Consider the following 61,179-nt stretch of genomic DNA (forward strand, 5'->3'; position numbering starts at 1 on the left):
CCCCTTCTCCTCCACACGCTATCCAACCTCGGCTTCACAGACTCCGTCCTCTCCTGGTTCTCCTCTTATCTCTCCGGTCGTTCATTCTCAGTCTCTTTAGCAGGCTTCTCCCCCCCCCTCCCATCCCCGTACTGTGGGGGTTCCTCAAGGTTCAGTTCTTGGTCCCCTTCTGTTCTCGATCTACACTCACTCCCTTGGTGACCTCATTCGCTCCCACGGCTTCAACTATCACCTCTACGCTGATGACACCCATATCTACATCTCTGCCCCTGCTCTCTCCCCCTCCCTCCAGGCTCGCATCTCCTCCTGCCTTCAGGACATCTCCATCTGGATGTCCACCCGCCACCTAAAACTCAACATGTCCAAGACTGAACTCCTTGTCTTCCCTCCCAAACCCTGCCCTCTCCCTGACTTTCCCATCACTGTTGACGGCACTACCATCCTTCCCGTCTCACAAGCCCGCAACCTCGGTGTCATCCTCGACTCCGCTCTCTCGTTCACCCCTCACATCCAAGCCGTCACCAAAACCTGCCGGTCTCAGCTCCGCAACATTGCCAAGATCCGCCCTTTCCTCTCCATCCAAACCGCTACCCTGCTCGATCCAGCTCTCATCCTATCCTGTCTGGACTACTGCATCGCCTCCTCTCCAATCTCCCATCCTCTTGTCTGTCCCCACTTCAATCCATACTTCACACCGCTGCCCGGATTGTCTTTGTCCAGAAACACTCTGGGCATGTTACTCCCCTCCTCAAAAATCTCCAGTGGCTACCAATCAACTTACGCATCAGGCAGAAACTCCGCACCCTCGACTTCAAGGCTCTCCATCACCTCACCCCCTCCTACCTCACCTCCCTTCTCTCCTTCTACAGCCCAGCCCGCACCCTCTGCTCCTCTGCCGCTAATCTCCTCACGGTGCCTCGTTCTCGCCTGTCCCACCGTCGACCCCCGGCCCACGTCATCCCCCTGGCCTGGAATGCCCTCCCTCTGCCCATCCGCCAAGCTAGCTCTCTTCCTCCCTTCAAGGCCCTTCTGAGAGCTCACCTCCTCCAGGAGGCCTTCCCAGACTGAGCCCCCTCCTTCCTGTCCCCATCTCCCCCTCTCCATCCCCCCGCCTTACCTCCTTCCCTTCCCCACAGAACCTGTATATATGTGTATATGTTTGTATGTATTTATTACTCCATTTATTTTGCTTGTACATATCTATTCTATTCATTTTATTTTGTTAATATGTTTTGTTTTGTTCTCTGTCTACCCCTTCTAGACTGTGAGCCCACTGTTGGGTAGGGACCGTCTCTATATGTTGCCAACTTGTACTTCCCAAGCGCTTAGTACAGTGCTCTGCACACAGTAAGCGCTCAATAAATACGATTGATTGATTGATGACAACTCTCCCCACCTTCAAAGCTCTCCCGAAACTCCAACTCCTGCAGAAAGCATTCCTTGCTTGAATGCCTTCTCCCCAGACAATATCATTCCAACAGCCAACTTATAAAATACTCATACACAAACAGCCATCTTTAGCACTTATTCATATATTGATCTATCGTTTCAATTCTTCCAGAACATATATTTTCACTTCGTTTTGAATACAATAGCAACTTTCTCGTGATCATGTTGTTCTATCCAGACAGACACATGTTATGTAGTAATAATTGTGGTATCTGTTAAGCACTTACTATGTGCTAAGCTCTGGGGAAGATACAAGTTCATCAGGACTGACACAGTCCTTGTCCCACTTGGGGCTCAGAGTCTGTTGGCCCTTAAAGTGTGCAAACCACATCACAAGTTACCTTGACATTGGGGTCTTCAAGAATGTTATCAGTGAAATGACCGTAACTCAGCTTAACTATTCACTTATTTCTTTCCTGACTCTTGCTATCCCAGTTATCTTTTTATTCGTCTTCTTCCTCCTCCATTAATTGTATGGCTGAGCCTGTGTGCTTTCCCCATAATACTGTAAATTCCTTGACATCCGGAACTGTCTCATACTTCCATTGTACTTTCCTAAGAGTTTATACAGGGCTCTGCACATAGTAGGCGCTCAATATGGCCCATTAATTGATTGCTTGAAGATGATGCTTCCTCTACAAGGAATAAACACTTATGGTTTCCAGTTCATAATTTGCAGTTGCAAAACATAAATCCGATAATCATATTGTGCATTTCATTGAGCAGAAAGCAATATTAATCTTTTAACTCATACATTATGTAACCATTCCAAAAATTGTTAGTATATAGGAAAGTAGTTATAAAGCATTGATCTCAAATCTACACTTTGCAAAAATGCAAAAAATGTGAAAATTGAAGAGAATTGTGTAAGAGAAAAAATATATATATTCTAGGACTGCTGGACTTTTTTTTTTTTTTAGGCACGATCATACAACAAGCAGATGCGGCCTGCAGTTTTAGATCACTGCTCTGGAAATAAGTGGACAAACACATCCCATCATCCTGAGTATTTGGTAGGAGAAGAGGTAGGAGGTGTTCATTAGTAATAGGGAGTGGAATTTTTTGTGGGAAGTAGTATGGAATTGCACTGTAAAAGACTGAGTAACTTGTGGACCTGCAGGTGGAGAAATGTCATCCTTACTCCATTCACTATGTGATTGAGTGTTAATGAGTTTTCTCCTTGGTGTCATTGAACCACATATCCTTTCGTTGCTTTAGACCGTCATGATCTGAGTTCTCAGCAATATTAATACACAACTTCAATTCTGTTCCTTTGATTTTGGTAAGACTCTGGAAAGCAAGATAATCAATTTTTTTTCTCCTCTCTCCCTCAGGCCTTGTATGTCAATCCATTGGATTGTTACAGTATTCACTGGCCTATCCGTAGAGGTCAGTTGAACATTCATCCAGGGCCTGGGGGTTCCCTTACAGCTCTGCTGGCGGATCTTGAAGTCATATGGTCCCATGTCATTCAGAAGTATTTGGAAATCCCCTTGAAAGATCTAAAGGTGAGCTAAAACTTCTAGTTCTCTTCAGTAGAGGTAACATTTAATTTTTTTGGAATTCTTAAGAAGCCCAGCTGCTTTCATGCTCCATAGATTTTTTTTTTTTTTTTACTTTTTTCCTGTCTAATAAGTCACAACTTTGGTGTTTCTCCATACTACTACTACTTGTCAGTCAGGTGATGTCAAGCCGAAGCATAGGCTTTTAATAATAATAATGGAAAAGGTACTTGCAGGGACTGGAATCATCTATTCTGATAGAAAGCTTGGCAGAGAAGAATATATGAATTTTTAACTGATTTGGTCTTGTCAGGGACACTGATTCTGTCTTTTTAGTATTACAGATGCATCTTGCTAATTCCAGACATTTACAATAAGCAGCATGTTAAAGAAATGGTGAATATGATCCTAATGAAAATGGGCTTTTCAGGTAAAACATATAATCCCCGTTTGGTTCCAGTAGCAATAATATGAGTTTGTTTTCTTGTGTGTGGCCTGGAAAATCCAAAATGCTTGGGGAGACTACTTGAATTGTTAATAGAGCTAGGGTCTCTTTTTCTCAAGGTGAGTTTGGAAGCAGATTTGGGTGTTGACGGCTCTCTCATACACAGGTATCGTAGTCCATCAGGAGTCAGTATGTGCTACTTTTGGAAGTGGCCTAGGCAGCGCATGCATAGTAGATGTTGGGGACCAGAAGACCAGTGTATGCTGTGTGGAAGATGGAGTGTCTCATCGGAACACTAGGTAAGGAACTTGCGGCTATGGCTGTGCTTTTTCTGGGGTTTACGTCTTAGTAAATTCAGGTGATTATGGAATGCAAATCATTGGAAAAAAACTGCTCATGAAAAGCATTTTGCACAGGGAAAATAAACATAAAAACCAGTCTTGACTTTTTTCCCCACGCTGGACATGGGCTCCAGTCAATCAGTGGTATCTTATTGAGCACTTACCTTGTGCAGAGCACTGTAATAATAATAATCATGGTATTTAAGCACTTACTACGTGCCAAGCACTGGGGTAGACACAAGATGATCAGGTCCTCCATGAAGCGCACATTCTAAGTAGGAGGAAGAACAGGTATTGAATAGCCATTTTGTAGGTAAGGGAACTGAGACAGAAGCGAAGTGACTTGCCCAAGCAGCAGACAAGTGGCAGAACCAGGATTAAAACCCTGGTCTTCTGACTTCCAGGTCTGTGGTGTTTCTAAGTGCTGTATTAAGTGCTTGGGGAAAAGTACAATGCAATAGAGTTAGGAGACATGATCCCTGCCCACAAGCAAAGCGCAAAAGCAATGCAGGGGGTTGAGGATGAGTAGGGGAAATGGGGGCTTAAGCTTCAAATGTCCCTGTTCTGTGAAACCCCAACATTTGGATTTATGCATTTTGGTTGATGAAGCCATGTGTCTGAGTTCAGTTCTGCACTTACCAAGTTGTAGCTTTGTCTCCACTGACAAAGCAGAGAATAGCGGCAACAACAAAAAGTGTTTTCCTCTTATTCAAGACAGATTTTGGGTAGCTGAAATATATATCGACTTCCCTCCCTTGCTTCGTCAACAGTCCATCACTCTTCCCACCTTCAAAACCCTCCTAAAATCACATCTCTGCGAGGCCTTCCCTAGCTATGATCTAATTTCCCCCATCCACCCTCCCTTCTGCATCACCTATGCATTTGGCTGCATACCCCTTAAGCACTCTGACACTCACCCCAACCTCATAGTACTATTTCCCCTATTTATATTCCATTTAAATATCTGTCTCCTCCTGAAGACTGTAAACGACCTGAAGGCAGGGACTGTGTCTACCAACTACTGTATTGTACTTAGTACAGTGCTGTGCACACAGTAAGTGCTCAGTAAAATACCATTGATTGATTGCTTTACTGCTGATCTGGCCCATTTAGTGTTCAGAGAATGTTTAACTTTGCTCACGAATTTTTTGTTGTTAATTGTCAATTAGAATTGTTAATTAGTAGGTCGTGAAGGATGGGGTCTTTTTTCCTCCTTTAGGTGCAGCTTACTAAGACTTCTGCCCCAGGTGACCAAATAGTCTATCCTTTTATCTCTTTCAGGCTTTGCCTAGCATATGGTGGATCTGATGTGTCAAGATGTTTTTATTGGCTTATGCAGCGAGCTGGGTTCCCTTACAGAGACTGTCAGTTAGCCAATAAAATGGATTGCCTTCTCCTTCAGCACCTGAAAGAAACTTTTTGTCATTTAGATCAGGTAGGAGGAAGATAAAATATCTTTTTCTTATTTTAATAAATTAACTTGGGAATTTTCAGGGTGAAATGTTAGAGATGTTATAAAAGTACTCTCCCTGTCACTGTAAAAACTGACCACAAAATATAATCCCAGTGTTATGTGGTTTAGGGGAAAGCTATGGGTGGAGGAATCTCTGGAGAAGTGATATTGGCTAAGTAAAAGCCTTGTGGTGAAACTTCGAGCTCTGTGAAAAACATAGGTTGTCTTCTTACCTCATTTCAGGTAATATGGTTTGAGTGTAAGTTTTGTGTGGGCAGGGAACATGTCACTTCTTTATACATTCCAAGCTCTTAGTACAGTGCAACCAATGGCCTCTCAAATACTATTACCACAAGCAGTTTTAAGTATCCCATGGGCATTTAAGGGTCTGTCTGTACATCATGTATGTAAATATGTATGACATACAGGCAAAAACTTATAGGGAATTCATATATTCAGAAAAAATTCACTCTTGTCAAGTGCTCATTGTATCCAGTGACAATGAAATAGCCATAGGAAACAAATTCCTCTTGCCTTAATCAGGTTCTCAGTCTGGGTCACACTTCAATCAAGAAACAGCATTTGAGCACCTATGTGCATAACACTGTAGGAAAGTGTTTGGGAGAGTACAGGAGTTAGGAGATGCAGTCTCTGCTCTAGAGGAGCTTACAATCAAGCATGTATAGTGAGGTTTCCCTATGTGATATACGAAGCAAGGCAGTTGCCTGCATCTCTCCCTCTTTTTGTTTAGGCTCATTTCAGAAGCAAGAATTGGTGCTGTATTCCAATCTGGAGTGTGCTGGGGAGGGAGCACATACTTATTATTTTAAAATAATAGTGATGTCTTTAGGTACCTGATCGGCAGGTGTGACTCGTAGGAAGATAGCTGCCACCCTTACTTGATAGTGAGTTGTAGTTTTGTCTTGGTAAATACGAGTGTTTGTATTAGTAAGGGGATAAATGACTATATATTAGTATAGTTTTGTAAATAGAGGAAAGAGGGATCTAGAGATAAAGTTAAAGGCCTTGGAAAAGTTTCATGGGATTTTTTTATCATCTTGGATGTACCTTAGTTCGTTAAGAAAATAGGATCCAAATTGGAAAGTGCTCATGAGTTGGAGACTTTTCGTTCAAGTTTTCAAAGTTTTCTAACTCTGTACAATTCCTCAATATCAGGATATCTCTGGACTTCAAGATCATGAATTTCAGATTCGACATCCAGACTCCCCGGCCTTACTCTATCAGTTCCGGTTAGGAGATGAAAAGCTACAGGTAATTTTTAGCTCTATTATTTTGACCTGTTTCTGTTAGAGAGAGGATATATAAATAAAGTTCATCAGAATGAGTCTAAGTTGGTAGGAAATATATTTTCTCCAACAATTCAGAGTGGGGGCTGTGATGAATTTACTGCTGATCTGTGGGACCATCCTTAGAGAGCATAGGGCAATGGAGACCACCCACAAAACAAAGAATAATTCATTCACGTGATTCAAGATAAAAACTTTGGTTAACATCCCCGATGTCACAATTAACCAACCCTTTGTCTGGGTTGTCGCTAATGCTTTAGAAGGAATTCCTTTTATGTCAGTGTAACAAACTATGTAACAAATTGCAAAGAGCTCCTTTTTACTACATATAGCATTTTCTCTTGTAATTAGATACTCCTATTCTCTCAAGACAGATTGCTTATTTGTCTAAATGATTGTGTCTAGTTACACTTTTGCTAGTAGAATGACTCATTTTGACTTAATGTACCACCAAAAATGAGCATTTTATTTCCTGTGTACTGAATTCTGGAAAGAAAAAAACCTTGTGGATCATTGAAGTCATTCTTTTCAGGGTGTGTGAGGTTTTTGATTTTTGTTTTTTTCCCCCAGAGGTTCAAATTTTCAACAGTTGCCACATAGAAATCACCTTTTTTCCTTTCCACCCTTCCAGGCTCCCATGGCTCTTTTTTATCCAGCTACCTTTGGAATTGTAGGGCAGAAAATGACAGCATTACAACATCGATCACAAGGCGATCCTGAAGATCCTCATGATGAGCATTATCTTTTAGCCACTCAGAGCAAGCAAGAACAAGTTAGTTCTTTCCTATTCATTCAGAGGTGATATTAGGATAGGAGAGAAGTAAGAATACTTTTTTACCCATAATGTTGATAGCATATCATGAGACCATTGGGGGACTAACTGCGTTTATATGTGGGGGGGTGTGCGTGTACTGAAGTAGTAGTGGATTCCCTTGCCCTGCTCAGAGAAGAAGGCTATTCTTCTCCTACTACAATAATGGAGAAGAGAGACCAGATGCTACCCTCTGTTAAAAGTAGCCCCTGGAATCAGACTTAAGCAGAACACTGTTGTAGTCGTTACCTGGTATGTTGAACTATTCCTTCTGATTTTGATTTTAAGTCTGCAAAAGCCACTGCCGATCGGAAGTCCTTGTCGAAACCTGGTGGATTTGAGGGGGAACTACGTGGTCAGTCTTCAGATATCCCAGAGAGAATCCATCCACAGGAAGTGGAATTGGGGCCCTCCCAAAATGATTGCCTGATAGCCGGCAATGATTCCGAGGAAACCCCAACAGCCATGATGTCCAGAAAAACAGCTATCTCCCAATTTGAAGGGAAAGCCCTGGCTCTGGACAAAGCCATCCTGCATAGTATTGATTGCTGTGGTAAGAGAATTTGATGTGCCTAGCCCAAAATTGGGGAACTTCAGCAGGCTTATTTCTATTCACCAGGCCAGAAAGAGTTCTCTCCCTTAATCAAAAAATATTTTGGACAGGGTTTCCACACCATCTCACGCTGAGACTCTGAATTTTTCTAGATCATTGTAATGGGGTACTAGCTGCCTTGTTAGACCCATAGAATTTGGCCCTATTTTATTATCATCAAACTAGGTTATAGCAGTTTTTGGGTGGGTATTGTGGGTATTGACTGTCTTTTTGTGTGCACTGTATATTGCCTACCACATAGCACCCGAATTTAGTAAATAGTGCCTATCAATCAATCGTATTTATTGAGCGCTTACTGTGTGCAGAGCACTGTACTAAGCACTTGGGAAGTACAAGTTGGCAACATATAGAGACAGTCCCTACCTAACAGTGGGCTCACAGTCTAAAAGGGGGAGACAGAGTGCCTATATTATTATTATTGACTGCAGTGAAAATAGAATGTTACTGTTTGGTTTTTCAGCATCTGATGATACCAAAAAGAAGATGTATAGTTCCATCTTGGTAGTAGGAGGAGGTCTGATGTTCCATAAAGCTCAAGAATTCTTGCAACACAGAATTCTTAACAAAATGCCCCCTTCTTTTCGGAGGGTTATTGAAAATGTAGAAGTGATTACAAGGCCTAAGGTATGTTGTACCATTGTTGCTCATTGAAATGTGTGAATCTAATCATTGTCAAATTAAATTAGCCCTATGACCCCTAATGCCCTACCCAAACTGCCAGCAGCATATTTGGAAAATTAGCTTTGGCTGCTGATTTTAGTACTGGGAGACAGATCACTGGAACGAAGAGCTTAAGCGGAATTCAAATATAGGTATCTTGAAAACCCCCTGTTTATAGGAAGTTCTGAGGATATGTGTAATGGGGGAAAAAGATGTCTTCACCTTTAAAATTTAATAAGCATTGTGATAACAATCACCAAACCCACTTCTCTCAAAATTACTAATAAAAATAGTTTCAAAGACAATAGTATTTTGAAACTGGGGTGGTTATGTATTAAATAGCATTACAGGTGTGCTTTTTTTTAAAAAAAAAAAAGTACAATAATGGTTTTCTACATTGTTAAAACTAGGATATGGACCCCCGACTGATCGCATGGAAAGGGGGTGCAGTTTTAGCCTGCCTGGATACAACACAAGAACTCTGGGTTTATCAACGAGAATGGCAACGCTTTGGCGTTCGCATGTTACGAGAGAGAGCTGCATTTGTGTGGTAATATAATAGAACTTTGGCACTGTAAAACAAGCCTGACACTTTATATTGTGAAAACTTTGTACAGCATATTAGATATTTTTTAACTTATTGACTTAGCTTGTGATTCATGCAAGGAGAATGAATCAGCTTTATATTGATTAAAATTGTCCGTTCAGAAGGCTCTAGTTGCTTGTATGGTAGTCATTTAAGAATAATAATAATATTCCTAAATTGGTTTTACTTTTGTCAGAGAGCACTAGTCTCACAGCTCCACTTGCTGAATTAAACCTTGAACTATCTCTAAAAGGGATTACATTCAACTGAACTGTTTCAAACTCACAGCTGCCACTTGAGACGATCAATTAGAGTATTCTTTACTCTTACCTAAGAAGAGGAGCAGTGTGGCCTAGGGAAACACATACGATTGATTGATTGACCTGGGAGTCAGAGGACCTAGGTTCTAATCCTGATTCTATCACTTGCCTGCTGTGTGACCTTGGGCAAGTCACTTAACTTCTGTGCCTCTTTCCTCATCTGTAAAAAAAAAAAAAAAAAAAAAAAAAAAAAAAGTGGAGATTCAATATCTGTTCTCCCTCTTACTTAGATTATGAGCCCCATATGGGAGAGGGAGTGTGTCTGACATGATTAACTTTTATCTTCCCCAGTGCTTAGTACAGTGCTCTGCACATAGGTGCTCAATAAATACTATTGATTGGAATTGCTGAAGACCAAAATTAACTCTATTCTTCATTTCACCTACTAGAAGGATTAGTAATTTGTTACAAAAATATGTTCCATGAATTTTACTTCAAACCTTTCCTCCAACAAGATTAAACCTTTTGGACAAACTAGAAGCCAGCCTTCCTTTGTTAAAGTCTTGCTCCTTTCTTCTATTTAGCTGGACTGTTTACTAACCCCCAGATGGCCTACTGCTCTTGGTTCTGGGAAAGATTAAAATGAGTTTATTCTTGCATTTTGGTTTTAACTTTAGCAAACAGGATCAAATTCTATAAATGGGTCAAAGGTAAGTGGAAAGTGTCATTTGCGTCTTTCCCTCACGGCATATTTTTATGGTTCATTTTAGGAGACTATAGTGTCATGGATGGGTGCGGTGGGTGAAATAGGAACTAAAGTAAAAGGATGACTGGATACCCACCTGGCTAATAATGACTGATAGAGATTGGGGAAAAGGTTGTAATAGGGAATATAGGGGTAACTAAAGTCTTGAAAGGATACAAAAAAAGGGGGAAATAATGATGGGGAAGATATACAATATAAACCATTATTAGACACAGGTCAGTCCCATACCTGGCTTCCAATCTGAGACAAGGTCAGAAGAAGGACATTTTATGATATTTTCAGTGATGTGAGCTACTATCAGTAATTGGACACTGTCAATTATACCATAGCATGTGTTTCTAACTATGCAATCTGGATAAAACATTGGAAAGTTGGGGATGTTCTTTCCCCAACACATCTGTCTTAGATGCAAGGCATGTTGGTGTCAGGGGAACACAGACATACACGTTCATTCATTCAATCATATTTATTGAGCGCTTACTGTGTGCAGAGCACACATGTGCATGGTGTTGGCCAAACCCCAGTTATGCTAATACTAATACCCAATTACTCAAATTGTACTTTCCAAGTGCTTAGTACAGTGTTCTGCACACAGTAAGCGCTCAGTAAATACAATTGAATGAATACAGTTCATCTTTAATGTGAGAATAAAAATACAACTGGATTGTAGGAGAACTGACTAACGATCCACTGTTAAACGCATGCAGATCACCTCTGTTATAGTTTGCTACCTCTGTCCCAAACCACTGTTTTTTACTTAACCTATGGAATTAAGCTTCTTATTGGTATGAAATTGAATGTGCAGTACACTTGGACAGAACTTAATTTAGCGGAACACTTTTTTCAGTACTTTGTACAAAATGTATTTTTTCCTATGTCATTTGTACTTTTTTTGCATTGGATCACTATGCTTCAGTATTAAATTTGTTTTCACAAATTTAATTCAACTCTGTTTCTGTTTAAAGCCACTCTTGTCAATTCCAGTTTAATACCTTGTTTATATTCCAAATCATAAATCAAAAGTAGACTGCATCTTCCATTGTCAGACTACAATTTAGTCTAAGGAAAAAAGCCAATTTCTGGGTTTGACATTGGTTCTGAACCCAATAAAAGTTAAATAATAAAACAGACTATAGGTAGAAACAGGCTTGTGTGTAGCGTTTTTCGAAAACAGGCTTCATTCACCATAGTTAACGCTTGAAAACTGCATCCTAAATCAAAAAACATAAGTGGGAACCAATTTTCTCATTTGTCCAATATTATGAATGGGTAATTGGTTCTTGAACCACAGGTGGATACTATATTTCTACCAAGATTACCCAGAATTGTATACTCAATATAGCTAGATTGACATGGTCAAAGGTTCTGTAGCCAATCTTTATGCCCTTAGCTATGGCATTTATTAAACACTTTGTGTGCTAAATGGTAGGGTAGATGCAAGGTTATCAAATTGGAAACAGACCCTGTCCCACAAAAGGTACTCATTCTACTTTATCCCCATCCTACAGATTAAAAAATAGGTACAGTGACTTGCCCAAGGTCACATGGCAGCCGCTGGGACTAGAACTTGGGTCTCGATTCAGCCTGGCAGTCATATTCCCATCCCCTCCTCCCCCCTCCCCCATGCCTCTTCAAACTTTCTTCACTCCTTTCTACACCACAATTTTTTTCCTCATTTTCTCATGACTCCTAGTCACCTGCCCCCAGACTGCTAATACCATAAGAAGACTAGTGTTGTAAAGCTGAAAGTGTGAATTTAGAACGTGGTTAGTCTTGGGCAGGGTATGTGTCTGTTATATTGTAATCCCGGCTCTGCCACTTGCCTGCTGCTGTGTGACCTTGGGAAGTCACTTACCTTCTCTGAGCATCAGTTCCCTCATCTGTAAAATGGGGATTGAGACTAGGAGCCCTATGTGGAACAGGGACTGTGTCCAACCCGATTATCTTGTATCTACCCCAATGCTTAGTACAGTGCCTAGCACATAGTAAGAACTTAACAAATACCACAATCATTATTATTGTACCCTCCATGCGCTTAGTACAGTGCTCTGCACACAGTAAGTGCTCAATAAATACAAATGACTCTTAACCTAAAGCATTTTAAAGTCAAAGATCGTCCATATTAAGACCTGCAGATTTACCATAACTCCAACACCGGACACTAGTTCTCACATTACTGTGGTTGCATTCAGAAAGCCCATGCCTGAATTTGGTGTTTGTCTTTAAAACTGCCATTGTCACCTCAGGATAAGTTCTACTTTTCCTCCTTTCAAGTTAACTTAAAAAGTACAAGTTGGCTACTCTAGCAATTCCTCTTCTAGGGAAAAATAATAGCCTTAAGGTGTTACAGCAGGTGAAAGCATTCATCAACAAAGGAGCAGCATGGCCTCGTGGAAAGACCATGTGCCAGGGAGTCAGAAGACCTGGGTTCTAATCCCGGCTCTGCCACATGTTAGCTGTGTGTGACCATGGGCAAGTCACTTAATTTCTCTGTGCCTCAGTTACTTCATCTGTAAAATGGAGATTCAATACCTGTTCTCCCTCCTACTTAGACTGTAAGCCCTGCAAGGAACAAGAACTGTGTCCAACCTATCTTGTATCTTCCCAAGTGCTTAGTGCTTGACACATAGTAAGTGCTTAACAAATATCACTATTACTATTATTGTGGCCCAAAGCCCTCACATCCAAAAAAGCCACACAATATAATCAACATTCACACACAAAGTCTCAGTGCTCCTATTTTCCCTCCAAGTGGTGTCCCAGCTTATCAGAGGTCTGGTTTACATTATACACTGGAGTGAAAGACTGAACCATTAGAAACTTCTCTGAGGCGGTTATACCTACTGTCCCCTTCATGACCTTGAGTAGTGTCAGCTCTGGGTGTTTCAGATGGTGCTCAATTGGTAAAGCAATGCCAAACCTACCACCTCCATGAATATACCTGTAAAATAGATCTAGTTAGTAGTACTACTGTAGTCATTTCTTCTATGACACAGTAGTTAAAATTTTGAAAACCCCTGTTTTTACTCTCAAGCCCTTAGTGCAGTTCTCTGCACACAGTAGGTGCTGGAATACTATCAACCAGAAGATAAAGCCTTGGTTCACAAAGTTTTAGCCTCAAAGCCTAAACTATTGTACTTGTTGCTCTGACATTTCAGTCAGTTATCAGGTCATTAGCACCTCCCACAGAAGCACAATTTGTGTTTCTTAAAATCAGTTTCTATTAAACAGTGATTAAAAAAAATACTTACAATTTGTTCCTTTTGCAAAGTTCATTATGAGCTGATAACAGCATTACTGGCAAAGCCCCAGGAATTCAGACATGTTATGGCAACTGTGTTTTCCTAATTCTTCCATATTTTTCTATCCAAATTGTGTTACAGCAGAAGAGACTGAGCATCTCAAAGTTGGAAGAATCAATTAAAAACAAATTCCTTCTGGAATTCTTCCTGGCTAGATTGTAAAGTCTTTGGGAGTGGCGATTGTGACCAAGTGCTTAGTACAGTGTTCAATACTACTGATTCCCCAATTAACAACATCCACCCTTAGCACCTGGATACTTTATTTCTACTCTCAGCATTCATAAACATATATACTTTAGTACTAGTATTGGAGCACTTACTATGTGCAGAGCACTCTACTAAATAGTCTACATTTAATTATTTGCTCAGCTGTTTCATCCTGGTATATTTCTACTTCTTCCTCCTCTGGTTTGTCATGATTTGTAATTGATTTGTCTGTCTCTCCCATTAAACTGTGAACTCCTTGAAGGCAAGGAAATGTGTCTTGCCACTGTTGCACTCCCCCAAGCCTTTAGCCCCCCGTAAGATGGGGATTGGGTCCAACCTAATTAATTGTATCTACCCCAGTTCTTAGTATGGTGCATGGCTCATAGTGCTTAACGAATGCCACTATTTCAATCAATCATTTATCAAATGCCTGCTCTATGCAGAGCCCTGTACTAAGCACTTGGGAGAGTACAACATAGCAGCAGACACATTCCCTGTCCAAAAAGAGCTTACAGTGTAGATGAGGAGTTTATTATTTAGTAGAGTGCCTAACACTCCGTACGTAGGTGCTCAATAGTCACTAATTGATGGAAATTGTACTGTATTATACATATAAATGCCAAAGAAAAGCTAATGATTAATGCAGTAGAATTAATTATGGTCAAATAAGCAGGAAGTAAAAGCCTTTGAGGACTTTGCTCCCCCTGTAAAATTCCCAAGCAACAAAAAGAATCACCTCCAAATTCTTGGCCTAATGGTCTCACCTAGCAAAAGAGTTTGAAGGAGTGTCTTGTTTCCTTCAGTTACAGTAGTATGAATAATGCTCTCCTCCTACTTTATACAAATTCCTTTGTATTTTCATTATTTCTGTGAGGATTTGGTGTGACCTGTTGTTTTCTGCCTTCTCATGGCATGGGCTCTTAGATGTTTTGGAGATCTCTACAGAAGAGATCAGTGTCCTTCATGAGATGATATTTTGGACAAAGGTTGAGGGCACTAAAATTATCTGAGGAGTTTTCTTCACTGAAATAGACGACCATGTATTTGTGTAGCAAAGGCTGGCTTTTCAGGTCACTGCAGAACAGGTTAAACGCAAGCATAAACAGATCTTGAGAACTTTCACTCTGGCATCTGGTATCTTTGTGGCAGGTAACTTCGCACACTGTACTATCCCAGCTAGAACGCAGAAAAATGACTTTATCTGCTTCCTCCTTCTGAGTGGCAAGCCACTGAACTGGGCCCATTTCTGCTATTTTCCTTTTCTGCCACTTGTCGATAATAATATCACTTCTGCAGTGATCATGAAGAAATTCAGCAAAACAGCAAACTGTGTGATGGAAACATACATCTGATGGATATACAACCAAAACTTTAATGGGTGGTTGTAGCTTTGTGGCATGGAAAACCACTTGTTTCTTAACTTTTTCTGTAAAACCAAGATAATAGGAAATTCATGATTAGCAGCTAATAGAAATAAGTAATGAAATATTTCACTCCATGCAATGACTGACAGTTTGCTTCTAATTAGAGATTCTCCACAAAAGGGAAAAGAATGAGAAATATCAGTGTCCACCACTGACTGAATATTATGGATCATCTCAGAACATTGCTGAGGGATAGTCAAGATCATTTTTATTGCATCATGCAAAGCTTCCCCATTAAACATTATTTTATTCCAATCCATTTAAGACCAAACTTAAAATTCAAATATTTTGTAAAAGTCATTGGAATTTAATGTGTTCTGAACTTTTTTTGGATTCTGTCATTCTATCACAAGTTGGGACTAAACTTTTGAGGAAATTTACAAAAAAGAAAGGTTTAGAACCAGACTCTCTTATCACCATTCAAGTAAGGCATGCCAGTAACTATGAGATATGTCCTATTGCTAGGAGGACACCTGCTTGAGTTGTTTCTGTAGTGGTGGTGATGGTGTGTACTGAGCCATCCACAGTATCTCCCCAACTCTGTTATTACAGGAAGGGGATATAATGTTTCTATGCATAGCCTCTTACAGACGCCACTACATAGGGATCAACACAGAGAAGGTAAGTGACTTGCCCAGGGTCACACCGCAGACAAGAGGTGGAGCTGGGACTAGAACCCAGGTCCTTCTGACTCCCAGACTTCCCACTAGGCCATGCTGCTTCTCTAAATAGGAAAAGCAAGGTTTGGGCTAGAACTTGCCTTCACATTATAATTACACTTTCCTCATTTTACAGAGACAATCCTCAAGTTATGTTGGGTAAGATTCTGACCCATTAGTTTTAGAGGTATTTTAAGCTTGCAATTTACCAACTGGGCAAACTAGTCAAGTTATCAAATATAGAGAACTAACACCAAGGTAAAATCTAATGACAATGGAGAATTTTTTTTCAAAGCCAAGATGAGGTACCGCGCTTTCTTATAAAGAATGAGATTCAATTCTTACCGTGCCTCCAAATCAAATATATGCCAGCAGCAAGAACCCACAAAACTACAAATGAAGCAGGTAAGATTAAAAGCAAGTGGCTTCCTACCGAAATGGTTTTGTTGCTTCCTATTTAGAAAAGAAAGGTCATTTAGCCTTCAAAATAAAGTTAGATTTCAATTCATTTTTTAGTTGCAAGCTCTCCCCTGGAAATCAGTCTCAGATCTGCTTAAAACAAGGGCACACATCTTAAATAGCTTTCAAATAACCAGGAGAGTATTTTTCCTTAATACATTACTCTCCCTAGGGCTATGTTCATTTACAAATGTCGATATTACTTTACAAATGATGGTGGTGCAAACAGGGTCAATTCAAGATTTACTAAGAGCTAAAATCCCAATGTAGAGCAGAAGGAGAGAAAGAGCAGCAGTATTAAATGAAGCCAGTTAGAAAACAACAGGGCAATGTCTAGTATTTTTTTCCATCCGCTTAACATTCCTGCCCCATTTTCCTCTTCTTCCACTTCCCCTCTCGCTTCCTATGTCTCCCCACTCATTTTCTTCCATGATCTCTCCTCTCCCAGTAGAAGACAGAACTTGGAGGGTAGAGCGGTTCAGGTTCCTCAATAGTCGATCTGCATGACTACTAATGGAATGTTATTACTCAAAACTTCATCCTACGACACCCCACATTATCCTCACCACAGCCCACAGCAAAACACAAAGCAACCCCACAAGCGAAAGATGAACCGTCCATAAACATATTCTAAAACATGCCGCAAACTCATTAGTCAACACCTATGTTATACCCCTTGCTCAGCCCACCAATTTTCTCCAAATCATATCCAGTTCAGCAGTACACTATTCTAGTCCCTGAGCCCCTTAGAATCAGTGGTGTTTATTGGATGCTTACTGTATGCAGAACACCGTACTAAGATCTTGGAAGAGGACGATACCGTCGTTAGACCCGATCCTTGCCCTTAAGGAGCTTAGCGTCTTATCCCATATACTAGTCAATCCTAACCCAGCCTTTCCTTTTTCTCTCCTGCATCGCCTCAACTCCCCAAGCCCAGCAACATTCAGCCCCCCAGGACAATGAGGAACTGTCCCATGTTTAAATAAAGGACAATCAAAGACATTCAACTGAACACAAGCACCCTTCTGAAATTGTGCCCTGCATGCGTATGTGTCCTATTTGGGGGTTAACTAGTCTGGGCTGGGATGGCTGTGTGTCCTCAATTCTTCCCTGTTATCTGATATAAGGCTGCCTAGCAGGCTGGAGCCAGGAAAGGTGACTGAAGGGCCTGGTGCGTGTAGCTGCTGTGGTTCTGTCATGGACATTAACTCACAAGTGTGTTGGGTGTCTATGTGTCCTTATTAAAGCTGCAAATTCCAACAGTGCACATAGTTGTCCTACTTATTCCTTTTCTTCATTGTCTTAAACCAAATTGGGCCCAGCTGGATCTGGGCTCCTTTTCTCTTGGAGTTGGCTCAGATTCAGTAAGGGCTCAAAATCACACCCACCCTATGTGTAACACTTAGCATGTGGGCTGGAGTACTGTTGTACTATTTTAGGTTCTATTTTAATTCAGTCCAGGCATTCAGATTGCTGCATATTTTTGATGCTTTAACTTCCAGCACATAGTTTTCTAAAATACCTAGACTATAACCACTGCTGTGCCTGCTATTCCTTTTATAAAACGCTGGCCCAAGGGGCTAGATACTTGATGTCTTCTGATGTGGCAGAAAAGGGTTAAATGGTAAAAGCGTCTTCCTTTATAGAACCTTTTAACAATCTTACATTTACACAGTAACAACCTGGCAAATTGCTTTGTCCCTCTTTGATAATGAAAACCACTTTAAAAAAAACAACCACCTTCACCTGGTTCTGAGCAAGTTAGGATAGTTCCTTTGCGCCTTGTGCAGTCATTGCCACATTTGGGGAAGTAAGGAATTAGCTGAGGGGAGAACAAGAGAATTAGAACATTTACTATATTACATTTCTGAGTTTGAACTAACATAGTCCCACCCTAATCTGTATGCCATCTTTATCCCCAGTGGTTTTTTTTTCTGTCCAAACCCAGTTTATGACATTCCAAGGTTCTTTACATCATCATCATCTTACCTCTTACTATGTTCCAATCACTGTTCTAAATACTTGGGTAGATACAAGCTAACCAGGTTGGACACAGTCCCTGTCCCACGTGAGGCTCACAGTCTTAATCCCCATTTTACAGATGAGGTAACTGAGGCACAGAGAAATTAAGTGACTTGCCTGAGGTCACACAGTGCTCTTGCCACTAAGCCATGCTGCTTCTCAACATACACCCAGGGAAGAAGCTTTTCTGTTATGGTACACAGTACAAGCCCCTAAATCTGAAAGGCAAGTCATCTTGGATTGGGAGTGAGCAAAACTTGGGATCTATTTCTGGATTAGTTACTAGATCATTCTGTGCTTCCATTTCCCAAATTGTAAAATGGGGATCATGTATGCTATTCTCTAATTCCCAGTGTTGCTGCTATTACAATTAAGACTAAAGTCAGTAATAATGGTATTTAAGCACTTACTATGTGCCAAGCACTGTACTAAGCCCAGGGATAGATTAATCGATGGCATTTGAGTGCTTACCATGTGCAAAGCACGACAAGAAAAAGTAGTCAATGGTATTTATTGAGTGCTTATGTGCAGAGAACTGTACTAGTGCTTGGGAGAGTACAATATAACAATGAACAGACACATTCCCTGCCCACAGTGAGCTTACAGTCTAGAGGGGGAGTCATACATTAATATAAATAAGTAGATTACAAATGTATACATAAGTGGTATGGAGCTAGGATGGGGGAAGAACAAAGTGAGCAAGTCAGGGTGCCGCAGAAAGGAGTTGGGGAAAAGGACAGGAGGGATTAGTCAGGGAAGAGTAGGAATACGTGGTTCCTACCCACAAGGAACTTAAAAAACTAGACATAAAAATGAATTACAGATGGATATGTGCATAAGTGCCGTGAGGATGGATGAGGAGTGACTAACAGTGTTTAAGGCAAATAGACCCAAGTGCAATGATACAGAAGGGAGGGCTAAGACAGGGAAGTGAGGGTTTAGTCAGGGAAGGCCTCTTGGAGGAGATGATTTTAGTAAGGTTTTGAAGATATAATCAGTGGTATTTATTGAGCACTTACTGTGTACACAGCATGGTACTAAACAGTTGGGAAAGTATCGGGTCGGGCACAATTCCTGTGCCACACCAGTCTCACAGTCTAAGTATGAGGCAGAACAGGTATTGAATTCCCATTTTACGGATGAGGAAACTGAGGCCCAGAGAAGTTAATTCACTTGCCCAAAGTCACACAGCAGGCAAGCGGTAGAGCTGGGATTATTGTTCAAATTTATTGAACATTTACTGTGTGCAGAACACTGTATTAAGCACTTTGGAGAGTACAATATAACAGCTGGTAGACATGTTCCCACCCCAGAAGAGCTTACAGTCTAGAGGGGGAGACAGACATTAATATAAATAAATCAACTATGGATAGGTACATAAATGCTGTGAGACTGAGGGTGGAGTGAATAAAGGGTACAAATCCAAGTACACGGGTGATGCAGAAGAGAGAGGGAGTATAGGAAATGAGGGCTTAGTTGGGGAAGGCCTCTTGGAGGAGATGTGATTTCAAAAAGGCTTTGAAGGTGGGGAGAGTGATGGTCTGTTGGATATGTTGCTGGAGGGAGTTCCAGGACAGAGGCTGGAAGTGGGCGAGGGGTCGGTGGCAAGACAGATGAGATCGAGGTACAGTGAGTAGGCTGGCATTAGAAGAGCAAAGTGTGTGGGCTGAGTTGTAGTAGGAAATCAGAGAATTAACGTAGGAGGTGGGCAAGGAGATTGAATGCTCTAAAACCTATGGTAAGGCGTTTAATGCAGAGGTGGATGGGCAGCCACTGGAGTTCCTGGCAGAGTGGGGAAACATGTTCTGAATGGTTTTTTCAGAAAAATGATCTGGATAGCAGAGTGAATTATGGACTGGAGTATGGAAAGACAGGAAGCAGTTGGGTAGGGACCGTCTCTATATGCTGCCGACTTGTACTTCCCAAGCGCTTAGTACAGTGCTCTGCACACAGTAAGCTCAATAAATACGACTGAATGAATGAATCAGCAAGAAGGCTGATGCAGTCATTCCAGCAGGTTAGGATAAGTGCTTGGTTCGACATGTTAGCAGTTTGGGTGGAGAGGAAAGGGCAAATTTTAGCAATGTTGTGAAGGTTGGATCAACAGGATCTGGTGCCAGACTGAATTTGTGGGTAGCATGAGCAAGATGATCTGACTCATAGGCCCATGTTCATCCCATTAGGCCGTGCAAAGTCAAAGGCTCTGATGATCAACCAAATACTGTAAGGCAACAGAATATAGTGCAGGGCTTCTTTTTTGTCTACCTAGGTCACTTTGAAGCCCCTGCTCGGTCTCCCTCCTTCCAGGCTCGTATCTCCTCCTGCCTTCAGGACATCTCCATCTGGATGTCTGCCCGCCGTCTAAAACTCAATATGTCCAAGACTGAACTCCTTATCTTCCCTCCCAAACCCTGCCCTCTCCCTGACTTTCCCATCACTGTAGCGGCACTACCATCCTTCCCATCTCACAAGCCTGCAACCTTGCTGTCATCCTCGACTCCGCTCTCTTGTTCACCCCATACATCCAATCCGTCACCAAAACCTGCCGATCTCACCTCCACAACATCGCCAAGATCCGCCCTTTCCTCTCCATCCAAACCGCTACCTTGCTGGTTCAATCTCTCATCCTGGATTGCTGCATCAGACTCCTCTCTGATCTCCCATCCTCCTGTCTCATCCCACTTTAGTCTATACTTCACTCTGCTGCCTGGATTATGTTTGTGCAGAAACGCTCTGGGCATGTTACTCCACTCCTCAAAAATCTCCAGTGGCTGCCTGTCAACCTACCAATCAAGCAAAAACTCCTCACTCTCGGCTTCAAGGCTCTCCATCACCTTGCCCCCTCCTACCTCACCTCCCTTCTCTCCTTCTACAGCCCAGCCTGCACCCTCCGCTCCTCTGCCGCTAACCCCCTCACTGTACCTCGTTCTCGCCTGTCCCACTGTCGACCCCCCATGTCCTTCCCGTGGCCTGGAATGTCCTCCCTCCACACATTCACCAAGCTAGCTCTCTTCCTCCCTTCAAAGCCCTACTGAGAGCTCACCTCCTCCAAGAGGTCTTCCCAGACTGAGCCCCCTTTTTCCTCTCCTCCTCCCCATCCCCCCGGCCCTACCTCCTTCCCCTCCACACACTTGTATATATATTTGTACAGATTTATTACTTTATTTTACTTGTACATATTTACTATTCTATATAATGATGTGCATATAGCTTTAATTCTATTTGTTCTGATGATTTTGACACCTGTCTACAAGTTTTGTTTTGTTGTTTATCTCCCCCTTCTCAACTGGGAGCCCGTTGTTGGGTAGGGATCGTCTCTATATGTTGCCAACTTGTACTTCCCAAGCGCTTAGTACAGTGCTCTGCACACAGTAAGCGTTCAGTAAGATTGAATGAATGAATTAAATCTGATAGAGGTAGAAAATTATTGAGTTTTTCAACCTTAATGGACTAACTGGAAATAGTTCTTCTTGTTCTTAGTTGCTTTGTGGTGATGAAATCTACCCTTTCCAACAAACCAGATAAAATTTTACCTGCACAGTAACACCTTTGCTTTCCTCAGGCACTGGGATTGTTACAGAAACACGGCTCTGATTTCTCTAATGCAGATAAATGGAACAATCAAAGTAAAGAATTAGGAGGCAAGAGCTACATAAAGAAATGAGTTGGGGTGGGGGAAGCCAAAGCCTGCAAATGAGTCTGCACCTCATCCAATAACTACATTTACACAAGATTAGATTTCATGGACCCAACATTCAAAGCATGACATTTAGCCTACTAAATTCGACCTTTACAATTCCAGTTCATGGTTCACAGTGGTGAACAATTCAAAGGCTAGCTAATACAGGCAGAACGAGTCCACTGAGGAGGGCTCCAGGAAGACGATCTGGATGCACTCTCTTCAAAATATCACTGCATCATACTGACTGAAGCAGAACCTAGAACAGGGAGCGGGCAGAGTTGAAGGCTATGCCCTCTGAGTACTGTAGCTTCAGGAAAGGCTTAGAGCATACAAATTATTAGCCAAGCAAATGGGCCCTTAAAAGCCCCTGAGCCAGTTACTCTCTCTCTGTTTCTCCAATTTCCACTCCTGATGACAACTAGAACTGTTTTTAAATCATTACTCAAAAATAATTGCTATGAAGGCCAGGTTGTTTCAGGGAAGGACTCATACTCATTCTCTTCCTCCCTAAAAGAGAAATCAGATTTTTCTTCTTCCAATGGATTTCTATTTATCTGCATTTTCATTTTTCTTCAGTTATCATGGGGGCAGGAGGGAGGAGATTTCGTGAGGGTTGGATCAAGACAGCGTAAGAAAGAGGAAAGGGAGAAGGGACGGGATGGGCCGGGGAGAAATACCTCAAAATTCTTAATAACTCCAACAGGGTCATCCATCTCAACCAAAATGGAGTACTTCGTTCCAAGGGTACTGGTTGTAAAGGTCACTTCCAACGACCTCTCTTTCTTACAGGCAATGAGTTTTGGATCCCAGAGACTTCCTACAGGGTAAGGGAAGTGTGAAAAATTATGTTGATACCTTTCTCCTTATGTCGCCAAGTATTTTCCTCCTCCCCTAAATCTAAAACCAAGCAAGCGTTCATTAGCTCATAATAAACATATAAGGTGCTCAAATGTCTGCTATATTATAGGGCACATAACTTTCATGCTACAGGATTGCAAGGGGCACAGGGGTTGGACACTTTACAGAGAAATCACCAAGATGCCCTGGTTTAATATGTTTTGCCAATCTGGTGGCAGGCAGGATGGGGGCCGCAACTTGTCGGCTGTGTGACTTCGGGCAAGTCACAAATTCTTTCTCTGTGCCTCAGTTATCTCATCTGTAAAATGGGGATTAAGACTCTGAGCCCCACGTGGAACAATCTGATAACCTTGTATCCAACCCAGCACTTAGAACAGTGCTCAGCACAAAGTAAGCGCTTAACAAATACCATCATTATTATTACACGATCAAGCCAATTAGCCTCTCCACAATATAAGGGAGGAGACAAGCAAATAGCCAGCCCAGAGCAGAGCTACTGCAGCAGAACTAAGGAGCAAGAAGAGAAGGGAGGACCTGAAAAGAAAAGCTTGGATAGTTCACAAAACTGGAGGGGAAAAAAAAAATAGTCTAACAACTGAGAATTGCCTCTCTTTGTTCTGTGTCTCCTGTGATTGCATTCATTCATGCCTGTGAGCTTCTGCAGTTGCTCATCTTGGTCAGTAAGGTTCTGTTTACATACTGGGCTGATGATTAACCCTCAAAATAAACTCATCCAGAGCAGTCATAACTTGCTGTACCCTGGTTTGTTATGCGTCCCTGGCCATACCCTCGACCTCATCATCTCCTACCGCTGCACTGTGTCCACCCTCACCAACTCTGAAATCCCTCTCTCTGATCATAATCTTCTCACCTGCCTCCTCACTCACACTCCTTTCCCCTGTAAATCTATATTACTCCCTCACAGAGATCTCCACTCTCTTGACCCCATCCATCTTTCTGAGCGCCTCACACCCCACCTCGCCTCCCTCTCCTCTCTACCCAGTCTTGATGATCAGATTACTGTCTCAACTCTACCCTTTCTACTCAGCTAGACTCACTCGCTCCCCTTTCCCTTCGCCACTCTCGTACCACTAACCAACAGCTCTGGATCACTGCCACTGTCCGCCTCCTTCGCTCTTATGCTCGAGCTGCCGAACGCTGCTGGCGAAAGTCTAAACACCATGCCAACCTCATTCACTTCAAGTTTATCCTTTCCGGCCTTAACTCTGCCAGACAAAACTATTTCTCCTCCCTTATTGACACCCATGCCCATCATCCCCGTCAGCTCTTCCGTACATTCAACTCCCTTCTCAGGCCCCCGGTTCCTCCCCCTCCTCCTTCCCTCACCCCCAACGATCTGGCCTCCTACTTCATTAATAAAATTGAATCCATCAGGTCCGACCTCCCCAAAGTCACTCCCCCCCCCCCCGCCACCGCCCTTCTCCAACCCCCCAGCTCTCAACACTCTCTGCTACTCTCCCATCCTTCCCAGCAGTATCCTCAGAGGAGCTCTCCTCCCGCCTCTCAAGTGCTACTCCGGCCACCTGTGCTTCTGACCCCATTCCCTCTCATCTCATGAAATCTCTCGCTCTGTCCCTTCTCCCCTCCTTAACTTCCATCTTCAACCGCTCACTCTCCACTGGTTCCTTCCCCTCTGCCTTCAAACATGCCCATGTCTCTCCCATCCTAAAAAAACCCTCTCTTGACCCCACCTCACCTTCTAGTTATCGCCCCATCTCCCTCCTACCATTCCTTTCCAAACTCCTTGAACGAGTCATCTACACGCACTGCCTCGAATTCCTCAACACCAACTCTCTCCTGGACCCCCTCTGGTCTGGCTTCCATCCCCTACATTCCACGGAAACTGCCCTCTCAAAGGTCACCAATGACCTCCTGCTTGCCAAATCCAACGGCTCATACTCTATCCTAATCCTCCTCGACCTCTCAGCTGCCTTAGACACTGTGGACCACCCCCTTCTCCTCAACACACTATCCAACCTTGGCTTCACAGACTCCATCCTCTCCTGGTTCTCCTCTTATCTCTCCAGTCGTTCATTCTCAGTCTCTTTTGCAGGCTCCTCCTCCCCCTCCCATCCCCTTACTGTGGGGGTTCCTCAAGGTTCAGTTCTTGGTCCCCTTCTGTTCTCGATCTACACTTACTCCCTTGGTGACCTCATTCGCTCCCACGGCTTCAACTATCATCTCTACGCTGATGACACCCAGATCTACATCTCTGCCCCTGCTCTCTCCCCCTCCCTCCAGGTTCGCATCTCCTCCTGCCTTCAGGACATCTCCATCTGGATGTCTGCCCGCCACCTAAAACTCAACATGTCCAAGACTGAACTCCTTGTCTTCCCTCCCAAACCCTGCCCTCTCCCTGACTTTCCCATCACTGTTGACGGCACTACCATCCTTCCCGTCTCACAAGCCCGCAACCTTGGTGTCATCCTCGACTCTGCTCTCTTATTCACCCCTCACATACAAGCCGTTACCAAAACCTGCCAGTCTCAGCTCCGCAACACTGCCAAGATCTGCCCTTTCCTCTCCATCCAAACCGCTACCCTGCTCATTCAAGCTCTCATCCTATCCCGTCTGGACTACTGCATCAGCCTCCTCTCTGATCTCCCATCCTCGTGTGTCTCCCCACTTCAATCCACACTTCATGCCGCTGCCCAAATTGTCTTTGTCCAGAAACGCTCTGGGCACTTTACTCCCCTCCTCAAAAATCTCCAGTGGCTACCAATCAATCTGCACATCAGGCAGAAACTCCTCACCCTCGGCTTCAAGGCTCTCCATCACCTCGCCCCCTCCTACCTCACCTCCCTTCTCTCCTTCTACAGCCCAGCCCACACCCTCCGCTCCTCTGCCGCTAATCTCCTTACCGTGCCTCGTTCTCGCCTGTCCCACTGTCGACCCCCGGCCCACATCATCCCCCTGGCCTGGAATGCCCTCCCTCCCCACATCCGCCAAGCTAGCTCTCTTCCTCCCTTCAAGGCCCTACTGAGAGCTCACCTCCTCCAGGAGGCCTTCCCAGACTGAGCCCCCTCCTTCCTCTCCCCCTTGTCCCCCTCTCCATCCCCACCGTCTTACCTCCTTCCCTTCCTGACAGCACCTGTATATATGTATATATGTTTGTACATATTTATTACTCTATTTATTTTACTTGTACATATCTATTCTAATTATTTCATTTTGTTAATATGTTTGGTTTTGTTCTCTGTCTCCCCCTTTTAGACTGTGAGCCCACTGTTGGGTAGGGACTGTCTCTATATGTTGCCAACTTGTACTTCCCAAGCACTTAGTACAGTGCTCTGCACACAGTAAGCGCTCAATAAATACAATTGATTGATTGATAGATCACAGCTCTCCCCATCTTCAAAGCCCTTCTGAAATCACATCTCCTCCAGGAGGCCTTTCCAGATTAATTTCTAACTTCCTCAATTTATAGGAAAGTCTAGAGCCATCTTTGCAAACTACTTCTAGTGCCTGAACATCCACATTCTTCTAAATAGGCGAAGATCATAGCCTTTTGAATGCTTAAAGCACTCCAAAGCACAGCACACTCATTGAGTTCAATTTTCTTATTATTCAGGAGAGGTCAAGTCTATGGGTTTCTGTGGGGTGAGGGGGTTGGTGGGGAAGAGAGTGTTGGGATGTAGAACCAAGTGGTGATTTGCATGTTTCCAACACCTTAGCTCTATGTGGTCCCCAAGAACTGAACTTACCTGCCCTTCATGATAGAAAGGAACTAAGGCCATTATTCTGTATTTTCAAGTTGGGGTTTTCTCTTGTGTAGAACTGTCTTTGGGTCCAAAGATGACACTACTGATGGGGAAACTGCATCCATAAGTGTGTCAGAGAGAATCTTTGGCACCCTTTGTCCAGAAATCAATTATTTATTAGCGCTTACTGCGTACAAAGCACTGTACTAAGTGCTCTGTACTAAGTACACTATATTAAGCACTTGGGAGAGTAGGATACAACAGAGTTGGTAGACACGTACCCTGCCCACAAGGAGCTTACAGTCTAAAGGGGGATGCTAACATTAATATAAAAAAATTACGGACAGTATATTAGTGCTTTGGGGGCTGAGGGTGGGGTGAATATCGCACTTCCTTAAAGGGAACCGATCCAAGTGCATAGGTGATGCAGAAGGGGAGGGAGTAGGGGAAATGAGGGCTTAGTCGGAAAAGGCCTCTAGGAGGAGATGTGATTTTAATAAGACTTTGAAAGGGTGGGGGGGCATGGTAGTCTGTCACATATGAAGGGGGAGGGAGTTCCAGTCCATAGGAAGGACGTGGGCAAGGGGTTGGCAGCGAGTTAGATGAGATCGAGGTTGGTGCTGGAGAAGTGAAGTGTATGGGCTGGGTTACATTAGGAAATCTGTGAGGTAAGATTCGGGGGGGGGAGTTAATTGAGTGGAGAACTGAGTGGGAAAAATAGAGTAATGGACCTTTTCTGGCCTCAAGCCATCGAGGGCGAGTGCTACAATGCCACTGATGACTAAAAAGGGAAAGGTATGTCCGTCAGGAGGATGTTTTCAAGAGTTTTTGCAGTAGTGGTGACGAGTTATCCATACTCTTCCCGTCGCCCTGTGCTTGGCCGCAAGTATTGTGAGACGGCCAATAAGGAGTTTGGTGCAGTCTGTGATCCTAGAATAGAGTATCTTTGAAACCTCTACAGCAGCAGACACCACTGTCACCCTCACCCCAGACGGTGAGCCTGATACTCAGATGGGTTTCCACTTGTCTATGAAAAATCAGGGGAAAAGCAAAAAAAACAACGGCTACACTAATAACAACTAAAAACGGATTATAAGAACACAGAGTTCCACTCTCTCTTTGGAGGAGTTCATGGTAGGTGCTTAATAAATATTCATTAATTAATAATAGCAGAGGAGCAAACACTTGGGCTAGGAAGAGAGACCTAGAGAGTTAGGTCAGACCCCCTTCTTCCCAGAAAAAAGGGAACCCCCACCAAGCCACCTTTCAACAGTCTCTTAATTCAGTTCTATGGGACCAATAGCTTTGAGAAGTGACACTTCCAATCTCCAAGATCGCCCAGGTAGGCTTGGGCCTAGAAAGCAACAGCCTTTTTAACCTTAAGGCGTGATGGAGTTGAGGCTGCTCTCAGAGTGCATTACTTACTCCAATGGAGTAAAATCACCCACTGAGAGAATCTTCCCTAATATCTATTCTCTCCTGACAACATCCTTAAACATTAATATTGCTCCAATTAGGAAGCATACATTCTGGATTTTGTTTAAACACATAGAAAGTAAATGGCAGTTAACACTTGAGCCCAAGCATCCTGATTCTCAGTTCAGTGGGAGTTCTCCCTATACCACTCTGCCTTCTCCACAGGTAATGTGGGCAAATGAACAGAACCCTTGGGGGGAAAGACTAATCTGAATGAAATCTGTACAGTCGCAGAATGTTGACTCACAGGGCCTATTTCAGGAAAGAAGCCTAGATGTTGAATTTATATCCAGGGTCAGGAGCTAAATAGAGGCTCCTCTTCATCCTTTTAGTTCCTCATCTTTTCTTTTCCATATTCCAGGTGATCTTTTATCCTTTACCTCGGTATTGGGTGTGGAAAGAATGTGGCGGCTGGCTTTTTCCAAGTACGGAGAGCTTAGAGGCTGATGCTCTACTGGTACTTCCAAGGACTAAATATTTTTCATAGTGCTTTGCACACAATAAGCACTTAACCAACACTATCACTACTACTACTATGGGGACATTGGAGTTGCTTCCTGCCAAGAAAGCAGGTCCTTTAGTCAAAACCACTGATTTGACTCAATCATCAGTGACATTTGGGGATTCAAAGTTGCAAAGGTTGTGAGACCTCAAAGTTTGTCAACCCCTTAATACCCTCAATGGCTTTCACATTCCACTGTCCTTTAGGAAAAGGTTTAGAAAGGCTGTTGCTAGTACTCTGCTTGGAAAATCTGTACTGAAGCACTGGAGTACAGAGAAATGGTGCTGTCTTTACACAAGAGTATTGGATGGGATGATGTTGAAGCTGATATTCTGGTCTTGAGAGGTTATTTAAACAAAATGGCAAAATATTCCAAAGACCAGGGTGTTCTCAACCAGTAACTCACAGATTAATGGAGAGAGTTTCTTTGCCTGTGCAATGTCTTCAGGCAGTGAACCTTTCAAACAAATTTGGACACCCTGTTTTCTATACATACTGCACAACTCATTTTATTTACCATCTCATCCTGACATTTGTTCAAGTACAATGAGATTTACATGAGCTTTTTTATATTTCCCTATTGATATGACAAATAAGAGAAGGGGGTGGGGAGGAATTCTACAACTTATTTCCCATTGCTTACCCCTTCCAGCTAGGGCTATAACAATAATAATATTTACTTACCCACTTCTACACATCGTTTTTTAAACTTCATTACCCCATCTAGGCAACCTGTGAATTTAGAATTATTTTTGTATTTTAGAAAATGCATTATAGCCTTATTGCCCTCAATCTTAAACTCACAGACTAAAAATGTACTTTAGCTAATGCTAGAGTTTGAAGATGTAACTACTAATGGGGAGGTTTTATCCATCAATCAATGGTATTTACTGAGTGCTTACTGTGTGCAGAGCACTATACTAAGAGCTTGGAAGAGTACAATACAAAAGAGGAGGTATAGACAGTCCCTGCCATAAGGAGTTTACAGACTAGAAGGGCAGACAGACATTAAAATAAATTACAGATATGTATGTACATAAGTGCTCTGGGGCTGGGGGAGGGGTAAATATCAAAATGCTTAAGGAGAACAGAATCAAATGTATAGAAGATATAGAAGAGAGGGAAGTGAGGGCTTAGTCGGGGAAGGGCTCTTGGAGATGTAATTTTAGGAGGGGTTTGAAGGTGGGGAGAGTGGTGGTCTGTCAGATACAAAGGGAGGAGGTAGCTTCAAGCCATTGGGAGGACATGGGCAAGGGGTCAGCAGCAGGAAAGTCTAGAATGAGATGGAGTGTGTAAGTTGGGAGTTAGAGGAGCAAACTGTCTAAGTTGGGTTATAATAGGAGATCAGCGAGATTAGGTAGGAGGGGTAGAGTCAATTGATCATCTTAAAGCACACAGTAAGGACTTTCTATTTGATGGGTGGATGGATGGGCAGCCATTGGAGTTTTTTGAGGAGAGCAAAAGATGTGGTCTGAAGTTTTTTTAGAAATATCATCCAAGCAGCAGAATGGAGAATGGACTAGAAAGGAGAGAGACAGGAAGCAGAAGTATGAAGTAAGGCCACTAAGACCAATGCACGACTGAAAATTCCATACACTTTGTGTGCATACGAAGATTGTCTTCTGATCGAAGTCATCCCACTATTACCACAAGCCAAGCTGACCTGCCCTCTGCTACAGACTTCTAGAGGTACACATCATCTGAGACTTTGCTTCATTATGCTTTAAAATGTTCCCCCTGCCTTAGCTCACCATGCAGCAGCTATCTGGGTATGCTGCTGTCGCTCGTTCTCCTCCCATACCCTGTGCAGTGAAGAAGTGAGGCAACATACTAAATTCTGATGCTAGTAGGCTGCCTTCCTGGCTCCATGGTTTGTAATCCTGTTTTGCCCTTTGATATGTTGTCGATTTGTACTTCCCAAGCGCTTAGTACAGTGCTCTGCGCACAGTAAGCGCTCAATAAGTATGATTGAATGAACGAATGTTTAAGTACGGCCCGTAGGTGGCGCTGAAAGAACTGCTCTAAAAGTCAGATGCGGTGCCCGTAGTAAGTTACCAGGTCTCACAGCAGTAAAGACAATGGATCCTGGACAGCCAGTTTAGTTTGAAAGAGTACATGAATGGAACTACTTTTACACGGCAAAAACTGAATACTAAATGATCTTCCTATAAAGTCCAAATCAAATATGAATTTAAACAAAATTAGCACACAAAGTGCTTTAGAATCAATGGTATTTATTGAGCACTTACCGTGTGCAGAGCGTTGTACTAAGCGCTTGGGAGAGTACTACAGAGTGGGTAGATGCTTTCCCTGCCCATAAGGAGCTTACAGTCTAGAGGGGGAGACAGGCATTAAAATAAATTACGGATATGGACGTAAGCGCTGTGGGGTGAATATCACAGGTGCTTAAAGGGTACAGATGCAAGTGCACAGGCAACACAGAAGGGAGAGGGAGTAGGGGAAAAGAGGGCTCAAAAGCCTCTTGGAGGAGATGTGATGGTAATAAGGTCTCGAAGGTAAGCAGAGTGGTGGCCTGTCATACGAAGGGGGGATGAGTTTAAGGTCAAAGGGAGGTCATAAGCAAGGGGTTAATGGCAAGATAGATGGGATCAAGGTACACTGAGGAAGTGGGAGTTTGAGAAGGGAATTGAACAGACTGGGTGGTAACAGGAAATCAGTGAGGTAAGGTAGGAGGGGGCAAGAGAATCTGTATTCTCAAACAATTTTCTGAAAGTCCAGGAAAACCTTGAAATTATCACCCTGTAAATTGTCAGGTGGAAGCAAGAATACCCTGAACAAAATTCTTCAGGTAGGAATGGTGGAATGAAAATTCATTCTTTTAGCTTCTAAATACAAATGATACAACGCATTGCAGAATGCACCACATTACCACACAACTAAAGAAATCGCATTGTGTGAAGGAGTAACACCCTAGCTAGAAATGCTGATGATAGAGAATAAGCACTAAAGTTTTTTTAAAAAAACTCAGTTGAGAATACCTGAGAAAAACTAAGGAAATTGGTTTGCTGGAGCCTGAAAATTGGAACAGAATAAGAAATGTCATACTCAATCACCCCAGTGGTCCATCTATCCCAGTATGTAGTGTCTGATAGTGGCACCCAGGGCATGAGGAATCATGACAACTGCCCTGGTTCTATGTTTAGAGGGTCCTGCCTCTCTCCTAAACTGAATAGCAGAGCTGGTGCAAGACCAAATGGGCTTCTGGAACCAATAGCGCATGCATTTGGTGCAAAGGATAGGAAGAAAAAGAGAGCAGTGACAGCCCTGAAAAATAGTTTTGCTCCTTAAATCCCTCCCCTGGACTGGTATGATTGGCCCAGAGGGGCCATATACATATCAATTCTAGGAATAGCCCTGGTAGCACCAAGAGACACTTAAAAATGATTTATGATGAGTGCCCTTGACATCCAGGTTTATGGAGGTACCATCTAATTTTTAATATCCCATTACAACTTTTTATGGTGCATTCATTTACATAACATTCTTGAACACTCTCACAGTTTCCAAATGCTTCCTACCATCTGTGTTTTTTAAAAAAGAGCATCACCTTCCCTTAGTCTTGAATTTTCTACTATTAAGCATCAAAGGGTGCCTCTGGTTTAGGTATCATGGCCTTTGGCCAAATCTTTCAATCATGTCCCTGCTCAGCCTTTGTCTTTCCCATGTAAGTGGCCCTAATTTTTTTTCTCTCGTATGTTGTTCAGAAGATGCTCTATCCATCCCCTTGATCATTCAGCTTCCCTTCTCTAATCCTTTTGTCCTTCCTAAAATGTGAACAGAACTGCAAGCTAATTCCAGATATGAATATTTCTATGTAATCAGATGCAGTTTTATATGACTAAATCGAACTTTCTGCTTAGTCTTTAATATCTTTCCTGCTAATGTCCATTGTTTTATTATTATTTATTCATTCAATTGTATTTATTGAGCACCTGCTCTGGGCAAAACTTGGGACAATGCAATTAAAAAAAAAGCCGCAATAAAAATTTAGGGACTATTCAGTAATGAAACATCATCTAAAACATCGTCTAAAACATCATCTTTGGAAGTCATAAAAGAAAGCTAATTTGACAAAATTCTGAATTAGTGACAAATGGTCTCTGAACTTTTTGTTAATGACCAGTGTGGGCAGGGAACGTGCCTACCATTTCTGTTATATTGTATTCTCCCAAGCGCTTAGCAGTGCTCAATAAATACCACTGATTGATTGATTGACTGACTGAAAAATACAAAGAGATGTAACATGTTACACTTATCATAAACCACATGAAAACCCGTGAAAACCTACCTGGTGATGTGTAATTCACAGATATGGAAGGCGCATCCTCATTCATATTTGCTGTTGGTATATTATGAGCATTGATAAAATACAGTGTACTCAATTCTACAGGAAATCCAACATAATGAAACTGCCACTAAAAAGCAAAAAGAAAAAAAAATTCCCTAGAAGTATCACTGAATTTCTCAAGCACTATGAAATGTATGTATTAAAATTATTTCTGGATTCTATTATAGATGTGAATTTTTAATAAATGACTCAGTGGAAAGACCATTCAAAATGAAGCAATAAATACAAGGGGAAAAAACTAGGAACTTAAAAAACAATTTAATAACTTTGAGATTTACTAAGCTTTTAAATGATATCATTCCAAATGTCAAAATACCATGCTCTCAAAAGTTCTTACTTTGTCCCCACTGGGGCTAGTTTGACTTTTAAATGTATCAGTGTAGTTGCATCGAACACACTCGAAGGTTTGGATCCTGCCTTTCCCAAGGACACAGATCTTGGTAGCAGTCAACACCCTGATGCTTGCTGGAATGAGAGAAAAGAGAAGACCAAGAAGAGATGAGCTAGAGACCTGTGAATACAGGGACCCTTCTAAGAATTTTTAGGTAGCAATCATCAAAAAAGAAGTTCTCATGAGCTAGAGAGTGATAAAAAAAATGTACTACCTCCTCCCCATCCCTCCAGACACTTCTTGTATCTCCAACAAGTGTAAGAGTGAAGAAAGGACAAATGACATCACAACAATTTTGCAGTATAATATCCACAGATAACTTTCCAAGCTGCAATTGAAAGAGAGTCTATCTTTCGAGAAGTAGTGTGGCCTATTGGAAAACGCATGGGAACTGCAATCTTCAGGAACTGTTTTTGATCTTGACATCATCCTGTTTCTTCTACCCGCTGAACTTACCATCCTCTCTAAGTTTCCAGCTAATATTCACACGGATTGGATCAGATTCTGACTCAACATCGGCTTTAACAGCTTCAACTCTCAGGTTCTGCAGATCTCCTGGCGTTAAATGGTGTTTGACTGTCCATTCAGCAGATGGGCCTTGAAAGATCAGATAATCACCAATTTTATAGTGTGTCCACGCTTTCTGACTTAAATACATGAAATATAGCATACTCAATTCCACAGTTTTTTCTGGCTTTCAGAACTGGAAGGCACTGGCTAACTGAGGGGATTCTCAAGCTGCACATTTCACATTGCCAACACCTGTACTTCCCAAGCGCTTAGTACAGTGCTCGGCACACAGTAAGTGCTCAATAAATACGATTGAATGAATGAATGAAGAAAATCCCCAAATATACTAGATACGAATTTAAGATTTAATTCATTTTTCTGCTAATTTCCTTTAGTGTGAAAGGCTCACTGTGGCAGTTGGGACATGGAGATCCTTTGAAATGAAGAAGTATGAGAAGCAGCCATGCCTTGTGTATAGAACATGGGCCTTGGAGTCAAAAGGACCTGGGTTCTAACCCCAGCTCTGCCACTTGTCTGCTGTGTGACCTCAGGCAAAGTCACTTACCTGCTCTGCGCCTCAGTTACCTCATCTGTAAAATGGGGAATAAGACTGTGAGCCCCAAGTGGGACAAAGACTGTGTCTGACCTGATTTGCATATATCTACCCCAACACTTAGGAAAGCAGTATGGCGTAGTGGATAGAACACTATCTCTGCCTTCAAACATGCCCATGTCTCTCCCATCCTAAAAAGCCCTCTCTTGACCCCACCTCACCTTCTAGTTATCGTCCCATATCCCTCCTACCATTCCTTTCCAAAATCCTTGAACGAGTTGTCTACACGCGCTGCCTAGAATTCCTCAACAACAACTCTCTCCTCGACCCCCTCCAGTCTGGCTTCCGTCCCCTTCATTCCACGGAAACTGCCCTCTCAAAGGTCACCAATGACCTCCTGCTTGCCAAATCCAACGGCTCATACTCTGTTCTAATCCTCCTCGACCTCTCGGCTGCCTTTGACACTGTGGACCACCCCCTTCTCCTCAACATGCTATCTGACCTTGGCTTCACAGACTCCGTCCTCTCCTTGTTCTCCTCTTGTCTCTCCGGTCGTTCTTTCTCAGTCTCTTTTGCAGGCTCCTCCTCCCCCTCCCATCCTCTTACTGTGGGGGTTCCCCAAGGTTCAGTGCTTGGTCCCCTTCTGTTCTTAATCTACACGCACTCCCTTGGTGACCTCATTCGCTCCCACGGCTTCAACTATCATCTCTACGCTGATGACACCCAGATCTACATCTCTGCCCCTGCTCTCTCCCCCTCTCTCCAGGCTCGTATCTCCTCCTGCCTTCAGGACATCTCCATCTGGATGTCTGCCCGCCACCTAAAGCTCAACATGTCGAAGACTGAACTCCTTGTCTTCCCTCCCAAACCCTGTCCTCTCCCTGACTTTCCCATCTCTGTTGACGGCACTACCATCCTTCCCGTCTCACAAGCCCGCAACCTTGGTGTCATCCTCGACTCCACTCTCTCATTCACCCCTCACATCCAAGCCGTCACCAAAACCTGCCGGTCTCAGCTCCGCAACATTGCCAAGATCCGCCCTTTCCTCTCCATCCAAACTGCTACCCTGCTCATTCAAGCTCTCATCCTATCCCGTCTGGACTACTGCACCAGCCTTCTCTCTGATCTCCCATCCTCGTGTCTCTCTCCACTTCAATCCATACTTCATGCTGCTGCCCGGATTATCTTTGTCCAGAAACGCTCTGGGCATATTACTCCCCTCCTCAAAAACCTCCAATGGCTACCAATCAATCCGCGCATCAGGCAAAAACTCCTCACCCTGGGCTTCAAGGCTCTCCATCACCTCGCCCCCTCCTACCTCACCTCCCTTCTCTCCTTCTACTGCCCAGCCCGCACCCTCCGCTCCTCCGCCGCTAATCTCCTCACCGTACCTCCTTCTCGCCTATCCCGCCATCGACCCCTGGCCCACGTCATCCCCCGGGCCTGGAATGCCCTCCCTCTGCCCATCCGCCAAGCTAGCTCTCTTCCTCCCTTCAAGGCCCTGCTGAGAGCTCACCTCCTCCAGGAGGCCTTCCCATACTGAGCCCCTTCCTTCCTCTCCCCCTCGTCCCCCTCTCCATCCCCCCCATCTTACCTCCTTCCCTTCCCCACAGCACCTGTATATATGTATATATGGTTGTACATATTTATTACTCTATTTATTTTACTTGTACATATCTATCCTATTTATTTTATTTTGTTAGTATGTTTGGTTTTGTTCTCTATATCCCCCTTTTAGACTGTGAGCCCACTGTTGGGTAGGGACTGTCTGTATATGTTGCCAATTTGTACTTCCCAAGCGCTTAGTACAGTGCTCTGCACATAGTAAGCGCTCAATAAATACGATTGATGATGATGATGATGATAGAACATGGGCCTAGGAGTCAGAAGGTCATGGGTTCTAATCCCAGCACCGCCACTTGTCTGCTGTGTGACCCTGGGCAAGTCACTTCACTTCTCTGGGCCTCAGTTACCTCATCTGTAAAACAGGGATTAAAACTGTGAGCCCCACATGGGACAACCTGACTACCTTGTACATATCTATTCTATTTATCTTATTTTGTTAGTATGTTTGGTTTTGTTCTCTGTCTCCCCCTTCTAGACTGTGAGCCCACTGTTGGGTAGGGACTGTGTCTATATGTTGCCAACTTGTACTTCCCAAGCGCTTAGTACAGTTCTCTGCACACAGTCAGCACTCAATAAATACGATTGATTGATTGATTGAATCTACCCCAGCACTTAGAACAGTGCCTGGCACATAGCACTTAACAAATACAATAATAATAATTATTATTATTATTACAGGGCCTGGCACACAGTAAGCCCTTAACAGATACAATTAAAAGAAGCAAAAAAATAATGAGGAAAATTCCTTAAATTGACTTAGCTCTTTCTCCATTGCAGGCAAGTCCAGATAAAACTGCAGAAGTGAAATAGGAACAAGGGATAACAGGATCTAGTGGGATGTTATTATTTAGTGGGAGATCTTTTGTTAGCTGAGAGAATCCTGTGTGTTAACTTCATGTAGACTCTTGTTCAGAATTTAGTGTTGTACCATCTCGTCTACCCCTACTTCATTAAATTTAGCTAATCCCAGAATCAAAGAGCTGAAAGGAATCTTGTAATGCATTTTGTTCATTCCCCTGCAACCAGGCTGCTCTTAAACCATATCATGAGAGACTACCTGCCTCATTTTTGAAAAAGAGCTGATACATCTTCCAAAAGCATGATCCTACAAGACCCTGGAGGTTCTTAGCTCCACATCGTTATTGTCAAAAGCAATTGGCACTGTAGAAAAGTTATTCCTTTCAGTCAGAAAAAAGTATAAGCGCTGTATATCAAGTATATATCGAGCTCTTAGTACAGTGCTTTGCACACAGTAAGTGCTCAACAAATACAATTGAATATAAATGGATGGAAGCAACATAATGGACTGTGATTGTTTAGACTGCTACTTTGAATACTTAAATTCCAGGAACCATCATCTCCAATATACTCATGCCAATAAACTGAGGTTCTTGGAAGACAAATCTTAAAATTCATCTGGATGGTAGAGGGTAGGGGGTAAAGGGAGCCTTTCAACATATTTCATTAGCACCCTGATAGTTTTGTATCAGGGACTTCATATCCAAGAGTGGAACATCTAGGGGGTTCCACTATGGCCTGGTGGAATCAAGAAGGAAATCAAATCGGAGACTCTGGATATAGGTTTCACAGAGTTTGAGGCACTGCCTTAGTTGCTAGAACAGCCAGAAACCGACATTCAAAGCGTCTGAGAAAGAATTGTTTAGGGCAAGATAACATGCATTTTTTAGTACATGTGCAGTTTATGGAGGTATTGTTATCCAGCTCTTCCTATCATTTATCTCACACACATACTTTCAATCACCTGAACCATGTACAAGCAGCATAGCCTAGTGGAAAGAGCACAGGCCTGGGAGAGGACCTGGATTCTAGTCTTGGCTCTGCCACGTGCCTACTGTGTGACATTGAGCAAGTCAAAACTTCTCTGTGCTTCAGTTTCCTCATCTGAAAAATGAGGATTAAATACCTGTTCTCCCCATGTGGGGAAGGAACTGTATCTAACCTAATTATCTTGACTCTACCTCAGTGCTTAGCAAATAGTAAGTACTTAAATACCACAATTATTAAATACACTTACCAGTTTCAGAACTACATGTAATTGACTGCAAGAAAGGAAAAAAAACAGGCATTACAATGTCACAGGAAATGCAGATGAAGTTCTCAAAACAATATTTTTTTAGATACCAATTTGCAACAATGAAATGATGACACTGCTGATTCTGAGTTTCTTCAAAAGGCTAGATAAGGATATAGAGATGCGGAAGGCAAACAAACTTATGCTTGGAGCATTTGAAGAGGATAACTTTTGACCAAGTTGGGGTGTTCCCCAATAAGGAAGATAATAGTATTTATTGGGTGCTTACTGTGTAGTGAGCACTTTACTAAGCACTTGGGAGAGTACAGTAGAATTAGAATACCTGATCCCTGCCCTCGAGAATTTTACAATCTGGTGGGGGAGACAGACACTAAAGTAAACTACAGATAGGAAGAAGTAAGAGTCTGTAACACAAAAGTGTTATGGGGTGTTGTGAATCCTGAAGTGCTTAGGTAGTGTGAAAGTACAGATATGGGAAAAACACATCTACCAGCTCTGTTACACTGAACTTTCTCCAAGCATTTTGTACCATGCTCTGTACACAGTAAGCACTCAAAAACAATTGACTGATAAGAGAGCTGGGGGCTATAAACTGGGGAAGTTAGAAATTAATCTGGAAAGGCCTCCTGGAGGAGATGTGATTTCAGAAGGGCTTTGAAGATGGGGAGAGCTGTGATCTATCAATCAATTGTATTTATTGAGAGCTTACTGTGTGCAGAGCACTGTACTAAGTGCCTGGGAAGTACAAGTTGGCAACATATGGAGACAGTCCCTACCCAACAGTGGGCTCACAGTCTAAAAGGGGGAGACAGAGAACAAAACCAAACATACTAACAAAATAAAATAGAATAGATATGTATAAGTAAAATAAATGGAGTAATAAATATGTACAAACATATATACATATATACAGGTGCTGTGGGGAAGGGAAGGAGGTAAGATGGGGGGATGGAGAGGGGGAAGGGGGGAGAGGAAGGAAGGGGCTCAGTCTGGGAAGGCCTCCTGGAGGAGGTGAGCTCTCAGTAGGCCTTGAAGGGATATATAGTGGGAGGGATTTCCAGTTGGGATGTGGGGTAAGGAGGAGATAGGGGAAGGGAACATAAGCAAGAGGTTGGCATGGAAGAGATGAGACTTAAGACACAGTTATCTTGAGAAGAATGAGGAGTGTGATCTGAGGTGTAATGGAAGACAGTGGAATAGTAGACAGAAAATGGCTAATTGAGTACCTTAAAAAGCAATCGTCAGAGTTTCTCCTTGATCGAGAGGAATCAGTACAACCTGCTGAAGTTTTTGGCAAATGGGGACCTGTGCAGAATGTAGTTTTAGAAAAATGATCCAGGCAGCAGAGTGAAATATGGACTAAAGAGGGGAAACAAGTGGCAAGGCCGGTGCAGTAGTCAAGCCGAAATATGACAGGTGCCTGGACCAGCGGGATGGCTGTTGGTTGGAAAGGAAGGGATGGATTCTGGAAATGCGACAAAAAACATGCAGGATTTGGCAACAGACTGAATATGGGGGTTGAAAGAGAGGGGAGTCAAGGATAATGCCAAGCTTATGGGCTTGAGAGACAAGGAGAAAGGTGGAATTGACTGTGTTGGGAAAGTTAGTTGGAGGATATTTGGGAAGGAAGATGCATTCATTATGGATGTATTAAGCTTGAATTGACTGTGTTGGGAAAGTTAGTTGGAGGATATTTGGGAAGGAAGATGCATTCATTATGGACGTATTAAGCTTGAGGTGCTGGAGGGCCAAATATAACAGCTGCTCAGTTTCTTTGAAACAGTAGTGAGAACATTAAAAGGTTCCTTCCCACTCCACTAAGGACATTCTCTTTGGAATCAGTGATATGAAAGATTTGGAGATGCTTCATATTGCCTACCTTTATCTCTGAAAAAGAAACTTAACAAAAAGGCATGTTCTGTGATTTCTTTAAAAAAGCAAAAGACCTGTTAATAGACATTACTCAAGAGCAATCTTGGCTTCAATAAAGTTGAGTCAAATTTAAAAATCCCCCCAATCCTTTCTTGATGCAATTTTTTCAGTTATAATTAAGCCCAAGGAACAGCTATTAGCACTTTCACCAGCTCCCAACTAATTATATTTCTTCTACTTCAAATACTCTTTTATCCTCCATGATTACAAATTCAAACCAGAGGCTACATCTGGTGTTGCCTGGTGTCCAACACAGGCGAGTCCTCAGAGGCAGGGATCGAACTATTCAGTACTCTCTGTGATGTAGCTTACAGTGGCCAGTTGACCAGAGCCAAAGGAAAGTAAAATTCTAAAGCAGTTGTCTGAAAAAAGATTCAGGCAGATATGGGATTTTTGGCCATAATCCTCCAATTACTTTGCTTAGACCCTGAAGACACTCTATAGATTCTTCATAAGAGTTACATTATCAATATATTCCTCTTCAGCATCTTAGCACCAAGATCAATGAATGGTATTTATTAAGCACATAGTGTGTGTAGAACACTGTATTAAGCATTTGGGAGAGTACAATACAGAAACAATCCCTGATCTCAAAGATTTTACAATCTAATGAGAGACACAGACACTGAAATGCATTATAGATAGGGGGTGCAAGGATATGAACAAAAGCACTAAGTGGGGAGGACTACGTCAAGGGCACCTAGGCCAGATAAACCAACTAGAAAGACTAAAGAGCACTTAGTACATTGCTCTGCACACAGCAAGTGCTCAATAAATATGAAATGAATGAATGATTGAGAAATTGAGAAATCCTATTTGTGGCCTTCACTAGGATCCCATCTCCTTGCACCTGGTCCAGCCAGATGAGGATCTATAAACAATCTCACCATGTCCAGCTGAGCCTCGTTGCTCTTAGGGTCACACTAGTCTCACAAACACTTAATAAGCTCCTCGAGGGCAGAAGTCATGTCTCTTCTATTGTACGCTCCCAAGCACTTGATGCAATGCTCTGCTCACAGCAAGTGCTCACTCAGGACCACACATTGACTGATTGATTGATTAACACTGGGTGGGCAGGAACTATGGAGAATTGCAGGGCGAAGGGGCTTGTGATGGCAAGGGAGCCAGAGCTAGAGGGTCCCAGAATTTGGAAGACCACTTCAATTCCATCTACTCCAGGAAGCCTTCATGTTCACGGGACTCACCATGGCCAAAAACCCAGGGAGGATGGGGTCTGGCCCGTCCTAGCTGCCTGGCGTGTATATAGTCGGAAAGTGGGGACTGAGACAACGCGGCGAAAGGGAATGAAGTTGAAAGAAGCGGGCGGGGGGCGAGGCTGAGAGCAAGGCAGAGACTCAATGACACGGAAAATTGTTTTGATGCCTGTCTCCCCCCTTCTAGACTGTGAGCCCGTTGTGGGCAGGGATTGTCTCTCTTTGTGACTAAACTGTGCTTTCCAAGCACTTAGTGCAGTGCTCTGCACATAGTAAGCGCTCAACAAATCATCATCATCAATCGTATTTATTGAGCACTTACTGTGTGCAGAGCACTGCACTAAGCGCTTGGGAAGTACAAGTTGGCAACACATAGAGACAGTCCCTACCCAACAGTGGGCTCACAGTCTAAAAGGGGGAGACAGAGAACAAAACCAAACATACTAACAAAATAAAATAAATAGAATAGATATGTACAAGTAAAATAGAGTAATAAATATGTACAAACATATATACATATATACAGGTGCTGTGGGGAAGGGAAGGAGGTAAGATGGGGGGATGGAGAGGGGGACGAGGGGGAGGGGAAGGAAGGGGCTCAGTCTGGGAAGGCCTCCTGGAGGAAGAGAGCTAGCTTGGCGGATGGGCAGAGGGAGGGCCCATACGACTGAATGAACGAATGTCGGCCAGCTGATGGAGATATTCACAGTGGAATTGGAAAGGAGCTGGCAGGGGACAGGGAGAGCCGCTTACCGGTTCCAAAGCTGCAAGGGAGGCGGCGGTATGCAGCCACAGGCTCGCCAAGCTGAGCAAGACGCTCCCGGCCAGGGATGGGAAACGCATGGCCGCGAACCGCACCGCCGTTTCAACTTCACTTGGCTCCGGCTCGCTCCTTCCCTCCCGTGTCCCGGCCAGCCGGCCGCCCCGCCCGCTTCGTGCGCTTCGCTCCGGGCGAGGCCCGCGGCTCCGCCCCCGACCGATGGGAGATGCGCGATCAGGGGCAGAAACCACCGCCCGCCCACACAGCGCGAGGAAAAACACTGGTACTCCCAGAGATTAAGGCGCACGGTCAAATCCCTGTGCACGACGTGGGAACCCACCCTCGCCTGTGCTCACGAGTCCCGCCGAATTCTAGGAACACACAGGGAGCAGGAGCTCTCGGGACGGTGGATCCGTGGGGGTCGGGGGGTGAATGGCAGGGATCGTCTCTATTGCTGAAGTGTACTTTCCAAGCGCTCGGCACAGTGTTCTGCGCACAGGAAGAGCTCAATTCATTCATTCATTCATTCAATCAATCGTATTTATTGAGCGCTTACTGTGTGCAGAGCACTGTACTAAGCACTCGGGAAGGACAAGTTGGCAACATATAGAGACGGTCCCTACCCCAACAGTGGGCTCACAGTCTAGAAGGGGGAGACAGAGAATAAAACAAAAAAAATTAACAAAATAAAATAAATAGAATATATATGTACAAATAAAATAAATAAACAGAGTAATAAATACATACATATATACATGTGCTGTGGGGAGGGGAAGGAGGTAGGGCAGGGGGATGGAGAGGGGGAGGAGGGGGAGAAGAAGGAGGGGGCTCAGTTGTGAGACAGAGACGAGAATGAGGCATGGTGAGTGGGCTGGCTTGAGAGGAATGAAGCATGTGAGATGGGGTATATTGGGAGGGGAGGGAGAATAAATAATGAGAGAGTGGAATGAATGCTTTAAAGCTGATGATCAGTAGTATTGATTGAGCACCTAAATACAAAGCCCTGTACTAAGCACTTGGGAGAGTCCAACCAAAGACACATTCCGTGCTCCGTAGTTTACAATCTAATGACTGAATCGATTTTCACTCATTTATCATTCCACACTCGTTTTCAACAGCTGCACGTTCTGTGACTGTCCTGTGTCTTTCAGTCTCCCCACTTAATTATAAGCCCCTTGAGAGTAAGGATTGTGTCTCTCAATTAAATCCTCCTAATAAATACGATCGGATGAATGAATTGGGAAACACCCTCTCTGACATGGGGTTGGGGGAGAATCAATATTTGGGGTGAGTCTGTTATCGTTCTAGCCCGGCACAAATGTGCTCACCTGCAGACACGGGTGCCCACCACATTTATTCATTCGATCGTATTTATTGAGCCCTTACTGTGTGCACAGCACTGTACTAAGCGCTTGGGAAGTACAAGTCTGCAACATATAGAGACGGTCCCTCGGGCCCACAGTCTAGAAGGGGGAGACAGACAACAAAACAAAACAAGTAGACAGGTGTCAGTACCATCAGAATAAATAGAATTATAGCTATATACATATCATTAATAAAATAGAGTAATAAATGTGTACAAATATACACAAGTGCTGTGGGGAGGGGAAGAGGGTAGGGCAGAGGGGGTGCGATGGGGAGGGGATGAGGAGGAGGGGAAAAGGGAGGGCTCAGTCTGGGAAGGTTTCCTGGAGGAGGTGAGCTCTCAGTAGGGCTTTGAAGGGAGGAAGAGAGCTAGTTTGGTGGATGTGTGGAGGGAGGGCATTCCAGGCCAGAGGTAGGACGTGGTCTAGGGGTCGACGATGGGACAGGCGAGAACGAGGCCCAGTGAGGAAGTTAGCAGCAGCAGAGGAGCGGAGTGTGTGTGGGCTGGGCTGTAGAAGGAGAGATGGGAGGTGAGGTAGGAAGGGGCGGGTGATGGAGAGCTTTGAAGCCAAGAGTGGGGAGTTTTTGCTTCATGCAAAGGTTGATAGGCAACCACTGGAGATTTTTGAGGAGGGGAGTGACATGCCCAAAGTGTTCTAATCCCAGCTCTGCCACATACCTACTTTGGGTAAGTCACTCTGCCTCTCCAGCACCCAGCTCCCTCACCTGAAAAATGGGGCCCAAGACTGGGAGCCCCATGTGGGACAGGGACCTTGTCCAACCTGACAACCTTCCATCTACCCCAGCATCTGGAATAGCACCCAGCACACAGTAAGCGCCCAACAAGTACCAGAATATTATCATTACTAACAGTGCTTGGCACATCATAACGAGTACCATTACTATTTTTTATTATTGATCAATGGTATTTATTGAGCGCTTACTGTGTGCCGGGCGCTACGCTAAGCTCTCGGTAGAGGAAGAGTTCACCAAAGTGGTAGACCTGTTCCCCATCCGCAGCAGGTTTACAGTTCCCAGGTCAGTGAGCTGCCTGTACCCCGCATCGCCCCCGCCACCCCTGCCCACCCTTACATGCATCTCCATATGCACTGACACACATGTATGCACACACATCAAACAGTGGAGAGCCACCTATATCCTGCTTAGGCCTTTGCAAGGCAAGGCCATCTAAGGATATGATAGGACGTGGCAAGGACCCACCCTACAGCTGCACTCCAGATCTTGGAGAAGAAAACAGAATGTTTAATGTACTTTGTCCTTATCATTTAAGAGCTAACGGAATTTGAAAAACATGTTTGCGACTATGAAAGACAGCTACTTGTAAATAAAGTCAGTCATCTTTGTTGACTCGCCTAGCCCCAAACGTTTCTGTTTTCATTGCTTCATCCAACACAAGCGCCGAAGCTGACATCAAACCATGCATACACACAGTGACAGGTATATTTCTAGGCATAATAATAATAGTAATAATAATAATTGTGGCATTTGTTACATGCTTACTCTGTGCCAGGCACTGTACTACATGCTGGGGTGGAAATGAGCAAATCAAGTTGGACACAGTGCCTGTCCCCCATGGGGCTCACAGTCTTAATCCCCATTTGACAGATGAGGCAACTGAGGCCCAGAGAAATGAAGTGACTTGCCCAAGGTCACACAGAAGACAAGTGGCAGAGCCGGGATTAGAACCCATGACCTTCTGACTCCCGGACCCGTGCTGTATCCACTAGGTCGTGCTGCTGCCCCCACAGTGTAGCCTCTAACTCCCCTCAAACTCCAGATTCTGTGCCATAAAACTGCAAGCACGGGAAAGTTTTTTATAGTCAAGCCTTGAGAATCTACTGCAGTAGAAGGATATTATACTCCAAGATGGCTCCAAATCAAAGTAAATAAGATGGAGAAAGGTACACAGGGTTCTCCTGGCTTTCAGGCCCTTAGCCTAAACCCTCCCCACAGGGAGTGTCAGTGGAAAATTTGACAGAAAGATACAAGTTTTCCATTCAGGGTAATCACCAGGGATTTGTACACAGACGGGTCTCAATCTGTAATTTACCATTCCTTTCATGTCTGTTAAAACCCAACAATGGGTCACAGTAAAGAATTAGTCTAGTTAGATTTCTCTTTTTCATTTACGTGGAGATATTTTATAAAAAGCTTCATTGTGCATGCAGGAGGGTGTCCTGCTGAAAGAATGTTGCGGACGATTGCTGGATAAAGTTCTCTGGTATCTGGGGGACAAAAGAGCCAAGCAAACTGTGAGTAATACAACTGATTGATAATATTGCCGCTCTGTCATGATTATATTTGATTATGTTTGTTCTCCATGGATCAGAAGTGTTGTTCTGGAACATTCAAGGAGTTTTTCTCCTTTGCCTTATGACTGCCTGCTTGTGCATTCATCTCACAGGAATTTTAAGAACTGCAAAAGAGAAACTGACTCTTACTCCTTGCAAACACAAGAGTTGCAACAAATTACATTTGCATGTAAGGAGGAACCCTTTATCCCCAAGAGGCCGGTTCCTAGGAAAAGCCTCTGGAAGTTCCCTAACTGTTCTTGGCATCCTATTTAATACTGGAAAGCATGAAGTTGATGAAAGTGATAGTAGAAGCTGGAGTCAAAAATGAACTGCTGGTTAGTCACTTAAAGCAAGATGAATGGCCAGTTAATCTCTTAAAGCAAAAGATAAGGGCATTGTAACTGTAGCATTCTGGCTCCTATGTAGCTTCAATTTACTGGATTCCCAGCTGAGTGAGAGGCCCACAACAGTCCCATTTTTAATCACTGCATTTATTATGTGACTACTTTATGCTAAGTGGTGGTGTGGATCCAAGGTTATTTTAGCAGAAATGTGAGTTTTCTACTTTTAGAGATTTCCTATATGTGCGGGCACATAGCTATGAGGCTTCTAACGTTATTTGAACACTGTGGTTCTTAGGATGCTGCCATTATGAAACAAAATCGGGTGGAAGAATTTTAAAGAAGGAGATTCTTAGATTAGTCCCTTTATGTTTCAGTTGACAAAATCTATTAAAGGCTTGCTGCTTGATCACTGTGCTGCATCTCTATTGCTTATTGTATGGCCACTTGTTTGTACAACTTCAATCAATCCTTCGATAAAATGGCCTTTTTTTTAAAGAAAATTCATTCATTCATTCAATTGTATTTATTGAGCGCTTACTATGTGCAGAGCAATGTACTAAGCGCTTGGGAAGTACAAGTCGGCAACATATAGAGATGGTCCCTACCCAACAGCGGGCTCAGTCTAGAAGGGGGGGAGAGAAAACAAAACATATTAACAAAATAAAATAAATGAATAAATAAAATAGTAAATATGTACAAGTAAAATAGAGTAATAAACCTGTACAAACATATATACGGGTGTGACACCCTGAGCAGTTCCTCCCTCCTTTACACAGAACCATGAGCTACTGGCTACATTGATTCAGATCTCTCAAAGACTATTGTCTTGATCAGGACCTCACTGTTTTAAATATAAAATAATTTCAGATTTGGTTCTTAAAGCTATAGCATGACTATTAACAACTTTCAATCGATCGTATTTATTGAGTGCTTACTGTGTGCAGAGCACTGTACTAAGCACTTCGGAGAGTACAACAGAGTTAGTAGACACATTCTTTATCCACAATGAGCTCACTATTTAGAGGGGAGACAAACATTGATATAAATTAATATATTACAAACGTACATAAGTGCTGTGGGGGGAACTTTGTTTTCTTTTCCCTAAATTTCGACTTCTAAGTACATTTGATGACAAAAGCATCCTTCCTCTTTCTCAAGCTCTCCATTCATTTTATACTCATGTCTTCTGAAGAAATGATTTTTGATGGAATTGATGCTTTCAATAAGAACCAAGAATTCAGGTCTCTGACTATCTGATAAGAAAACTGGCATTTTACTATAGAACAAGTGACAGATTTCACCCATCCCAACTCTTCCATAATTTCCACATGCAGTCTGTCATAAACCATCCCCTCTCCTATTCCCCTTGTGTTGCACTGTCTACAATGATGGTATTTGTTAAGTGATTACTATGTGCCAAGCACTGTTCTAAGCGCTGGGGTAGAGAGAAAGTAATCAGGTTGTCCCACATGGGGCTCACAGACTTAATCCCCATTTTACAGATGAGGTAACTGAGGCACAGAGAAGTTAAGTGACTTGCCCAAAGTCACACAGCTAAGTGGACAAGCCGGGATTAGAACCCATGACCTCTATCTAGTCAGAGGTCAGCTGGTAATGTGTTTAAATGTCAGTGATTTGCTGTTTGCTTTAATGCAAACCAAATGCTTTAAACCAAACAGAAAAGGTTACAGCCACATTTCTTTATATGAGCAGAATTTGTCCTCAGTTGGTATTTAGCATTTAAATGAAAGAAAACTAGGTATAATTTTTCAGTGAAGTGTATGATAGATTTTTCAGGTTGATCCAGTTCTGAACTTGTGCTCTTACTCGTTCTTGGATGTTGATTCATGGTGTCTCTGCACCAGCTAGTTTCAAATTCTGAGACTGGCTCAGAACTGTTTGTGGGTCAATCCCATCCTTCCAATAGCAAGCAGCCAGAAAGACTGCTCCTTCCTGGTCAAGAATGCAGACCAAAGACATAGGTCTTTCTGAATTAAAAACTTTCAAAAAGGTAGCAGTTGTATATATCTGTAATTTATTTATTTATCTATTTATTTATCTATTTATTTATATTAATGTCTGTCTCTGTCTCTAGACTGTAAGGTTGTTGTGGGCAGGAATACGTCTGTTGTTATACTCTCCCAAGCACTTAGTACAGTGATATGCACACAGTAAATGCTCAATAAATAATAATAATAATGTTGGCATTTGTTAAGCGCCTACTATGTGCCAAGCAATGTTCTAAGTGCTGGGGGTGGGGGGGAATACAAGGTAATCAAGTTTGTCCCACGTGGGGCTCACAGTCTTCATCCCCATTTTCCAGATAAGGGAACTGAGGCCCAGAGAAGTGAAGCGACTTGCCCAAAATCACACAGCTGACAAGTGGTGGAGCCGAGATTAGAACCCATGACCTCTGACTTCCAAGCCCGGCCTCTTTCCACCGAGCCATGCTGATTGAATGAAAAGAACAAGGGGATATTATTCCCACAACATGAGACTGTTGTGCTATTATACAAACCACAAATTGGCACAAGTAGATTCGGTTTAGAAAGAAATGGTTGTGCACATGGCATTAGTCTAGTTATGATCCGCCTATGATGATGGTTATTTGTTAAATGCTTACTATGTGCCAAGCACTGTTCTAATCACTGAGCACTAAGCGCTATGCTCCCCAGGTCCTGCCTCAGGTTTTCTGTACAGTACCAAATGGGATTTTGTTCATTTAATCATATTTATTGAGCGCTTACTGTGTGCAGAGCACTGTACTATGTTTTGCAACTACATTATTTCGTAAGTGAAATAAACAAGGACTGGCAAGGGTTTAAAGCATTCTGCTCATGGTGGACATAACAGTAATACAGGAATTTGTATTGAAAATGGCAGTCATGGTAGTATGACTACTTATGGGAAGCAGCGTGGCTCAGTGGAAAGAGCCCGGGCTTTGGAGTCAGAGGTCATCGGTTCAAATCCCAGCTCTGCCACTTGTCAGCTGTGTGACTTTGGGTAAGTCACTTCACTTCTCTGTGTCTCTGTTCCCTCACCTGTACAATGGGGATTAAGACTGTGAGCCCCACGTGGGACAACCTGATCACTTTGTTAACTCCCCAGTGCTTAGAACAGTGCTTTGCACATAGTAAGTGCTTAATAAATGCCATCATTATTATTATTATTATTATTATTATTGTTATTATTAAAAGGTAGCAGGTGCTGTTGTGGAGACTTTGTACTTATACCCCTAAGCAGACAAAGACTAAAGAGAGTGCATGTCTGCTGTAGAAATAAGATGGAATTGACAAAAGACATCGAGCTATGACTGAAATGGCCTTAAGAAAGCTTATCATAGCACAGAAAGGTCATGTGCAAATATGGTGTGTAGGCTGGGGAATGCAAATAGTAGGTGGAGTTGAGTTTGGGGGAGAAGGGGTTGAAGTTCCTTTTGGGTAGGCTCTGTTTGGGGTTTTTATTAAAATAGTCTAGAACGACCTGTAACGTGTTTTAAGGATGGGTCTTAATACCACCTTGGCTGTGAATGTGACACTGGCACTTGTTACACACATGGAGAAAGAGGACTTGGGTCATGTCAAATGGAATGGTCACAAATTGCATGTAACAAACTCATACAGAGGAGAGCTTAAAGGAGCAACTGTGGGAGTAATAGAAGAGGAGGGGGCTGGGGAACTAGTAGGTAAGAGGGGCTCACAGCAGCCCATGACTTAGAATTTATGGGAGTTGAGGAAGTGGCATGTAATAAAAGACATCAGCAAGGGGCCAACATCCTTCCTGTCAGTGATTCCATTTTTAGATATACACACACACTTGTCCTCTGTACTTAAAGATGCCATTAATGGTGAAATTCACCCATGGGTAAATGTGTCTGGTACCACAGTATTGGCTGCATTTCATACACACAAAGGCAGACCTTTTTGTGTTGTCCTGTGTGTTGCTTGGTGCTGCTTTTGCTTTTGTCTCCTTGTTTCATGATCCTTAAAGAGCTACTGTGCCAACAGAGCCACTCATTCATTCAATCATATTTATGGAGCGCTTACTGTGTGCAGAGCACTGTACTAAGCACTCCTTTCCTGATTGCAGTGCACCATGTTTGTCTATCATCTGTAGAATGGGGATTGGGACTGTGAGCCCCACGTGGGACAACCTGATTACATTGTATCCACCCCAGCGCTTTGAACAGTGCTTGGAACATAGTAAGTGCTTAACAAATGCCATCGTCATCATCATCATCTATCGGCAGCAAATGATACCCAAGTTTTAAGTGGGTTGCAGCATTGTCTGGGGCTTTGTTTTACTGTATTCTTAAATCATTTCCTCTGCACTCCCTTGCTTTCACTGTTCCAATAGCAATTCTCCATACCATAGTTTGCTTGCTGTTGTCTGTTATCTTTGCAAGACCCACTCAGGGCAGATATGTTGCAGGGAACATAGTGTCAATACTAGGAGATGGACACCATTGTTTGTGATCCTATCCTGCCATATTATGTTATGGTTAACCCATAAGTGATGCTGATCGACCTACTCAAGGAACTGGATAATAATACTAACTGTGGTATTTGTTAAGCGCTTAGTATGTGTCAAGCATTGTTCTATGCATTGGGGAAGATACTTCATTCATTCAATCACATTTCATTCAATCTTATTTACTGACTTCTTACTGTGTGCAGAGCATGTATTAAGTGCTTGGGAGAGTATAATATAACAATAAGCAGACACATTCCCAGCCCACAGTGAGTTTACAGTCTAGAGGGGGAGACAGACATTAATAAACATAAATAAATTACAGATATGTACATAAGTCCTGTGGAGCTGGGAGTGGGGATGAATAAAGGGAGCAAGTCAGGGTGACACAGAAGGGAGAGGGAGAAGAGGAAAGGGCGCTTAGTCAGGGAAGGCCTCAGAGGAGATGTGCCTTCAATAAGGCTTTGGGGTGGGGGAAAAGAATAATTATCTGTCGGATTTGAGGAGGGAGGGTGTTCCAAGTCAGAGGGAGGATTCATTCATTCAATCGTATTTATTGAGCACTTACCGTGTGCAGAGCACTGTACTAAGTGCTTGGGAAGTACAAGTTGGTAACATATAGAGACGGTCCCTACGCCAGAGGGAGGATGTGGGCGAGGGGTCAGCGGTGAGATAGACGAGATCAAGGTACAGTGAGAAAGTTAGCATTAGAGGAGCAAAGTGTGCAGGCTGGGTTGTAGCAGGAGAGTAGCGAAGTGAGGTAGGAGGGAGCAAGGTGACTGGGTGCTTTAAAGCCAATGGTGAGGAGTTTTTGTTTGATGCGGAGTTGCAAGATACAAGATTATCAAGTCAGACACAGTCCCTGTTTCACACAGTGTTCCCAATCTAAGTAGGAAAATAAATAGCTATCAAATCCCTATTTTCCAGATGAGGGAACTGAGGCACAGAGAAGTTAAGTGACTTACCCAGGATCACATTGCAGGCATGTGGCAAAGCTGAATTAGAACGCAGGTCCTCTGACTCTCAGGCCCATGCTCTTTCCATTAGACCACACTGCTCCTCCATGATGTAGCCCCTGTGGGTAGTCTGGATGTCAATATCATAGGAAGGTTAGGCAATATACAACTTGGTAAACTTTTCATTTGGACTGGAGACAAATAATAATAATATTTATTAAGTGCTCACTCCATACCAAACGAAAAGTTTACCAAGCTGTTCTGTAGAGGTTTCACAGTCATAGAAGGAGAGAAGGACAGGAATTTTCTCCCCATTCTACAGATAAAGAAACTGAGGCACAGAGAGGTCAAGTTACTTTCCCAAAGCCACACAGTTGGCAAGCCATGCTGCTGGTACACTCTGTTTACTAGTCTTAGTCAGTCAGTCATTCATATTTGTTGAGCACTCACTGTGTCCAGAGTGCTGTACTAAGTGCTTGGGAGAGTACAATATAACAATACAACATACACATTCCCTGCCCACAATGAGCTTACCGTCTAGAGGGGGAGACAAACATTAATATAAATAAATTTTGGATAGGTACATAAGTGCTGTGGGTTGGGGGGCGGGATGAAAAAAGCAAGCAAGTCATGGTGACGCAGTAGGGAGAGGGAGAATGTGCTGTCCTTCTTGATTTAAATTTTTACTTCCTTGTTTATCAGTGCACTATTGGAAAGCATCCTGCCTGCCTAAGTAACAGAATTCCATTACAGCATTTAGGTCTTTGTTGCCAATATAGATTTTTGTGGTTTTTTTGCTTTGTGTGCGTGCGTGCGTGCATGTGTGTGTGTGTGTGTGTGTGTGTGTCTTCCCTGCTAAGGATGATGGTTTGCTTTAGCTTTCTTTAGGCTTACTGTCAGCCTATAATGCCTGGATGATTCTGCGTATCTTCTTGGGTGTGAGCCTGTATGCCACAGTCATCTGCATACAGCAGTTCTTGGAAATGGCAGTCTCTAAGACTTTGGATGATGCTCAAATATCTACTGAGTCGGAAGAGTTTCCTGGAGGATCAAAAAATCTTCGCCTGGCTCTCTTTTTGCATTATCCAGCCCCTCACTGGTAATGGATAATGGATCAGACAGGGCACTTATGACTCTGAACCAGCCAACCATGCTGTAATGAAGTAATCTCAGAATCTCAACTGTTCAGGGCAGTCAGATTTATGAAATAGCTACTAGAGTCCAGATCTACTCATCTTGTCCAATGAAAACCATATACAGGGCTGTACATTTCCTGAATCTGACGTGCTGCAAAGATCATGTCTGCTGTGCCAATGTGAGGTGAGTCTGGGAGCATTTGGTTGACAATATTCTTCAATCAATGGTATTTTTTGAGTGCTTACTGTGTGTAGAGCATTGTGCAAAGCACTTGGGAGAGTACAATACGACAGTTGGTAGATACGTTCCCTGCCCACAAGGAACTTACAGTCTAGAGGGAGAGGCAGATATTAAAATAAATTATCAGTATGTGCACAAATGCTGTGAAGCTAAGGGTAGGGTGACTATCAAGTGCTTCTTGTAGTGGTTTCCCAAGAATACACTGGTAGAATTTTGCTGGTAATGGAGAGCAGTGAGATGCTACCGTCTGATTTTTCACCTCTCTTCTTGAAGATTTTGATAGTACTGGCATCCTTGAGGTCCTAAGGTATTTTCCTCAGTGTTCCATACGTTGTTGAGGAAGAGCTTGTATAAATGCAATAGCAGGGTGTTTCCTCCATGCTTGCCGATCTCAAGTCCTTTGTTATATTTTTGTGCTTCTGGCTGTTAGGGCGACTTCCTCAGTAGTGAGAATGAGTGCCATGTCTCTCCACATTGAAAAGTTTTCTATGTTTTGAAGAGCATCCTTTTCAATGGTATATGTCAAGAACATTGGAATTTTGTTGCCATCCCTTCAGGATTCCCTCCTTATCTGTGATGAGACTGGATTTCACTCTTCAGAGGTTCCAGGGTGGCTTGAACAGGGCATATAAGATCTCTGACAATGTGCAGAAGTTCTTTGTTTTGTGGCAGCCTGCAGGGCCTTCAGTTTCTTCCACTTTGGCATCTCACCCTTTGCTAAACATGTTTCTTAACTTAATTTGCAAATTGCAATGCAAATTTCTGTACATCCCTATTCTGTCTGAGTCTTGGGATGCCTCAAAGTGCTGGCAGTGTAGTAGTTGCTTTGCTGTGAGTTTACTTTTTATCTTGGATCCCTGCAAGTAGATTTTTTTTCTTTATCTCTGAAATATTTTCTTATATGTGGGACATATTTTCTTTTGTTTATGCACACAGTAGGAGTCTGGCACTGTAACTTGCAGAGCCCTGCTTTGGGTCCTTGACCTCCAATGTATAATTAATTGCCAATTCTCTGGAAACTTAATACAATGCTATGCACCCTGTAGGGCATTCAATATATATTAAATATAGGAAAGAAATAATTAAAAGAATACAAATGTGGTTTCCATTGATGTTGCCTTTCAGTCAACAACTCAACATGTTCATCAATAATTCATCCTTTCTTGGTGCATAAAAACAAAGACATTACATGTAGTTTTATGTTACATCTTAGCCCATTGTTGGGTAGGGACCATCTCTATATTTTGCCGACTTGTATTTCCCAAGCGCTTAGTATAGTGCTCTACACACAGTAAGCGCTCAATAAATACTATTGAATGAATAAGGCAACTCTATTGAAATTAGATATAACTGAATCAATATGTAGAATGATATCCCTAAAACTGAAGGGTGAAAGAATAGCATATTGACTCTGTTAGATTGGCATGGGCAGCACAGTATCACCTCAATTCAACTCTCTCATTCAACCCACATATTCAGTCTGTCACCAAAATCCTGTCGGTTCCACCTTCACAACATCACTAAAATCTGCTCTTTCCACTCAATCCAAACTGCTACTATGCTGATGCAAGCACTTATCCCACCTTGATTACTCACTGACCCCCCCGCCACCTCCTTTCTCTCCCCACTCCAGTGCATACTTCACTCTGCTCCCCAGATCCCTTTTCTACAATGTTTATCTCCCCACTCAAGACCCCACAGTGGTTGTCCATCCACCTCCACAACAAACAGAAACCCCTTACCATCAGCTTGAAAGCATTCAATCAGCTCACCCCCTCCTAAATTACCTCACTGATTTCCTACTATAGCCAAGCCCACACATGTTGCTTTTCTAGCACCACCTCGCTCACTGTGCCTAGCTCTCATCTATTTCACCACTGACTCCTTTCCTACATCCTCCCTCTGCCCTGGAACTCCCTTCCCATCCATATATTCCATATATGCCAGACCACCACTCTCGCTACCTTCAAAACCTAATTAAGGTCACATTTCATCCAAGAGGTCTTCCCCAATTAAACCCCCTTTCCCTGGACTCCCTCTCCATCACCTGTGCATTTGGATCTGTACCCTTTGAGCACTTGATATTCACCTCACCCTCTGCCCCAGAGTGTTTCTGTACATATCTGTAATTTATTCATGTTAGTGTCTGTTTCCCCCTCTGAATATAAGCTCCTTGGGTTCTAATCCTGGCTCTGCCACATGTCTGCTGTGTGACCTTGAGCAAGTCACTTAATTTCTCTGTGCCTCAGGTACCTCATCTCTAAAATGGGGATTGAGACTGTGAGCCCCACGTGGGACGGGGACTGTATCCAACCCGATTTGCTTATATCCACCCCGGTGCTTAGTACAGTGCTTGGCATATATTAAGCACTTAACAAATACCATTATTATTACCAACTCTATTATCTGTGCTTAGTACAGTGCTCCGCACACAGTAAACACTTAATAAATAGCATTGGTTAATATCTCTACAACTTGGTGACTACCTTGGATAGACTGTCTTGCAGTGAAGAAAAGGCAGGTACTACCTTGAACTCTGGGATTACAGGCTAGTAATTTAGAGAGAAACCTTAATTCGTGCATATAGAAAAATATTTACCCCCAGTTTACCCCAGTCTTTACCTGTCTTTATCTGCAGTTTAGGCTGCCTGAGGCCCTCTAAAACACAGGTCACAGGGAGTTCCCCCAATTCACCTCATTCTAGGAACAGCCCTTATTCACCTCTCCTTACCCATTCTGCTCATGATTGGACTTCTGCTCATTTTCCCTTGGACATATCTCTTCCATTGATCATGCCATCCTTCTGCCCAGTGTACCCTCCTTCTCCTCTTTGCTTAGTCAGATCCTTCCTTTATTTCAAAACATTAATAAACCCATGTCCTTCATGAGAACTTACTGAATGAATCCTACTGGAATTGGGGCATTCTAATCACCCCAGCTATTTTCCAGCATTTATTTATCATTTGAAAATTATTTATATACTTACCATTTGCGTTTTCCTTGGGGAGGCAGCATGGAAAGAACAAGTGACTGGGATTCAAAAGACTGAAGTTCTAGTCTTGTCTCAGCTACTGCCTGCTGTGTGACCTTGGGTATGTCACTTTACTTCTCTGGCTCTCAGTTTCCCCATCTGTAAACTGGGGGTAGAATACCTGTTCTCCCCCCGTTTTAGACTGTGAGCCCCATGTGGATCACAGATCATGTCCATTCTGGTTACTTGTATCTACCCCTGCGTTTAGGACCATGCTTGGCACATGGTAAGCACTTAATACTATTATCCTCATCAAGCTATGTGTTTATAGTACCCTTCCTAGTTCTCTGGAAACCCTGTGTCTTCCCACCAACAGCCCCATAGTCCTTGGCTCTTAATCTCAATCATCCTCAGCCTTGCTAATTCCATGGAGAATAACAAGGAGCCAGCCACACTATCTAAGATTTATTTAAAATGTTGTGAAAGACTTGGACCTTTGAGGTTCTGGACAGGTATTTTACCTTGGAGGAGTTGTGGACTGTTTCTGATCTCCCTTATTAGGTTTTACTGATACTTTGGACAAGTAGTCTTTGAAAGTTGAGCTCTTTATGTCCATGTAGATTGTGAGCTCCTTGAAAGCAGGGACTGACCACTAATTTCCTTTCCCCACTCCAGGCCTTACTGGATCATTTTTCTGAAAAATCACTCAGTCCATATATCCCCACTCCTCAAGAACCTCCAGTGGTTGCCCATCTACCTCCACGTCAAACAGAAATGCCTTATCATATACTTTAAAGCATTCAATCACCTTGCCCTCTCCTGCCTTACCTCACTGATTTCGTACTACAACCTAATCCACACACTTCACCTTTCTAACACCAACTTACCCACTGTGCATTGATCTCATCTATCTCTCTGCCGACCCTTTGTCCACATCCTCCCTTTGGCCTGGGACTTTCTCCCCACCTTCCAAGCCTTATTAAACATCACATTTCCTCCAAGAGACCTTCCCCAATTAAGCCTTCATCTCCCCTACTCTCTATACACTTAGATATATTCCCTTTAAACACTTGATATTCACCCCACCTTCAGCTCCCCAGCATTTATATATAAATCCATAATTTACTTTAATGACTGACTCTCCCTCTAGACTGTAAACTTCTTATGGACAGTGAACATATACCAACTCTGTTGTACTGTACACTCCCAAGTGCTTATTACAGTTCTTAGCACTCAATAAACACCTCTGGTTGACTGTATTTTTACCAATGTCTATTACAGGGCTTGGCACTTTGTGTCATGGTGATGGATAATGCTGATGACAATGGCAAGGAAAGCAGTAAACAGGAGGACACACAGAAGAGGGAATCATACCATAGGCACAATTTGGGGTTGGACATTGAAGTTTGTAAAACAGGGTTTTCTTTTCTACTCAATTCAAATTTAGGAATATTTTCCTTTGATTTTAATATATAATCTAAACTTGCCTAGTTATAACAAAGTTTCTGGCCATCCTTGTGCTAATCTATTTCATTGCATTTCATTCTCAGTCTCCTTTGCGGGCTCCTCCTTCCCCTCCCATCCCCTTCCTGTAGGGGTTCCTTAAGGGTCAGTTCTTGGTCCCCTTCTGTTCTCTATCTACACTCACACCTTTGGTGAACTCATTCGCGCCCATGGCTTCAACTATCATCTGTACGCTGATGACACCCAAATCTACATCTCTGCCCCTGCTCTCTCTCCCTCCCTCCAGGCTCATATCTCCTCCTGCCTTCAGGACATCTCCAGCTGGATGTCTGCCCGCCATCTAAAACTCAATATGTCCAAGACTGAACTCCTTATCTTCCCTCCCAAACCCTGCCCTCTCCCTGACTTTTCCATCACTATAGACAGCACTACCATCTTTCCCGTCTCACAGGCCCGCAACCTTGGTGTCATCCTCGACTCTGCTCTCTTGTTCACCCCACACATCCAATCCGTCACCAAAATCTGCAGGTCTCACCTCCACAACATCGTCAAGTTCTGCCCTTTCCTCTCCAACCAAACTGCTACCTTGTTGGTTCAATCTCTCATCCTATCCCAACTGGATTACTGCATCAGCCTCCTCTCTGATCTCCCATCCTCTTGTCTCTCCCCACTTCAGTCTATACTTCACTCTGCTGCCCAGTTCATCTTTGTGCAGAAACTCTCTGGGCACGTTACTCCCCTCCTCAAAAATCTCCAGTGGCTGCCTGTCAACCTACCAATCAAGCAAAAACTCCTCACTCTCGGCTTCAAGGCTTTCCATCACCTCGCCCCCTCCTACCTCACCTCCCTTCTCTCCTACAGCCCAGCCCGCACCCTCCGCTCCTCTGCCACTAACCTCCTCACTGTACCTCGTTCTCGTCTGTCCTGCTGCTGACCCCCGGCCCACGTCCTTGCCCTGGCCTGGAATGCCCTCCCTCCACACATCCGCCAAGCTAGCTCTCTTTCTCCATTCAAAGCCCTACTGAGAGCTCACCTCCTCCAGGTGGACTTCCCAGATTGAGCCCCCTTTTTCCTCTCCTCCTCCCCACCCCCCCCGCCCTACCTCCTTCCCCTCCCCACAGCACTTGTATATATTTGTACAGATTTATTACTCTATTTTACTTGTACATATTTACTATCCTATTTATTTTGTTAATGATGTACATATAGCTTTAATTCTATTTGTCTGATGACACCTATATGATGACACATTTGACACCTGTCCACATGTTTTGTTTTGTTATTTATCTCCCCCTTCTCAACTGTGAGCCCGTTGTTGGGTAGGGACCGTCTCTATATGTTGCTGACTTGTACTTCCCAAGCGCTTAGTACAGTGCTCTGCACACAGTAAGCACTCAATAAATATGACTGACTGAATGAATGAATGAATCTATTTGGTATAATGGGCTGAATGTGATGTTTCACAGAGAGCTGAAGAAAGCACAGTGCAAATGTGAAAAACGTTAACAATCTCCATTACCTTGAGATGTATTGTAGTGGTCCAAAGTTAAAGATCACTTTAAAAACACTCCAGAGTAACACTGAGAAGGAGGGTAAAATATAAATTAAAACATAAAATCAAATTCAAGACTTTTCAAATATTTGTATAAATAGCTTGTTTGTGGAACATTTCCACCAACAATTTCCTGATTTCAGAATTTCATAAAATGTTTTGAAGGCATTGGACTTTAGTTGAATTCTAAATTCAATTTTTGGTAATTAAGATTACTAAAAAAAAATTGCCACTGATCAGCATCTCACAATTACCACAATTACTCACAATTATCTTCAGTAGTGAAGATACATTTTTATGGTATTTGCTAAGCCCTTACTATGTGTCAGGTACTATACTAAGTGCTGGGGTAGATACAAGCTATGAGGTTGGACAGAGCCCATGTTCCACATGGGGCTCACAGTTTTAATCCCCATTTTACAGATGAGGAAACTGAGGCACAGAGAAGTTAAGCAACTTGCCCAAGGTCAACCAGCAGACAAGTGGTAGAGCCAGGATTAGAACCCAGTTTCTGATAATTCCCAGGCCCATGCTCTATCCATTAGGCCATGCTGTTTCTGCCTGTCCCTCTCCACTCCTGCTTGGGGAGGAGGCTGGAAGTGGTTGCAGGTCTTCAGACCATCTCTCCATGAACCTGGCCCTATGTGTCTTGTACAATATATCTGTTAGTTTTCTAGTGGCTTACTTTTGTTTCCGTAAAACATTTGAATCCATGCTATTACTCTTTGACTTGCTATTTAACACTCTGTGTCTGCTTGCCTCTCCCGTTAGATTGTAAGCTCCTCAAGAACAGGAACTAGTTTCAACTGTCCCACAAGGCTCAGTGCTGAGTCCCTTACTCCTTTCTCTTTATTGCTTGCTTTCCCTGGGAGTTCATCTTCTTGTACAATTTTAGCTCCCACCTCTATGCAGTTGACCCCTAAATCTACCTCTAGCCAGGGCTGCCTCTCTCTCTGACTTATTCATTCTTATACTTCCTCTTTGCCTCCAGGACACCTCAAATTCACTCTGTCAAAAACTGAACATCTCATCTTCCTTCCTAAACCCACTCTTTCTCTTAACTTTTCCATTTCTCTTGATAAAACACCACCACCCTCCCAGCATCCTTGACTCCTCTCTTGCAGCTTTAATTTTCCATTTCTTCTGATAAAACACCAGCAACCCTCCCGACATCCTTGTCTCTTGTCTTTCATCTTTCATGTTCAGTCTGCTAAAACCTGCCAGTTCTGCCCCCTGCTCCTTAGAACAAGCTCTTGTCATATCCTGGATATCGGCTTCCAGCCTCTTTCCGCTTCATAGACAAGCAGCATGGTGTAGTGGATAGAGCACGAGCCTGGGAATCAGAAGGTCATGGGTTCTAATCCTGGCTCTGCCATTTGTCTGCTGTGTGACCTTGGGCAAGTCACTTCACTTATCTGTGCCTCAGTTACTTCATCTGTAAAATGGGGATTGAGACTGTGATTTGCTTGCATCCACCCCAGCCCCTGGCACACAGTACAGTACAGTGCCTGGCACATAGTAAGTGCTTAACAAATACCATCATTATTATTCAGTCCGTAGCAGCTTCCTGAAACATTGTTCAGCAAACCTCTTTCCACTCCTAATAGCTACCCATCTCCTTCTGCCTCAAGCAAAAACTCCTTACTATTGGCTTCAGGGCTTTCTAAAACTTTCTCCACCTTATTTATTGCCTCTCTCTCCTTCTTTTTTCATGGCATTTGTTAAGCACTTACTTAAGCACTATACTAAATGCTGGGGTAGATACAGGCAAATTAATTCCCAAGTAGCTTCATTCGAGCAGCCGCCTTCAATACTTATGTCTTTGTATTTAGCGTTAGCACTTAAGTATGCATATATATTCAACAACTTCCCATTTGATCTTTGTTCTTTCTCCTTTTCTCACTTTTTGTTTGTCTTCCCCATTAGATTGTAAACTCCTCTGTTGTAGTCTCCTGAGCACTTACCCCAGTGTCCTTGAGGGCACTCGATATGCATATCTATATACATGATAGATAGATAGATAGCTAACTCTCCTGATTGTTTGTGTTCTGCAACAAAGTAGGAACTCATTAAGTGATGCTGATAAACACTGCTAGGCCTACCTAAATCATTACCCACCTGAAGGAATAGGACAAGTTTCTGTCTGTCAATAAATGTTCATTGACGGTTTAAGGATACGTGGCATTGTACTAGATACTTGGGAAAGGCATGTCGATCCTTCTGATTTAGATTCAATGTCTGTCCTCCAAGCAATTTAAAGCAAGCCAAATATTGCTAAACCTTTTATCCCACTTAAAAGGTAGATCAAGGATAAGTCTTTTATAGATTAAACTAAATGGGCAGCTAGATGGATCAGCTGGCCAAACGAGTTGGGAAGTGGGCAGCAAAGAGATGATTAAGGGTCCAGCCCCCTCCCCACCCCCCTCCATACACCTCTCGCTCTTAGCGTGT

At 43.1% G+C, this 61,179-nt stretch overlaps 2 protein-coding genes across 2 annotated transcripts in view; one reads left to right on the top strand and one right to left on the bottom strand.

The window, feature by feature from the left end:
• ACTR8 (actin related protein 8) overlaps positions 1-9,643 on the top strand; it is a 22,191-nt gene extending 12,548 nt beyond the window's left edge. Inside the window, exons 4-13 of the mRNA XM_038739981.1 lie at positions 2,370-2,474; positions 2,784-2,957; positions 3,288-3,381; positions 3,563-3,695; positions 5,019-5,172; positions 6,367-6,462; positions 7,129-7,269; positions 7,597-7,861; positions 8,382-8,545; positions 8,992-9,643. Of these exons, the coding sequence (XP_038595909.1) occupies positions 2,370-2,474; positions 2,784-2,957; positions 3,288-3,381; positions 3,563-3,695; positions 5,019-5,172; positions 6,367-6,462; positions 7,129-7,269; positions 7,597-7,861; positions 8,382-8,545; positions 8,992-9,135 (1,470 nt within the window). The 3' untranslated portion in view covers positions 9,136-9,643. The remainder of the gene's footprint in view (positions 1-2,369; positions 2,475-2,783; positions 2,958-3,287; positions 3,382-3,562; positions 3,696-5,018; positions 5,173-6,366; positions 6,463-7,128; positions 7,270-7,596; positions 7,862-8,381; positions 8,546-8,991) is intronic.
• A 4,572-nt stretch (positions 9,644-14,215) lies between these two features.
• On the bottom strand, positions 14,216-42,002 carry IL17RB (interleukin 17 receptor B). The gene is made up of 11 exons (XM_038771638.1): positions 41,908-42,002; positions 37,991-38,015; positions 33,723-33,863; positions 33,213-33,340; positions 32,816-32,942; positions 29,191-29,238; positions 22,626-22,765; positions 21,800-21,865; positions 17,991-18,066; positions 16,131-16,238; positions 14,216-15,128 (listed from the first exon to the last, which is right to left on the bottom strand). The coding sequence occupies exons 1-11, from the start codon at positions 41,995-41,997 to the stop codon at positions 14,623-14,625; spliced, it is 1,455 nt and encodes a 484-aa protein (XP_038627566.1). The 5' UTR covers positions 41,998-42,002; the 3' UTR covers positions 14,216-14,622.
• Between the last annotated feature and the right edge of the window lie 19,177 nt (positions 42,003-61,179).

The sequence above is a fragment of the Tachyglossus aculeatus genome, chromosome X1 (genome assembly GCF_015852505.1).
Source record: "Tachyglossus aculeatus isolate mTacAcu1 chromosome X1, mTacAcu1.pri, whole genome shotgun sequence".
Classification (NCBI taxonomy): domain Eukaryota; kingdom Metazoa; phylum Chordata; class Mammalia; order Monotremata; family Tachyglossidae; genus Tachyglossus; species Tachyglossus aculeatus.

Coding starts and splice junctions, on each gene's coding strand:
- IL17RB (XM_038771638.1), bottom strand. CDS start 41,997: ATGCGTTTCCCATCCCTGGCCGGGAGCGTCTTGCTCAGCTTGGCGAGC. Junction 22,766..29,190: donor AAAACGATGTGTAGAAGTGG/GTAAGTAAATAT, acceptor CTTACCCTGTAG/GAAGTCTCTGGGATCCAAAA. Junction 18,067..21,799: donor GCAAAGGTGTTACTGTGCAG/GTAAAATTTTAT, acceptor TTCTCCCCTCAG/CTAATTCCTTACTTCCCCAA.